Source organism: Natator depressus, chromosome 5 (assembly GCF_965152275.1).
Source record: "Natator depressus isolate rNatDep1 chromosome 5, rNatDep2.hap1, whole genome shotgun sequence".
Classification (NCBI taxonomy): domain Eukaryota; kingdom Metazoa; phylum Chordata; order Testudines; family Cheloniidae; genus Natator; species Natator depressus.
The window spans coordinates 111249793-111320663 of record NC_134238.1 but is presented as its reverse complement, the minus strand read 5'-3'; the positions used below and the strand labels follow the sequence as shown (position 1 = coordinate 111320663).

The 70871-nt window shown below is 42.2% G+C and overlaps 8 protein-coding genes and 1 pseudogene across 8 annotated transcripts; all 9 read left to right on the top strand.

Moving 5' to 3' along the window:
• Positions 1 to 693: 693 nt before the first annotated feature.
• LOC141988297 (interferon tau-like) lies at positions 694 to 1197 on the top strand. The gene has a single exon (XM_074954129.1). The coding sequence runs from the start codon at positions 694 to 696 to the stop codon at positions 1195 to 1197; it is 504 nt and encodes a 167-aa protein (XP_074810230.1).
• A 5424-nt stretch (positions 1198 to 6621) lies between these two features.
• On the top strand, positions 6622 to 7868 carry LOC141987985 (interferon beta-like). Its single transcript, XM_074953811.1, has 2 exons — positions 6622 to 7195; positions 7825 to 7868. The coding sequence occupies exons 1-2, from the start codon at positions 6622 to 6624 to the stop codon at positions 7866 to 7868; spliced, it is 618 nt and encodes a 205-aa protein (XP_074809912.1).
• Positions 7869 to 15135: 7267 nt separating this feature from the next.
• Positions 15136 to 16562, top strand: LOC141988296 (interferon beta-like). Its single transcript, XM_074954128.1, has one exon. The coding sequence runs from the start codon at positions 15714 to 15716 to the stop codon at positions 16560 to 16562; it is 849 nt and encodes a 282-aa protein (XP_074810229.1). The 5' UTR covers positions 15136 to 15713.
• A 5559-nt stretch (positions 16563 to 22121) lies between these two features.
• Positions 22122 to 23354, top strand: LOC141987984 (interferon beta-like). The gene is made up of 2 exons (XM_074953810.1): positions 22122 to 22695; positions 23311 to 23354. Exons 1-2 carry the CDS (start codon positions 22122 to 22124, stop codon positions 23352 to 23354), a joined length of 618 nt encoding a protein of 205 aa, XP_074809911.1.
• A 9718-nt stretch (positions 23355 to 33072) lies between these two features.
• On the top strand, positions 33073 to 33648 carry LOC141988294 (interferon epsilon-like). The gene has a single exon (XM_074954127.1). It carries the CDS (start codon positions 33073 to 33075, stop codon positions 33646 to 33648), a length of 576 nt encoding a protein of 191 aa, XP_074810228.1.
• Positions 33649 to 40241: 6593 nt separating this feature from the next.
• Positions 40242 to 41465, top strand: LOC141987983 (interferon beta-like). Its single transcript, XM_074953809.1, has 2 exons — positions 40242 to 40815; positions 41422 to 41465. The coding sequence occupies exons 1-2, from the start codon at positions 40242 to 40244 to the stop codon at positions 41463 to 41465; spliced, it is 618 nt and encodes a 205-aa protein (XP_074809910.1).
• A 4202-nt stretch (positions 41466 to 45667) lies between these two features.
• On the top strand, positions 45668 to 47685 carry LOC141987982 (interferon beta-like; annotated as a pseudogene).
• Positions 47686 to 54854: 7169 nt separating this feature from the next.
• On the top strand, positions 54855 to 56087 carry LOC141987981 (interferon beta-like). The gene is made up of 2 exons (XM_074953808.1): positions 54855 to 55428; positions 56044 to 56087. Exons 1-2 carry the CDS (start codon positions 54855 to 54857, stop codon positions 56085 to 56087), a joined length of 618 nt encoding a protein of 205 aa, XP_074809909.1.
• A 10448-nt stretch (positions 56088 to 66535) lies between these two features.
• On the top strand, positions 66536 to 67111 carry LOC141988293 (interferon tau-2-like). Its single transcript, XM_074954126.1, has one exon. The coding sequence runs from the start codon at positions 66536 to 66538 to the stop codon at positions 67109 to 67111; it is 576 nt and encodes a 191-aa protein (XP_074810227.1).
• Positions 67112 to 70871: the final 3760 nt, after the last annotated feature.

Here is a 70871-nt window from a genome sequence, read left to right as displayed (position 1 = left end):
TCTCTTATGGTTTCACAGAAGGAAGATGCTGATGGTTTGTGCTGTCTAGATTTTAAATGAGCCTTCTAAACGGAGGAAATCGTTAAAGTAGAGATTTGCCAAAGTTTTTGGGAGGCCTAACCCGTTCCTCCCACATTTAATTCTTCAATGCCTGGTGAACTTTAAATATTCCTAAACTATTTCTGTCTCTCAAATGAAGGAGGTAATGAATGGCAAGTGCACTGTCTGACCAATTGGAGGTCTTTTCTGTACCACTGTGGAATTGTGGCTGACCTTCTTCAATTAGAGAACTTAAAATATGACAAAATGCCTGTATGTCAGGGGTGGTCACTTTCACACACACACAAAAAGAAAGAAAGAAAGAAAGAAACAAAGAAAGAAAGAAAGAAAGAAAGAAGGAAAGAAAGAAAGAAAGAAAGAAAGAAAGAAAGAAAGAAAGAAAGAAAGAAAGAAAGAAAGAAAGAATAAGGAAATGTGGTAAAAGAACTAGAAAACAGCAAGAAAAACAGAAAGAAAAATTCTGAATCCTTCAAGAAGGAAAATCTTGTAAACAGAAAATGATCAAAGAAACATTCTCCAACCAAATACTTAAATTCAGAGACAAAAAGGAAAGACACAGCAGTCTACGTAGGACCCTCAACGAACTCCAGGCTCAAGGTTCCACACAAAGCAAAGGAGCGTATAGACATCATCATGACCACCAGGTTTTTGCTGCACGTTTGCCTCATACTGCTCTTCTCCACTGAAATCTCATCTCGGCTCTGTACCATGCTTCACTTCCAGCAGAACAAAGTGAACAAAGAGAGCTTAGAGCTTCTGCAGAAAAGGAGCAGAAATTTCCCCTCACAATGCATAAATGAAAGGGCAGCTTTCAAGCCCACCCAGGATATTGTCCAACTTTCAGTGGCCCAGAAGGAGAATGCCAAGGTGGTAATTCAAGAGATCCTCCAAGAGATCTTCAACATCTTTTGCAAAAACCTCACCCAAAGTGCCTGGGATGCCACTTCCATAGTCAAGTTCCAAAATGGCCTTTACCAGCAAATTCAGCGGCTGGAGGCATGTTTGAGAGCACAGATGGAGAAGGAATTAACCAACCTGGAAAGTAAGGACCTCCAGCTCACCAGTCGGAGTGTGAAACAATACTTTCAGGGGATAGATGCTTTCCTAAAAGAAAAGCAATACAGCCTGTGTGCCTGAGAGATCATTCGCGTGGAAATACCCAGATGTTTTGTACTAGTTGACAAACTCACTCGACGGCTGAGTAACTAAGGTACAGTACAAAACCTTTCCCTGGAGTAAATGAATTCACATTAAGGTAATTTATACAGCTGAACAGAGATAACGGATATTTTATAACTCTGCTTATATAGGGCCTGATCCTTCTTCTACAGGTTCAATGGCCAAATCGCAACTGATTTCCTTGGCAGCAGCTTCAGGCTCTTCCTGTCCTGTACTGGAAATGGATTTGCAATTACATGGATTTATTTTTCTGTAAAAAGGAAAGGGGTACTTGTGGCACCTTAGAGACTAACCAATTTAGTTGAGCATAAGCTTTCGTGGCACCTTAGTCTCTAAGGTGCCACAAGTACTCGTTTTCTTTTTGCAAATACAGACTAACACGGCTGTTACTCTGAAACCTGTCATTATTTTTCTGTGTTTCTACTGTCATTTAGGTTTGCGATTCTTCATAATCTCTCACATATCAGGTGATGTTATGTATTGCATAATTGGCAGACCATGCAACAAAGTACGTATATTTGGAATCCTTAGCCACCTCACCAGTACTTTGGTCATCAAATAATGATAACCCCAAAGTACTCTGACTTCTATACATGTAGTATGTTTCTATTATGAGCATGGTTGCTATTTATTAATCTGTCCTCATCCTATACCACAGCTTGAGAAGTTTCCTAGAGACATTTATAAAAAATATGAACATGGGACTCTCTGACCAGGAAGAAAGGACCAACAGTTTCCCAGGATGAACGTGAAGAGATACCAATTCTTTCATAAAAGACAAGCAGTTCAGCCTCTCTGCTACCAGGAGAATCCATGCGGAATTATGGGGTTTTCAAATGTCGGACAAACTCACAAAGAAGTTTAGAAATTTAAATATCAACATTTTTAGAAGTACTAACTGAAATCAAGGAATAATTTTTACATGATTTAAAATCTGATGCAGTGGAATTTTAAAAGGTGTTGTTACTATATCTTCTGAAAATATTTTCAGATCCGTTTACAATATTTGTAACAGGGCATTTATGTCAATCTATTATTTATTTATTGTTCTTATTTATGTATTTATCATAGATATTTGTTACTTACCAATAAATAATTATTTTATATAAAATGGCAGCCTATACCAGTAATGATTTGAATAAAATACCGATTGAACCAAAAAGAAAGAAAAGGAGAATAAAAAAACCCCTGTAATTGTTCAGCCTGAAAACCCCAATTCCAGAGAGTACTTATGCATGTGACTAACTTAAAGTAGGTGAGCCATCCCGCTCATGTTAGTGCTTCCAGTTGGGAACATGCTTCAATACATTGATGAACCAGTGTCCCAAATTGCACTAATTCCATTTTAAAAATAATCCTTACAGAATGATAATTAGCCTTTCCATTCAAACAGACCACACACCACACCTGAATTCTCCCACCTTTTACCATTCTACTTTGTACCAGGTTACTTGTCCCCCCAAAAACTTGTCAATTTGGATGTTTGGTGTAGTAGGCAGTTGTGTTGGAAGAGGCTAGATTGGTGCCCTTTCCCCCACTAAGCAAGAGTGCATGCACCCCTTAACACACACCAATTACATGTGAATAATGAGAGCAGGAATGGGGCATTCTGTATTAGAATGATCAAAGTTTCTCTTTGTCACCTCTAAAATGCATTTCCCCATTGGGTGGAATGCGTCAGTCAGTTACTGCCCACGAAAACTATGGAATTCTTCTGAATTCTTCTTGCTGTCTGGTCACCCTAGCTGGGATATCAGCTGGGAAGTCTCTGAAGCTTGGCTTGGGCTTCCTCAGCGAGGGGAAGTATGCAACCCGTGCCTGGTTGGTGTGGTGCTCTGTCACCCTCTACTGGCACCTCAACCATTTAGAGATTGAGGAGTCTGCTGCAATCCTGGCTTAAGACGCATTATCATATGTTCACACAGTCAAGGCTCATACACTAAGGTTCAAATGTCCAAGGTTCAATCCTGCCTGCTGACAACTTCAGCCTGTCGGCGTTACAAGTGAGGGCTCATCCAACATGTCAACTGGGTAGTCTTTGAAACTCAGAATGTGCTTTAACATGTCCTCTCCCAGAAATATACCCAGAGGTGTTTACCTCTTCCAGGGGCCATGTAGTACGTGTAGATTACAATACGGAGACATTTTGCACAGGATTCTAACACACTATTGCTCTTTAATTAATCACTCGGAAATACAGAAAATGGAACAAAAATTGTAAACCCTATCCGCAATTCCCTGCCTCGGTTTCCTCAACACACCAGGCCATTCTATGAGCCTGTATCAGAATCACTTGGGGTCATCCAACATCCTTCTGTTGCAATGCATCACTTATATGCACAAAAACAGAGCATTCTCCTCCAGCTCACATAACCTGGCTTTGGCCAGTTCATCCCCTTCCTTCCTCTTGCCCAAATGTCCTGTGGGTCTTCCCCCTGTGATTTCTTTTAGAACCTTTTGGTTTTGTCATCTGCTCTTTGTTGACCTTCGGTAACTTTCCACTCCTAACCCCCATTCTCCTTAACACCAACTTCGCCAAACTGGTTTCCCAACTGGTTTCCCGTTGTCCTCAGCCTAGTGAGTACCTTCTGGAGGTCCTGTCCAACCGGATGGATACACATAGAAAGAGGTTTCCTATGATGACGAAATTTCATGACAACAACTTCATAATATCACTTTAAAATTAACAAGTCTTACAGAGACTCTCCCCCCTCCCCCCGGCCTCCGCCTGACACACACACACACACACACACACAAACAAATCAAGCCCTATGAATCAGGCTTGTGTACACCCAAGTCAGGAATTCTATCCCCCAGTTTTCTGACCAGCTGGTGCCACCCCTCCACACCCTCCAAATCAGGCGTGTGTGCTCCTTGCCACCAACAACCAGTTTGGTGTACAGAATGGATTAAACTTTCAGTTATAACATCAACAATGCCTAAAAATTACCTAAACCCAACATTTAAAATTATAGTAATAAACCTGCCGGTGGCATCAGATCTAGCGAGGATCCTCCTCTCTACCAAGTTTGGTGTAGGTGGGTAGTAGTTCTGAAGAGCTATCAGTCAACAGTAGCGCTGCCAACCACATAATTCAGCCACAGCCTGAACATTTGACACTGATTAAACCTTTATGAAAAATGTTTGGCCCTTTGTAAACATTTTCTGAAATATTTGTACGTGTGAGTTTTGTTGGAAAAGAATATCTCTGTAGACAGAAAGTATAAGAAACACTCATATAAATACATATTTTAAAGAGACTTTTTCCAGAAAAGTTCCTGTAGTCATCTGGAAAGCAGTTTTGAATTTGAAGGCAACCATCCCAGGAACAGACACAATAGCATTGACTCAGGTGAATCATCACACAGAACAAGCAGCAAATTATGAACAGCAAAGGGAAAAGATGTGGTGACAAGGTCCTGAGCAATCAGAGTGGAATGTGTATAAATCATTTGTCAAATCATTTAAAATAAATATATTGGCAAATTCTGAATTTCTTTGCAGATTATTTGCAAATAGGAAAATGGGCTAAACTAATCTCTTATTTCATATTAAAATTAAGATGGCTGACACAGAAAAAAATAATTCCAATAAAATTTCCTGCTATTTTCACTGAAATTTAAATGGACAGGATTTCATTAAATTCTAGGCAATATTTCAACCAGCTCAGTCTCCATCTAACCTTTCCCAGAAAACAGGCTCATTACTGATGAAAATATGCTGAAAGACTATGTGTCTTTCCTCCCATAGCTTTCTTAATTTAACAGGAAAAGCTTAAATTCAGATTATTTAATTTCTCTCCTTCACATAACTATTATCTCCTGAAGCTTCAACTTGCCAGGAAACACACACGCAGAACTCCCAGTGGAGTAAATGCAAAATTGGGGTGCAGCGCCTCTGGTATGATTGGGTCCCTTATATGGTATACTTATGTACAATAAACTGCCTTCTTTACAGTGACGCTTCCGAATCGTTTAGGCAAAACTCTAGATTATGATTTTAAAAAGTGCTCGAGGTGATGGGAGAGGGAGATGTAAAAGAAGTGACAGGAACAGAAATATGTTCATATTTTCTTCTTTTCCTTCTTTAAAATTAATATGAAAACATTCCTTTTCCATTTTTGGGTTGAAAACCATTCCCCTTCACTGATGGAAACTCCAACATGACAGCCTAGTACTATGGTATGAAAAACAGAAAGTGAAACTTGCTACAGAAAGAAGGCTGCAAACTTCACTCATCAGCACACTTGAATTTCAATGCCCAAGCTCAGTGAAATGCACATTGAAAAAAAGAATAAAGCTTGAATGGTGAAAAGGGAAACACATCTGAAAGTGACATTCATTTATGTCAGTCACTCTAGCATATTTATTACCAGCCACACAATCTTTTTGGACAACTCCCTTCCATGTCACTACACTACATCACTGGGAACTACTCAGAAGTGCCCGAGAAGACAGCATGTTCACACCCTTCAACTGTACGTGTTCCTTGGGCTTTTCACAACTGGTATCAGGCTCTTAAGTAAACCTCACAGTTTCTCAGTGCTCTCTGTCCATCCTCTGGTATTGGCCTACACACATGGTTTTTCATCTCTCATATTTCAAATGGCCAGGAAATTGCAAGAGACTAATAGAGACTTCTCTGGCCCCAATCTCCCACAGGAATTCTTTCCAGGCTTATCAAATATTAAGAGGTCCCTATAGTATTACTCCCTCTCAAAGGCTGGAAGGAAGGAATGAGACAGCCAGAGCACAGCAGGCTTTTCTGATTTTGAGTGCCACACCAGAAAGGGAAAGTTTTCCACCTGCTGGCAAAGTGAAGGAACAGCAGCTTTACACATCACTTCACTGCTGTTATTTGCAGAGTCTAGCAAAAAGAAGCTCTGCAGTAGTTCCTCCCGTCTGCCAAAATTCACTGTTATCACTTAAAAGCATGGATAGTCTTGCTGATGTGACAGACATTCAGACCTGCCTAGCAGTGCTAACTACAGGAACTTGGGAGCAGACGGACAGGTCCCTACTCTAACCTGTAACTGGATGACACTGTTCATCATCATATTCTTCTTACCCTTTACATTTTCGTTATCTAAGAGGGCAGGGGGGAACGAAGGAAACAAATGTTGGGGTTCAGTAATATTAAAGTAGTTACCAACTGTGATTTGGTTCTTCTAATGACTTGTTCGCTTCCACTAACGAAAAAGAAGGAAACCAAAAGTAAAAAGCAGAAAAAAACCTGAAAAGTAGAAAGTGATGAAAGAAAAATCTTTTCCGACAGAATGCTTAAATTCAGAGATGGGTCGAAAACACAAAAGTTTACAGAAGACTTTGAACAGACATCAGTTGCTCAAGTTCTACACAAACACAGGGAATCTAAGACAACATCATGATCCGCAGGACTTTGCTGCAATGTTGCCTCGTGCTGCTCTTCTCCAGGGAAATCTCATGTCTGGACTGTAACAGGCTGCATGTTCTACAAACCAGAATGAACAGCGAGAGTTTAGAGCGTCTGGAGAAAATGGGTGGCAACTTTCCCTTCCAATGTCTAAATGAAAGGACAGCTTTCAAGCCCAGAGATATCTTCAAGCTCCAACTGTCCCACCAAGAGAATGCCAAGGTAGCCATCCAGCAGGTCCTCCAAGAGCTCTTCCATATCTTTAACAACAATCTCACCCAAGCTGCCTGGAATGGGACTTCCATAAAGGAATTCCAAAATGGACTTCACCAGCAGATTGAGAAGCTGGAGACGTGTTTGAGTGCTGAGATGGAAAAGGAGGTAACCTACCCAGGAAATGAGAACCTCCTGCTCACCAGCCTCAAACTGAAGAGATTCTTCCAGACAATAGAGGATTTCCTGAAAGAAAAGCAATACAGCCGGTGTGCCTGGGAGATCATCCGTGTGGAAATATCCAGATGTTTCCTCATGCTCGACAAACTCACCAAGAGACTTGAAAATGAAGGTACCATCTTTTCTTTTTTCCTAGAAAAACTCAAATAATATTATTTGAATAAAACAGCTGGTGAAAGACTCCTAATACATCGGGCCCAATCTTTCTCCCACAGTAATTTTATGCATACAGCTATTTCAAACGCATGCTCAAATCTTTTCAGAGTAGCATATAATTTAGTGCTTCTCTACCACACAGAATATTCTATATGAAAAATAGACAAATATATCATAACTGCTAACTAAAGACAAAATATCGTTAAGTTATAACTAACTATGCGAAATAGATCTTTGACCAGTAAGTGTCTAAGTTGGAGAAAAGAACAGTGAGATGCCCCCTTTCAACAACTGCCTCGTTAGACAACATTCCAGTTAGGACACCAGAAAATGGGGGGTCTGTGTTCACACACTTCTATCCCATCAACTCATTTTGCACGTAGGGACGGCCGAGGGTTCTTATTCTGCTTTTCTTTCTTTTGTTTACCGCTAAATTCAACAGCTTTAGTAACAACAAATTGTGACAAGATGACAAGTGCACTAAGGCTCAGGATTTAGGATTTGACATCTGGTTAGAAAAAAGATGGCCTCTATTTGGCATTTGAATCTCTCCAATGTTTGAACCATTCCCCTTTTTCATTCCAGCACGTGATGCTTCCAGTAAGGATGCTATGAAAACAGCTGAATGAAACTGCACCTCCACTGGAGTCCTTCCTCTCTAAATTGATTCTCGAATCAGCAGCTTTCGAGATTCCTAATAGTCCATCTTGAATTAAGCAAACTGCCAAACTTCAACTGCACTATTTATAGCCTCCTTGCCGTTACCAAGACTGATTTATTCACATGAGAAAATGTAAAACAGAAGATTTTGCTGAAAATATTGCAGACGACAGCGTAGTATTTGAACCGAAGGAGAAAAACCTTACTATTTCTTAATCATTGATATTACGCGTTTGCTCCGAATTTGCCTTGGGCTGCTTTTAAAAATGAAATCTTACCTCTTTACTGTAACAGCCGGTCTGGTATGACATGGTGTTCCGGCTCTTGCCGTTATATTGGACCGGACCGGACCGCCTTACTTTCACCTCTGCCTACATCTCATGGAAAATACCCTCACAAGCTGCCTGGAACGACATTCGCATGGAAAGATCCTGACATGGACTCATAAGCAAGGGAAACTTCTGGAGGTGTATTTTGTGGCAAGGATAACAAAGAAAGAAGAATATCCCCGTTTCTAGGTCACTTATAATTAGGCACTCTGAAATTTTAAACTAGTGCAAATATATATTCTTTTCCTGCACTGTGAAAAGATAATTTTACTGGATTTGTAAAAGTGTTTTTATGTTGATCCATTTATATTTATTCACAATATTAATGTATTGCTTTTATTTATTTTGTCAGAGGTTTTATAATATTTATAAATAAATATTTATTTCTACAAAATAGCAACCTATAGCAGTAGTGATTTGTACTAATTAGATTTTTTAAAAAAACAGAGACCCAATAAAAATCTTCTCTTGTTTTCCCTTAAGATTCCAGTTCAGCAAAGGACTTTTAAACATTTGCCTAACTTTAAGTACACGAGCTTTCCTTTGACATAAGTCGTTAAACTTGACAACATGCTCAAGTACATTGTGAACATAAACCCTGATTCAGCAGTGACTTCATAGGAAAAATAGCTTGGGTAATTAGTTTGACCACTCCAAAAGACCACACACCACACACCACAACCTCAACTCCGCAGCTTTTGTGTTTCTGCCCATTACCAGATTATTTTCACGCACAACATTTGTAGTTGCAGATGTTTGGAGCAGGAGTTCATTGTGATGAAATGAAAGGCAGGATGGAGACACAGGCATTCTAAGGGGAAGACTTCAGGCTGTCGTGGTACAAAGTTGCTTGTCCCCTTCCTCCCCAATGAGATGTGTGCGAACTGTCAGGTTTCCATGTGCGCAGACTCCGTATCTCCCCCAATACCACCATCAGGAAGGGTTATGTGGGTTTCATTTTCCCCCTCCACCAGTCAGGTTTGGGTACACTTGGCTCACAAACACCATCAAGCTTGTACATACCCAACCCCTCCTGTCAATCAGGCTTGTAAGCATCTGCTGCTGCTTCCCTTTGCTCTCCCCCGGCTGCTCCCAAAACAAGCATGTGTGCTTAGGGACTGCATGTTGCACCAACAACCACCAGCTGAAGGAGCACAGTGCATCAAAAGTTCAGTTGAGCTGTGAATGACTAAAAATTACCCTAAACCCAATAGTTACCTGAAAGCAAAAAACAAAAACAAAAACCATCCATTGGACCAAATCTTGTAAGGATCTCTTTGCCAAGTTTGGGTATGTAGATAGTATTTTTGAAGAGCTATTACTCAGTCCCATCATTGTCTAGCATTAATTTAAGCCACACTCTAAATCTGGAGATGCCTTATGTAAAAGTTTTTAAAGAAGTCAAACAACCATTACATTAAATGAAACCTGTCATTAAATGTTCAAATAGTGAAAAAACAAAGTGCGTGTGAATTTTTACACTGATTGGAAACCTGCTTTTGGGAAAAAAACCAGGAAGGTATGTCCCATTTTAAATCCCTTTTCTAACACAGTCCAAACTATGGTGTCTCTAGTAGGAGACTAAATTCTTCACAGTCAACAGATGGCAGCATTGCAGAAACTTTTGCCCTCTGTTCTCTTTAGCTGAGGGGTTCTCAAACATTTCATTATGTGGGCCTCATCTTACAAAAATTGATCCTTTCCCCTCCCATTCAGGATCAGGTAACATTTGTGTGGCAGGTACACCAAACGCTTACAAAGAAAGGTAGTACTAGAAACGCATTTATATAATTTTAGCGGTCTTTAAAGGAACGTGGGATCTGCCAGTTCTCTGAAGAAGATCACCCAGTACTCCATGTACTGCCACTGATTCAGGAAACTCAGTTTGGGACCTGCTGGTTTAGAGGCATGTACAAGGAGTTAACTCTTAAAACAAATGCCTCTCCTTTCTTATGGTGCAGTTTTTTCCAAGAGCTGTAGCCATCAGCTGTCCAAGTTCTTTCCTGCCCAAATCTTTCTCTTTTCATTCACTCCTTCATGTAGTTGGAGCCAAACGTTATATTGACACAACACAATCATCTGAGAATAATGAGAGCAAAATTAGACTGCATGAAAAAGTCACCACCCCCATAATGTATACTCCCCTCTCTGGTGGAACATGGCCGTAATATAGCACCTGGAGCCATTCAAACTCTTCAGACTCTAACTGCTTTGTTGCCCATGGAGTGCAGTGGGGAACCTCCTGACATTCATCCCATCATATTGTTTATAAGCTGTGCTATGTGGAAAAAATCCATTCATCTATTGAAGAAGCCATTTGATGACATGTATCATCTAAGATTTCAGGCCTTCCTGTGGGAAAGCCAACCACAGGGGGATAAAAAGGGAGAAACATGCTAATAATACATCCCCACTTCAGCTCACATTTATCCTTCCGCTGGCAGGCAGGAGGGGATACTCGCAGGTTTGTCGCCAGCCTTCATCATAGAAGCAGAGGAGTCTGTGGCTTCTACAGAGAACACTAGGTCTTTTCACACAGAGCTACTGAGTTTCTGCATCAGTTGTTGGGCCCACTCAGAGCCCCGTTCCGGTCCCTGTCAGCGAGGTTCCATTCCAGCCATGAAACCAGGGCTTCCTTCAGACTGCAGTTGCCTCAGACACTCTCTGTAGGTGTCCTTTTTGTGCAGCTGACATGGAGAGATGCACCCACCAGACCTGGAGTAGCACTGCCCCAGCTCAATGCGCGTCTGCTCATTCCAGGCCCCACACATGGATCATAACTGTATGGAGAACACCCCAAAAGGGAACTGGGTGCAAAAGCATCTGACTCCACGGCACCTCATCTCACTCCACACACCCTTCCATGTGGCACAGGGAAGAGGCATAAGCAGAGGGCTCTACCCCTGCATAGATCCTCTGCAGCAGCCTCTGAGGCCCTTGTAACCAAGTTTTCTCAAATAATAGACTGGTTCTTTGCCTACTTGCTGCAGGGAAGATGGAAGTAGGGGTGCTGGGGTTGAGCAGCGTCACGTAATATTAGCAAGTGAATGCATGGTCTCCATCATATACAGGGTTTACAGTTTTGTTCACTGGCTTTCATCAGCCACACAACAACAAGTATTCCAGTGCCCCTCAATTGTTGTCACCATACAGATTTACTGAAAAAGATGATTTGGCTCCCCCACCCCACATTACCCTGCGATTACTTTGTTACCTTATCCTCTCCTAGTATTCATACTATGGTATTTATTTCCCTCTCTCCTCAACATCTTCTCTGGACTTCACCCTCGTGTGGGATAAACATCCCCAACACCCATGGAAAGTAATGCGAGAATGGGGAGTGTAGTGCATGGCAATCTGGGGGCTCTGGTAAGTCTGCTTTCTCTGCACTACAGAAACTTTCATGTAGCTGATGCAAGACTCTGATATTTCTTATCAAAGTGCAGGAAGCCTTGGGAGACTCTAACCAAATTAATATGCACAGAAATGTTTTCATGGTTTCTTCATGTGATTCTTCCTTTCTAATTTCAGTGAAAATAGTTTTCTTTTTGGATGAAAACACATTTTCCTGCCACGATGGCAAAATCCAGCACAACAGTCTGTGCTAGGGGAAGAGAACCAGAAAATGAAATGTGACCACAGGAAACAAAGAGGCTAAAACAAAGCAGAAGAATTTCCCTGCCCACGCCAAGGAGAAAACAAAAAAGTTAAGAGAAGGAACTAGTCAAAACGGTGAACACTGATTTTGCTTTTTAAAAACTTCTTTGAATGACTACAACCCAGGGACATGCCTCTTAAAAATACAAATCAGGACTTCTCTTCACAACCTGCTTCTGGCCACACTGGAAATCACAATCATCCATGTGGGTACCTCTCTAGTATGTGTAACTAATTGCTCATCCTGTTTTATGAATTACACTCCATTTTTCACCACTGTCAGCTACTCAGAGTGATCAATAGGACAGCATGTTCACACCGTCTAACTGCATCGATTGCTCAGCTTCAGTATATACATTGAGATCTGGAAGTAAACAAAAAATGAAAAAAGGTTCCTTTCTCTCAGAGCTCACTCTCTATCTCCTGTGTTTTCCTAGAAGGAAGATACCGATATTTTCTGGTGTCTACATATTAAGTGTGCTTTTCAGGTTGCATGACTGAAGTTGAAATTTACCATTATTTTTGGGAGGCCTAACATAGGTGCTGCCATACCCCCTGGCTTGAAGTGGTTTCCTTCATATTCACGGTTTACAGTTTGGTTCAATGGCTCTCAACAGCCCCACTACACAAACTATTCCAGCTCCCCTGAGGCCAACCCTTTCCTCCCACTTCCTCCAGGTCTCAAAACTTTAAATATACCTAAACTAGTTTTGTCTGTCAAATGCAGGAAGTGATGAATAGGAAGTGTAGGGTTTGATGAATTGGCGGTCTTCTCTCTACCACTTCTGAAGTGTCCATTTTGGGCCCCACACTACAAGAAGGATGTGGATAAATTGGAGAGAGTCCAGTGAAGGGCAACAAAAATGATTAGGGGTCTGGAACACATGACTTATGAGGAGAGGCTGAGGGAACTGGGATTGTTTAGTCTGCAGAAGAGAAGAATGAGGGGGGATTTGATAGCTGCTTTCAACTACCTGAGAGGTGGTTCCAGAGAGGATGGTTCTAGACTATTCTCAGTGGTAGAAGAGGACAGGACAAGGAGTAATGGTCTCAAGTTGCAGTGGGGGAGGTTTAGCTTGGATATTAGGAAAAACTTTTTCACTAGGAGGGTGGTGAAACACTGGAATGCGTTACCTAGGGAAGTGGTAGAATCTCCTTCCTTGGAAGTTTTTAAGGTCAGGCTTGACAAAGCCCTGGCTGGGATGATTTGATTGGGGATTGGTCCTGCTTTGAGCAGGGGGTTGGACTAGATGACCTCCTGAGGTCCCTTCCAACCCTGATATTCTATGATTCTATGATTCTATGTGGATGATCTTATTAAATTAGATCTTTAAATTAATGCATCATGAAAAGCCTGTTTGTATGTGGATCCAGCATAAGTGAAAGGGGTTTGGTCACTTTCACAACAATACAAAAAGGAGGAAGTGTGGTAAAAGAATCTAGAAAGCAGTGAATTATACAGAAAGTGGAGGGTGTGGAGGGTTCCATTGCATTCGATGAAGTGAGCTCTAGAGAATCTCTCTCTCACTGGAGAGTCCAACAGATTCTTTTGTTGCTGCCTAAGCCAGCATCCTTTGTTCCTGTGAGGCTGGGCTGGGTTTCTCCCGTACATGCCCTGATGAGGCGTGAACTGCCTCTCTGCTCTTGGAGAGTTTTTGCTTTGGCTTATTTTAAGCCAAGAAGACACATTTTCAGCCTCACAACTCTAGACATGGAATTAGAACCTATAACATTACTATAACACTGCAGTAACAACAATTACTATCACATCACTATGACCACAATGCTCAGTGCATCTTGAGTCTTCCAAAGACACCCGACACAACAAACTTTGCAATAGACACCACACAATCATATTATAAGGCTGAACACGGAGGTGTAGGCTGTTCCCACGAGGTATAGAATGTCTCACCATGAAACTGTTCCATTTCTTCTGGGAGGATTAGATCTTCAGTAGCTGGACACATCTTTATGAAACTTCTGGCCAGAGGAGGTGCTGGCCCTGCCCTTGCGGCCCTGCAAGTCAGTATGTACACCTTTCCTCTGGGTGTCTTCTTAGGGAAAGGACCCAGAATATCCACAGCTACATGCTGAAACAGAACCTCAATTTTGGGGAGTGGCTGAAGAGGGGCCTTGACCTGGTCACATTGCACCTGGGAGCCATACAAACTCTTCTTCAAAGTCTAACTTCTTCACTACCCCTATCGTGCAGAGGAGAACTGCCTGACAATCATTCTATCACATTGTTTTGAAGCTGTGCTGCGTGGAAGAAGCTTTTAATCTACTTAAGAGCCATTTAGTGTTATCCATCATCTATGACTTTAGGGTCTTCCTGTGGGAAAGCCAACCACAGGTGGACAAAAGGGAGAAAAACACCACCAATACATCCCCACTTAAGCTCCCCCTTTTCATTCCACTAGCAGGTAGGAGGAAATGATTTCTGTGATGAAAGCTGGGAAAACTGATGACACGATGGCTTCTGCACAGAACACAAAATCTTTCCAAACAGAGCTCCTGAGTGTCTGCATCACTTCTAGGGCTTTGTCAGACCTCCCTTCCAGTCCCTATCAGCATGGTTCCATTACAGTCACCCTGTCAGGGCTGCCCCAGGTTGAAACAATGCCTGCTGGGGGTGTGAAACTTCAATAAGAGCGACCAAAAGCATGGTCTCATTCATACCCTGGGTTTGCAGTTTTGCTCATTTGCTTTCAGTACCCTGCAACATCTTCCCCTGGGATTTCACCTGGGTGTGGAATGCAGATGCCCAACACCCCTGGAAAGTCATGGGAGAATGGGGAGCAAAGACCATTAAAACCTGGGGGCTGCGGTAAGTCTGCTTTCTCTGCTTTGCAGGGTGTCTTTCAGAAATTTAAAGCTAAAAATCTCAAATTTCTTATAAAAGTGCAGGAAGACTTGGGAGACTCTAACCAAATTAATATGCACAAAAATGTTTTCATGCTTTCTTCATGTGATTTTTCTTTTTTAATTTCACTGAAAATAGTTTTCTTCTTGAATTAAAACAGATTTCCCTGCCATGATGGAGAATCCAGAACAACAGTGCTAGGGCTTGAGATCCAGAAAATGAAACATGTCCACAGGAAGTGAACAGAATTAAACAAACGAGAAGAATTTCCCGGCCCAAGCCCAAGGGAAGGCCAATATTAAAAGAGAAGGAACCAGCAATAATGGTGAACACTGAATTTCACTTTTTAAAAAAATATTTGAATTCTTTCATTCCAGGACACACTTGGTAAAAAACACATAATGTGACTTCTCTGCATAACCTCCTTCTGACCACATTGTAAATCATAGTCATCCACGTGGGTACCTCTCTAGCATGCGTTACTATACTAATTGCTCATCCTGTTTTATGAATTCTTCTCAATTTTTTACTCCTGTCAGCTACTTGGAGTGATCAACAGGACATGAGTTTCACACCTTTCAGCTGCATCTATTCCTGAGCTCCACTGTGTATATTAAGACCTGAAAATAACAATGAGTTAAGGTGTCATTTTCTCAGAGCGCTCTCTCTCTTATTGTTTCACAGAAGGAAGATGCCAATAGTTTGTGCTGTCTAGATTTTAAATGTGCCTTCAAAACAGAGGAAATCATTAAAGTTGAGATTTGCCATATATTTTTGGGAGACCTAACCCTTTCCGCCGACATTTACTTCTTCAATGCCTAGCGAACTTTAAATATTCGTAAACAATTTCTGTCTCTCAAATGAAGGAGGTAATGAATGGCAAGTGCACTGTCTGACCAATTGGAGGTCTTTTCTGTACCTCTGTGGAATTGTGGCTGACCTTCTTCAATTACAGAAATTAAAATATGACAAAATGCCTGTATGTCAGGGGTGGTCACTTTCACGGACACACAAAAAGAAAGAAAGAAAGAAAGAAAGAAAGAAAGAAAGAAAGAAAGAAAGAAAAAGGAAATGTGGTAAAAGAACTAGAAAACAGCAAGAAAAACAGAAAGAACAATTCTGAGACACAATTCTTAAATTCAGAGACAAAAAGGAAAGACACAGCAGTCTACGTAGGACCCTCAACGAACTCCAGGCTCAAGGTTCCACACAAAGCAAAGGAGCGTATAGACATCATCATGACCACCAGGTTTTTGCTGCACATTTGCCTCATACTGCTCTTCTCCACTGAAATCTCATCTCGACTCTGTAACATGCTTCACTTCCAGCAGAACAAAGTGAACAAAGAGAGCTTAGAGCTTCTGCAGAAAAGGAGCGGAAATTTCCCTTCACAATGCATAAATGAAAGGGCAGCTTTCAAGCTCACCCAGGATATTGTCCAACTCCCAGTGTCCCAGAAGGAGAATGCCAAGGTGGTAATTCAAGAGATCCTCCAAGAGATCTTCAACATCTTTAGCAAAAACCTCACCCAAAGTGCCTGGGATGCCACTTCCATAGTCAAGTTCCAAAATGGCCTTTACCAGCAAATTCAGCGGCTGGAGGCATGTTTGAGAGCACAGATGGAGAAGGAATTAACCAACCTGGAAAGTAAGGACCTCCAGCTCACCAGTCGGAGTGTGAAACAATACTTTCAGGGGATAGATGCTTTCCTGAAAGAAAAGCAATACAGCCTGTGTGCCTGGGAGATCATTCGCATGGAAATACCCAGATGTTTTGTGCTGGTTGACAAACTCACTCGACGGCTGAGTAACTAAGGTACAGTACAAATCTTTTCCTTGGAGTAAATGAATTAAACATTAGTGTCAGTTATACAGTTGAACAGAGATAGCGGATATCTTATAACTCTGCTTATATAGGGCCTGATCCTTCTTCTACAGGGTCAGTGGCCAAATCACAACTGATTTCCTTGGCAGCAGCTTCAGGCTCTTCCTGTCCTGTCCTGGAAATGGATTTGCAATTACATGGATTTATTTTTTCAACTCTCATTTTGGTTTGCGATTCTTCATAATCTCCCACATATCAGGTGATCTTATGTATTGCATAATTGGCAGACCATGCAACAAAGTACATGTATTTGGAATCCTTAGCCACCTCACCAGTAATTTGGTCATCAAATAATGATACCCCCAAAATACTCTGACTTCTATACATGTAGTATGTTTCTATTATGAGCATGGTTGCTATTTATTAATCTGTCCTCATCCTATACCACAGCTTGAGAAGTTTGCTAGAGACATTTATAAAAAATATGAACATGGGACTCTCTGACCAGGAAGAAAGGACCAACAGTTTCCCAGGATGAACGTGAAGAGATACCAATTCTTTCATAAAAGACAAGCAGTTCAGCCTCTCTGCTACCAGGAGAATCCATGCGGAATTATGGGGTTTTCAAATGTCGGACAAACTCACAAAGAAGTTTAGAAATTTAAATATCAACATTTTTAGAAGTACTAACCGAAATCAAGGAATAATTTTTACATGATTTAAAATCTGATGCAGTGGAATTTTAAAAGGTGGTGTTACTATATCTTCTGAAAATATTTTCAGATCCGTTTACGATATTTGTAACAGGGCATTTATGTCAATCTATTATTTATTTATTGTTCTTATTTATGTATTTATCATAGATATTTGTTACTTACCAATAAATAATTATTTTATATAAAATGGCAACCTATAACAGTAATGATTTGAATAAAATGCCGATTGAACCAAAAAGAAAGAAAAGGAGAATAAAAAAACCCCTGTAATTGTTCAGCCTGAAAACCCCAATTCCAGAGAGTACTTATGCATGTGACTAACTTAAAGTAGGTGAGCCATCCCGCTCATGTTAGTGCTTCCAGTTGGGAACATGCTTCAATACATTGATGAACCAGTGTCCCAATTTGCACTAATTCCATTTTAAAAATAATCCTTACAGAATGATAATTAGCCTTTCCATTCAAACAGACCACACACCACACCTGAATTCTCCCACCTTTTACCATTCTACTTTGTACCAGGTTACTTGTCCCCCCAAAAACTTGTCGATTTGGGTGTCTGGTGTAGTAGGCAGTTGTGTTGGAAGAGGCTAGATTGGTGCCCTTTCCCCCACTAAGCAAGAGTGCATGCACCCCTTAACACACACCAATTACATGTGAATAATGAGAGCAGGAATGGGGCATTCTGTATTAGAATGATCAAAGTTTCTCTTTGTCACCTCTAAAATGCATTTCCCCATTGGGTGGAATGCGTCAGTCAGTCACTACCCACAAAAACTATGGAATTCTTCTGAAAAAGTCTAACAACCCCAAACCCATTCAGCTCTGGGGGAAAACTATTCCCCTTCATTCCATCACACCTTTAATAAAAGAAGGGGAATGCTGAACGCAATGTTCAGCTGAGCTCTGACAATATCACCCGTATCATAAGGAGCAGCCATGCCTGTGGGAAAGCCTAGCTCACACTTCTTAAAAGAGAGGAAAAAAAATGTTAATATCTCTCTCTGAGATTCTCCTACATACTTCCACTCAGGGGCAGGAAGAAGGATGGGTGGGTTTGTCCGTAGACTTCCTCATGGAAGTGGCTGTTGTTCCATCTCCACACTCAGCAGATTCCATGGTTTCTGCACCGATCAAAAAGGTCTCTCCAGACACAGAGATCTGCAGCATCTCTCTCAGCTCTGGTCCCATTAGATTCTCTGCCCCAGTCTTTTCAGTGCCAAGTAGTATTTCACAGGGCTGCTCCAGGCTGCATGCAGTTGCCCCAGACAACCTTTTAAAGTGTCATTTTTGGGCAGCTGGGATTAGGGTGACCAGATGTCCCGATTTTATCGGGACAGTCCCCATATTTGGAGCTTTGTCGTATCTAGGTGCCTATTACCCCTCACCCCATGCCCTGATTTTTCACTCTTGCTGTCTGGTCACCCGAGCTGGGATATCAGCTGGGAAGTCTCTGAAGCTTGGCTTGGGCTTCCTCAGTGAGGGGAAATATACAACCCGTGCCTGGATGGTGTGGTGCTCTGTCACCCTCTACTGGCACCTCAACCATTTAGAGATTGAGGAGTCTGCTACAACCCTGGCTTAAGAGGCATTATCACGTGTTCACACAGTCAAGGCTCATGCACTAAGGTTCAAATATCCAAGGTTCAATCCTGCCTGCTGACAACTTCAGCCTGTTGGCGTTACAAGTGGGGGCTCATCCAACATGTCAACTGGGAAGTATTTGAAGCTCAGAATGTGCTTTAACATGTCCTCTCCCAGAAATATACCCAGAGGTGTTTACCTCTTCCAGGGGCCATGTAGTACGTGTAGATTATAATACGGAGACACTTTGCACAGGATTCTAACACACTATTGCTCTTTAATTAATCACTCGGAAATACAGAAAATGGAATAAAAATTGTAAACCCTATCCGCAATTCCCTGCCTCAGTTTCCTCAACACACCAGGCCATTCTATGAGCCTGTATCAGAATCACTTGGGGTCATCCAACATCCTTCTGTTGCAATGCATCACTTATATGCACAAAAACAGAGCATTCTCCTCCAGCTCACATAACCTGGCCTTGGCCAGTTCATCCCCTTCCTTCCTCTTGCCCAAATGTCCTGTGGGTCTTCCCCCTGTGATTTATTTTAGAACCTTTTGGTTTTGTCATCTGTCTCTTTGTTGACTTTCAGTAACTTTCCACTCCTAACCCCCATTCTCCTTAACACCAACTTTGCCAAACTGGTTTCCCAACTCGGAAACACACTTTTAAAGTTAAGTGTCCCCGTTGTCCTCAGCCTAGTGAGTACCTTCTGGAGGTCCTGTCCAACCGGATGGATACACATAGAAAGAGGTTTCCTATGATGACGAAATTTCATGACAACAACTTCGTAATATCACTTTAAAAGTAATAAGTCTTACAGAGACTCCTCCCCTTTCCCCCGGCCTCCGCCTGACACACAGACACACACACACACACACAAACAAATCAAGCCATATGAATCAGGCTTGTGTACACTCAAGTCAGCAATTCTATCCCCCAGTTTTCTGACCAGCTGGTGCCACCCCTCCACATCAGGCGTGTGTGCTCCTTGCCACCAACAACCAGTTTGGTGTACAGAATGGATTAAACTTTCAGTGATAACATCAACAATGCCTAAAGATTACCTAAACCCAACATTTAAAATTATAGTAATAAACCTGCCGGTGGCATCAGATCTAGCGAGGATCCTCCTCTCTACCAAGTTTGGTGTAGGTGGATAGTAGTTCTGAAGAGCTGTCAGTCAACAGTAGCGCTGCCAACCACATACTTCAGCCACAGCCTAAACATTTGAGACTGATTCAACATTTATGAAAAATGTTTGGCCCTTTGTAAACATTTTCTGAAATATTTGTACGTGTGAGTTTTTCTTAGAAAAGAACATCTCTGGAGTGAGAAAGTATAAGAAACACTCATATAAATACATATTTTAAAGAGACTTTTCTCCAGAAAAGTTCCTGCAGCCATCTGGAAAGCAGTTTTGAATTTGAAGGCAACCATCCCAGGAACAGACACAATAGCATTGACTCAGGTGAACCATCACACAGAAGAAGTAGCAAATTATGAATAGCAAATACTCATAGGGAAATGAGTGTGGTGACGAGGTCCTGAGCAATCAGAGTGGAATGTGTATAAATCATTTGTCAAATCACTTTAAATAAATCCATTAGCAAATTCTGAATTTATTTGCAGATTTCCCTATTGGAAAAGGGGCTAAACTAATCTCTTATTTCACATTCAAATTAAGCTGGCTGACACAGAAGAAAAATATTCCAATAAAATTTCCTGCTCTTTTCATTGAAATTTAAATATACAGGATTTCATCAAATTCTAGCAAATATTTCACCCAGCTCAGTCTGCATCTAACCTTTCCCAGAAAACAGGCTCATTGCTGATGAAAATATGCTGAAAGACTATGCGTCTTTCCTCCCACAGCTTTCTTAATTTAACAGGAAAAGCTTAAATTCAGATTATTTAATTTCTCTCCTTCACATAACTATTATCTCCTGAAGCTTCAACTTGCCAGGAAATGCACATGCAGAACTCCCAGTGGAGTAAATGCAAGATTGGGGTGCAGCGCCTCTGGTATGATTGGCTCCCTTATATGGTATACTTATGTACAATAAACTGCCTTCTTTACAGTGACGCTTCCAAATAGTTTAGGCAAATCTCTAGATTATGATTTTAAAAAGTGCTTGAGGTGATGGGAGAGGGAGATGTAAAAGAAGTGACACGAACAGAAATATGGTCATGTTTTCTTCTTTTCCTTCTTTAAAATTAATATGAAAATATTCCTTTTCAATTTTTGGGTTGAAAACCATTCCCCTTCACTGACGGAAACTCCAACATGACAGTCTAGTGCTATGGTATGAAAAACAGAAAGTGAAACTTCCTACAGAAAGAAGGCTGCAAACTTCACTCATCAGCACACTTGAATTTCAATGCCCAAGCTCAGTGAAATGCACATTGAAAAAAAGAATAAAGCTTGAATGGTGAAAAGGGAAACACGTTTGAAAGTAACATTCATTTATGTCAGTCACTCTAGCATATTACCAACCATACAGTCTTTTCAAAAAGAAAAGGAGGTTTTGTGGCACCTTAGAGACTAACAAATTGAGCTGTAGCTCACGAAAGCTTGTGCTCAAATAAATTTGTTAGTCTCTAAGGTGCCACAAGTCCTCCTTTTCTTTTTGCGAATACAGACTAACAGGGCTGCTACTCTGGAACAGTATTTTCAGTTATCAGTTTCTTAAGTAAACCTCCCAGTTTCTCAGTGCCCTCTGTCCATCCTCTGCTATTCCCTACACACAGGGATTTTCCTCTCTCATAAGACGAATAGTCTTGCTGATGTAACTTACTGATGTAACAGAAGTTTAGATCTGCCTAGCACTACTAACTACAGATACTTGGGAGTAGACAGACAGGTCCCTACTCCAGCCTGTAACTGGAGGAAACAGTTAAGCATCACTCTTCTTACCCTTTAAATTTTCTTTATCTAAGGGGAGGGGCCCTAAGGAAAGAAATATAGGGATTCTTTCTTCTAAAAAAAGGTAATGACTGTGATTTTGTTCTTCCAATGCCTTGTTCGCTTCCACTAAATAGAAAGGAGGAAAATGAAAGTAAAAACCTCAAGCAGGCAAAAGCTTGAAAAGTAGAAAGTGATGAAAGAAAAATCTCTTCCTACAGAATCCTTAAATTCCTACTTAAATTCAGAGACATGAGTCGAAAACACAAAAGTTTACAGAAGACCTTGAACAGGCACCAGTTGCTCAAGTTCTACACAAACACAGGGAATCTAAGACATCATCATGATCCGCAGGACTTTGCTGCAATTTTGCCTCGTGCTGCTCTTCTCCAGGGAAATCTCATGTCTGGACTGTAACAGGCTGCATGTTCTACAAACCAGAATGAACAGCGAGAGTTTTGAGCGTCTGGAGAAAATGGGTGGCAACTTTCCCTTCCAATGTCTAAATGAAGGGACAGCTTTCAAGCCCAGAGATATCCTCAAGCTCCGACTGTCCCACCAAGAGAATGCCAAGGTAGCCATCCAGCAGATCCTCCAAGAGCTCTTCCATATCTTTAACAACAATCTCACCCAAGCTGCCTGGAATGGGACTTCCATAAAGGAATTCCAAAATGGACTTCACCAGCAGATTGAGAAGCTGGAGACGTGTTTGAGTGCTGAGATGGAAAAGGAGGTAATCTACCCAGGAAATGAGAACCTCCTGCTCACCAGCCTCAAACTGAAGAGATACTTCCAGACAATAGAGGATTTCCTGAAAGAAAAGCAATACAGCCGGTGTGCCTGGGAGATCATCCGTGTGGAAATATCCAGATGTTTCCTCATGCTCGACAAACTCACCAAGAGACTTGAAAATGAAGGTACCATCTTCTCTTTTTTCCTAGAAAAACTCAAATAATATTATTTGAATAAAACAGCTGGTGAAAGATTGCTGATAGGGTTATAACTCCTAATACGTCGGGCCCAATCTTTCTCCCACAATAATTTTATGCATACAGCTATTTCAAACGCGTGCTCAAATCTTTTCAGAGTAGCATATAATTTAGTGCTTCTCTACCACACACAATATTCTATACGAAAAATAGACAAATATATCATAACTGCTAACTAAAGACAAAATATTGTTAAGTGATAACTAACTATGCCAAATAGAAAAGAACAGTGAGAAGCCCCCTTTGAACAACTGCCTCGTTAGACAACGTTCCAGTTAGGACACCAGAAAACGGGGGGTCTGTGTTAACACTCTTCTATCCCATCAGCTCATTTTGCACATAGGGATGGCCGAGGGTTCTTATTCTGCTTTTCTTTCTTTTGTTTACCCCTAACTTCAACAGGTTTAGTAACAACAAATTGTGACAAGATGACAAGTGCACTAAGGCTCAGGATTTAGGATTTGACATCTGGTTAGAAAAAGATGGCCTCTATTTGGCATTTGAATCTCTCCATCTTTGAACCATTCCCCTTTTTCATTCCAGCACATGATGCTTCCAGTAATGATGCTATGAAAACAGCTGAATGAAACTTCACCTCCACTGGAGCGCTTCATCTCTAAATTGAATCTCGAATCAGCAGCTTTCGAGACTCTTATCAGTCCATCTTAAATTAAGCAGACTGCCAAACTTCAACTGCACTATTTATGTCCTCCTTGCCATTACCAGACTGATTTATTCACATGAGAAAATGTTAAACAGAAGATTTTGCTGAAAATAGCCCAGAGAAACCCAGAAAGAGACTGCCAAAGTGGCCATCCAGGAGATCCTCCAACAGATTTCCTATATCCAGCGGCTCTGGCAGCAGGGCTCTGGCGGCAATTTAAAGGGCCTTGGGCTCCGGCCGCTGCCAGGAGCCCAAGACCCTTTAAATGGCCAGCCTCAGGAAGCCGATCTGGTATGGCACCGTGTACCGGCTAGTGCCAGTATTTCGGACCGGACCACCTTACTTTCACCTCTGACTACATCTCATGCAAAATACCCTCACAAGCTGCCTGGAACGACAGTCGCATGGAAAGATCCTGCCAGGGACTCATAAGCAAGGGAAACTTCTGGAGGTGTATTTTGTGGCAAGGATAACAAAGAAAGAAGAATATCCCAGTTTCTAGGTCACTTACAATTAGGCACTCTGAAATTTTAAACTAGTGCAAATATATATTCTTTTCCTGCACTGTGAAAAGATAATTTTACTGGATTTGTAAAAGTGTTTTTATGTTGATCCATTTATATTTATTCACAATATTAATGTATTGCTTTTATTTATTTTTTTAGAGGTTTCATAATATTTATAAATAAATATTTATTTCTACAAAATAGCAACCTACAGCAGTAGTGATTTGTACTAATTAGATTTTTTTAAAAAAACAGAGACCCAATAAAAATCCTCCCTTGTTTTCCCTTAAGACTCCAGTTCAGCAAAGGACTTTTAAACATTTGCCTAACTTTAAGTACACAAGCTTTCCTTTGACATAAGTAGTTAAACTTGAGAACATGCTCAAGTACATTGTGAATATAAACCCTGATTCAGCAGTGACTCCATAAGAAACAAAGCGAGGGTAACTAGTTTGACCACTCCAACAGACCACACACGACAACCTCAACTCTGCAGCTTTTGTGTTTCTGCCTGTTAACAGATCATTTTCACCCACAACATTTGTAGTTGCAAGTGTTTGGAGCAGTAGCTCATTGTGATGAAATGAAAGGCAGGATGGAGACACAGGCATCCTAAGGGGAAGACTTCAGGCTGTCGTGGTACAAAGTTGCTTGTCCCCTTCCTCCCCAATGAGATGTGTGTGAACTGTCAGGTTTCCATGTGCACAGACTCCGTATCTCCCCCACCACCACCATCAGGGAGGCTTACGTGGGTCTAATTTTCCCCCTCCACCAGTCAGGTTTGGGTACACTTGGCTCACAAACACCATCAAGCTTGTACATACCCAAACTCTCCTGTCACTCAGGCTTGTAAGCATTTGCTGCTGCTTCCCTTTGCTCTCCCCCGGGTGCTCCCAAAACAAGCGTGTGTGCTTAGGGACTGCATGTTGCACCAACAACCACCAGCTGGAGGAGCACAGTGCATCAAAATTTCAGTTGAGCTGTGAATGACTAAAAATTACCTGAAAGCAAAAAAAAAAACAAACAAAAACCATCCATTGGAACAAATGTTGTAAGGATCTCGTTGCCAAGTTTGGGTATGTAGCTATTAGTCAGTCCCATCATTGTCTAGCATTAATTTAAGCCACACTCTAAATCTGGAGATTTCTTATTTAAAAGTTTTTAAAGAAGTCTAACAACCATTACATTAAATGTTCAAATAGTGAAAAAACAAAGTGCGTGTGAATTTTTACACGGATTGGAAACTTGCCTTTGGGAAAAAAACCAGGAAGGTATGTCCCATTTTAAATCCCTTTTGTAACACAGTCCAAACTATGGTGTCTCTAATAGGAGACTAAATTCTTCACAGTCAACAGAAGGCAGCATTGCAGAAGCTTTTGCCCTCTGTTCTCTTTAGCTGTGGGGTTCTCAAACATTTCATTAGGTGGGCCTCATCTTACAAAAATTGATCCTTTCCCCTCCCATTCAGGATCAGGTAACATTTGTGTGGCAGGTACACCAAACGCTTACAAAGAAAGGTAGTATTAGAAACGCATTTATATAATTTTAGCGGTCTTTAAAGGAACGTGGGATCTGCCAGTTCTCTGAAGACCATCACCCAGTACTCCATGTACTGCCACTGATTCAGGAAACTCAGTTTGGGACCTGCTGGTTTAGAGGCATGTACAAGGAGTTAACTCTTAAAACAAATGCCTCTCCTTTCTTATGGTGTAGTTTTTTCCAAGAGCTGTAGCCATCAGCTGTCCAAGTTCTTTCCTGCCCAAATCTTTCTCTTTTCATTCATTCCTTCATGTAGTTGGAGCCAAAGGTTATATTGACACAAAACAATCATCTGAGAATAATGAGAGCAAAATTAGACTGCATGAAAAAGTCACCACCCCCATAATGTATACCCCCCTCTCTGGTGGAACATGGCCGTAATATAGCACTTGGAGCCATTCAAACTCTTCAGACTCTAACTGCTTTGTTGCCCATTGAGTGCAGTGGGGAACCTCCTGACATTCATCCCATCATATTGTTTATAAGCTGTGCTATGTGGAAAAAATCCATTCATCTATTGAAGAAGCCATTTGATGACATGTATCATCTAAGATTTCAGGCCTTCCTGTGGGAAAGCCAACCACAGGGGGATAAAAAGGGAGGAACATGCTAATAATACATCCCCACTTCAGCTCACTTTTATCCTTCCGCTGGCAGGCAGGAGGGGATACTCACAGGTTTGTCCCCAGCCTTCATCACAGAAGCAGATGAGCCTGTGGCTTCTACAGAGAACACAAGGACTTTTCACACAGAGCCACTGAGTTTCTGCATCAGTTGTTGGGCCCACTCAGAGCCCCGTTCCGGTCCCTGTCAGCGAGGTTCCATTACAGCCATGAAACCAGGGCTTCCTTCAGACTGCAGTTGCCTCAGACACTCTCTGTAGGTGTCCTTTTTGTGCAGCTGACATGGAGAGATGCACCCACCAGACCTGGAGTAGCACTGCCCCAGCTCAATGCGCGTCTGCTCATTCCAGGCCCCACACATGGATCGTAACTGTATGGAGAACACCCCAAGAGGGAACTGGGTGCAAAAGCATCTGACTCCACGGCACCTCATCTCACTCCACACACCCTTCCATGTGGCACAGGGAAGAGGCATATGCAGAGGGCTCTACCCCTGCATAGATCCTCTGCAGCAGCCTCTGAGGCCCTTGTAACCAAGTTTTCTCAAATAATAGACTGGTTCTTTGCCTACTTGCTGCAGGGAAGATGAAAGTAGGGGTGCTGGGGTTGAGCAGCATCACATAATGTTAGCAAGTAAATGCATGGTCTCCATCATATACAGGGTTTACAGTTTTGTTCACTGGCTTTCAGCAGCCACACAACAATAAGTATTCCAGTGCCCCTAAATTGCTGTCACCATACAGATTTACTGAAAAAGATGATTTGGCTCCCCCGCCCCACATTACCCTGCGATTACTTTGTTACCTTATCCTCTCCTAGTATTCACAGTACGGTACTTATTTCCCTCTCTCCTCAACATCTTCTCTGGACTTCACCCTCGTGTGGGATAAACGTCCCCAACACCCATAGAAAGTAATGCGAGAATGGAGAGCGTAGTGCATGGCAATCTGGGGGCTCTGGTAAGTCTGCTTTCTCTGTACTATTCAGGAACTTTCATGTAGCTGATGCAAGACTCTGATAGTTCTTATCAAAGTGCAGGAAGCCTTGGGAGACTCTAACCAAATTAATAAGCACAGAAATGTTTTCACGGTTTCTTCATGTGATTCTTCCTTTCTAATTTCAGTGAAAATAGTTTTCTTTTTGGATGAAAACACATTTTCCTGCCTTGATGGCAAAATCCAGCACAACAGTCTGTGCTAGGGGAAGAGAACCAGAAAAGGAAATGTGACCACAGGAAACAAAGAGGCTAAAACAAAGCAGAAGAATTTCCCTGCCCACGCCAAGGGAAAAACAAAAAAGTTAAGAGAAGGAACTAGTCAAAACGGTGAACACTGATTTTGATTTTTAAAAACTTCTTTGAATGACTACAACCCAGGGACATGCCTCTTAAAAATACAAATCAGGACTTCTCTTCACAACCTGCTTCTGGCCACACTGGAAATCACAATCATCCATGTGGGTACCTCTCTAGTATGTGTAACTAATTGCTCATCCTGTTTTATGAATTACACTCCATTTTTCACCACTGTCAGCTACTCAGAGTGATCAATAGGACAACATGTTCACACCGTCTAACTGCATCGATTGCTCAGCTTCAGTATATACATTGAGATCTGGAAGTAAACAAAAAATGAAAAAAGGTTCCATTCTCTCAGAGCTCACTCTCTATCTCCTGTATTTTCCTAGAAGGAAGACACCGATATTTTCTGGTGTCTACATATTAAGTGTGCTTTTCAGGTTGCATGACTGAAGTTGAAATTTACCATTATTTTTGGGGGGCCTAACATAGGTGCTGCCATACCCCCTGGCTTGAAGTGGTTTCTTTCATATTCACAGTTTACAGTTTGGTTCAATGGCTCTCAACAGCCCCACTACACAAATTCTTCCAGCTCCCCTGAGGCCAACCCTTTCCTCCCACTTCCTCCAGGTCTCAAAACTTTAAATATACCTAAACTAGTTTTGTCTCTAAAATGCAGGAAGTGATGAATGGGAAGTGTAGGGTTTGATGAATTGGCGGTTTTCTCTCTACCACTTCTGAAGTGTGGATGATCTTATTAAATTAGATCTTTAAATTAATGCATCATGAAAAGCCTCTATGTATGTGGATCCAGCATAAGTGAAAGGGGTTTGGTCACTTTCACAACAATACAAAAAGGAGGAAGCGTGGTAAAAGAATCTAGAAAGCAGTGAATTATACAGAAATTGGAGGGTGTGGAGGGTTCCATTGCATCCGATGAAGTGAGCTGCAGCGTGGGGTACCTGGACTGCACCTTTTAACATTATCTTGAGCGCTAGATATGTACCCTGTACTTGGGGAAAGGATCACTACACCTTATTCTGGCCCTGTATCTGCCTAGTCCTGAGAACTCCCAAGTTATTACTTTTTTTTTAGGTGGAGCACTTGGTTTACATAGTTATTAGTCATTAAATTACCCACATTACCAAAGTATCCAGGATTGTTCATTCTAATCCAATGTGTTCAAATAAATTCAGAAAATGTGGTAGAAGGCTGTAAATAAAGATTAAGAACAAATCAATACACAGGCTTTCTCCCCCTTAAGCTTGAGGACATGCTATGCATTGTACGTTTTAAGGTCATCTACTGCTGCTTATCTACCACATGTCACCACTGCTTATGACATTAGAAACAACTCGCTAAGGAAGTTATGAGGTCACAGAAAGGGGAAGATTATGATATGCAAATATCCTTAGCAAGGAAATGAGGCAAGAAATACAGAACACATGGGGCCAAATGGTGCCACCTCTCAACAAAGCTCAAAAATCTGGCTTTGGGTGGACTATTTTGCCCCTGAGCCTGCTGGGTTGGCATGGAATAGCTGCACTGGTGCTCTAGTGGTAGAGACAAATGGGTTCCTATACACCTCATACTTTGTTTGACACCTACTGGAGCACAGACCTGTCTAGTGGCGACACCCACAGCCCTCCATTCTGTTGCTAAGAAAGGCACGACAGAGTCCAAGGGCGTAGCGACCTCCCAGCACACCCTGCTCTCAGCACAGTACAGATATTCTACTTGTATTCTGCTTTGTACATAAACAGAGGGGAGGGTAGCACGTGTGACTTAATATAGTGGCTGATTAGTTTCTAAAATGTTTGGGAGGTTTTCTGCTCTAGGAGGTGCCGGCTTTCATTCTGTTACACAGCAAAACTGAGCAAAATGGAAGGACATGTCGTCTGACCTTATGAGATCTTGCCCAAGAAAAGCAAGTATGTCTTAGACCACTTCACCTGTTTACATTGTGGAGACAGTCTCCCTTTGTACAGCTTCTAGCAGATCTAGAGTGTCGTATACCCTGAGACGCAGGACTGAGGGCGATCGGCCTGGGACATACGTCTGTAATTCACAACACAGTGTGTATATTTTCCTCACATCGTGTGCCTGACCCGTTTAAAGCATTTTGCTCAATTTTACATAAGGTGGTTACATCTTGACAAAAGGAAATATGATCTTACAGTCACAATGTAGCATGTACAATATAAAGTGATGCTTCATGGCCAATGCAATGTTAGAACAAATACACACATGTGGCACTCAGTTATGGCTCTAAGAGTGGGAGGGGGAGCTGCACTGCCTGAGTGGTGGAGGATAAAGGCATTCCTAGTCTTGGGAGCATACTCTCACAGTGCCCCTAAAGTGGCAATTGCTGCATCCACAGACCAACAATAATACATGTTCTCTTTGGTGCAGGCCGACACACACTTGCCTGGAGGGCTTACGGCCACCCCACTCCGCCCACCACTACTGCATGCGCATATAAGGGGTGTGTCTATGGTCATGCACTTCACCCACCAGCCACACATGACCCCTTTGAGCGGCTGATGGATACCAACAATGCCTTGCTTGCAATCAGGCCATGTCTACACCCTGGGCACTACAGCAGCATAGTTTCGGTGTTGTAACTATGCTGCTGTAAGTGTGTAGTGTAGACAGATTATAGCAACAGAAGGGGTTTTCCATTGCTGTAGGAACTCCATCTCGGAGCAATGGTACTTTGGTGGACAGAAGGAGTTGTGTATACTATTGGGTGAATACATATCACAATCACTATGAGACTCCATGAATATGTTACATGTCTTCTGGGAGGGTTGCTCCCCAGCCAGGCTCTCCCCTATCATCAGCCCTTCAGTGGCTTGGTGTGGTGGCTGTAGACGTAGCTGGAAGAGAGAGGAAGAGCATGGCAAACATCTCTCCCTTTTATCATGTTATTTCTTCCTCTTGGCTTTGCCCCCTCCGCCCCCCACTTCAAAGTCAGGTGAGCATTACCCCATCGCAGTCCCAAACTGTCCACAGGAACAGGGGGCGGTGACTCACTGGAGAGTCCAACAGATTCTTTTGTTGCTGCCTAGGCCAGCATCCTTTGTTCCTGTGAGGCTGGGCTGGCTTTCTCCCGTACATGCCCTGATGAGGCGTGAACTGCCTCTCTGCTCTTGGAGAGTTTTTGCTTTGGCTTATTTTAAGCTATGAAGACACATTTTCAGCCTCACAACTCTAGACATGGAATTAGAACCTATAACATTACTATAACACTGCAGTAACAACAATTACTATCACATCACTATGACCACAATGCTCAGTGCATCTTGAGTCTTCCAAAGACACCCGACAAACAAACTTTGCATCAGATACCACACAATCATATTATAAGGATGAACACGGAGGTGTAGGCTGTTCCCACGAGGTGTAGAATGTCTCACCATGAAACTGTTCCATTTCTTATGGGAGGATTAGATCTTCAGTAGCTGGACACATCTTTATGAAACTTCTGGCCAGAGGAGGTGCTGGCCCTGCCCTTGCGGCCCTGCAAGTCAGTATGTACACCTTTCCTCTGGGTGTCTTCTTAGGGAAAGGACCCAGAATATCCACAGCTACATGCTGAAACAGAACCTCAATTTTGGGGAGTGGCTGAAGAGGGGCCTTGACCTGGTCACATTGCACCTGGGAGCCATACAAACTCTTCTTCAAAGTCTAACTTCTTCACTACCCCTATCGTGCAGAGGAGAACTGCCTGACAATCATTCTATCACATTGTTTTGAAGCTGTGCTGCGTGGAAGAAGCTTTTAATCTACTTAAGAGCCATTTAGTGTTATCCATCATCTATGACTTTAGGGTCTTCCTGTGGGAAAGCCAACCACAGGTGGACAAAAGGGAGAAAAACACCACCAATACATCCCCACTTAAGCTCCCTCTTTTCATTCCACTAGCAGGCAGGAGGAAATGATTTCTGTGATGAAAGCTGGGGAAACTGATGACACGATGGCTTCTGCACAGAACACAAAATCTTTCCAAACAGTGCGCCTGAGTGTCTGCATCACTTCTAGGGCTTTGTCAGACCTCCCTTCCGGTCCCTATCAGCGGTTCCATTACAGTCACCCTGTCAGGGCTGCCCCAGGCTGAAACAATGCCTGCTGGGGGTGTGAAACTTCAATAAGAGCGACCAAAAGCATGGTCTCATTCATACCCTGGGTTTGCAGTTTTGCTCATTTGCTTTCAGTACCCTGCAACATCTTCCCCTGGGATTTCACCTGGGTGTGGAATGCAGATGCCCAACACCCCTGGAAAGTCATGGGAGAATGGGGAGCAAAGACCATTAAAACCTGGGGGCTGCGGTAAGTCTGCTTTCTCTGCTTTGCAGGGTGTCTTTCAAAAATTTAAAGCTAAAAATCTCAAATTTCTTATAAAAGTGCAGGAAGACTTGGGAGACTCTAACCAAATTAATATGCACAAAAATGTTTTCATGCTTTCTTCATGTGATTTTTCTCTTTTAATTTCAGTGAAAATAGTTTTCTTCTTGAATTAAAACAGATTTCCCTGCCAAGATGGAAACTCCAGAACAACAGTCTGTGCTAGGGCTTGAGATCCAGAAAATGAAACATGTCCACAGGAAGTGAAGAGAATTAAACAAACGAGAAGAATTTCCCTGCCCAAGCCCAAGGGAAGGCCAATATTAAAAGAGAAGGAACCAGCAAAAATGGTGAACACTGAATTTCATTTTTAAAAAAATATCTGAATTCTTTCATTCCAGGACACACTTGGTAAAAAACACATAATGTGACTTCTCTGCATAACCTCCTTCTGACCACATTGTAAATCATAGTCATCCACGTGGGTACCTCTTTAGCATGCGTTACTATACTAATTGCTCATCCTGTTTTATGAATTCTTCTCAATTTTTTACTCCTGTCAGCTACTTGGAGTGATCGACAGGACGTGATTTTCACACCTTTCAGCTTCATCTATTCCTAAGCTCCACTGTGTATATTAAGACCTGAAAATAACAATGAGTTAAGGGGTCATTTTCTCAGAGCACTCTCTCTCTTATGGTTTCACAGAAGGAAGATGCCAATAGTTTGTGCTGTCTAGATTTTAAATGTGCCTTCAAAACAGAGGAAATCATTAAAGTTGAGATTTGCCAAATATTTTTCGGAGACCTAACCCTTTCCGCTGACATTTACTTCTTCAATGTCTAACGAACTTTAAATATTCGTAAACAATTTCTGTCTCTCAAATGAAGGAGGTAATGAATGGCAAGTGCACTGTCTGACCAACTGGAGGTCTTTTCTGTACCACTGTGGAATTGTGGCTGACCTTCTTCAATTACAGAAATTAAAATATGACAAAATGCGTGTATGTCAGGGGTGGTCACTTTCACGCACACACAAAAAGAAAGAAAGAAAGAAAGAAAGAAAGAAAGAAAGAAAGAAAGAAAGAAAGAAAGAAAGAAAGAAATAAATGTGGTAAAAGAACTAGAAAACAGCAAGAAGAACAGAAAGAAAAATTCTGAAACCTTCAAGAAGGAAAATCTTGTAAACAGAAAATGATCAAAGAAACATTCTCCAACCAAATACTTAAATTCAGAGACAAAAAGGAAAGACACAGCAGTCTACATAGGACCCTCAATGAACTCCAGGCTCAAGGTTCCACACAAAGCAAAGGAGCGTATAGACATCATCATGACCACCAGGTTTTTGCTGCACATTTGCCTCATACTGCTCTTCTCCACTGAAATCTCATCTCGGCTCTGTACCATGCTTCACTTCCAGCAGAACAAAGTGAACAAAGAGAGCTTAGAGCTTCTGCAGAAAAGGAGTGGAAATTTCCCCTCACAATGCATAAATGAAAGGGCAGCTTTCAAGCCCACCCAGGATATTGTCCAACTTTCAGTGGCCCAGAAGGAGAATGCCAAGGTGGTAATTCAAGAGATCCTCCAGGAGATCTTCAACATCTTTAGCAAAAACCTCACCCAAAGTGCCTGGGATGCCACTTCCATAGTCAGGTTCCAAAATGGCCTTTACCAGCAAATTCAGCGGCTGGAGGCATGTTTGAGAGCACAGATGGAGAAGGAATTAACCAACCCGGAAAGTCAGGACCTCCAGATCACCAGTCGGAGTGTGAAACAATACTTTCAGGGGATAGATGCTTTCCTGAAAGAAAAGGATTACAGCCTGTGTGCCTGGGAGATCATTCGCATGGAAATACCCAGATGTTTTGTGCTGGTTGACAAACTCACTCGACGGCTGAGTAACTAAGGTACAGTACAAATCTTTTCCTTGGAGTAAATGAATTAAACATAAGTGTCAATTATACAGTTGAACAGAGATAGCGGATATCTTATAACTCTGCTTATATAGGGCCTGATCCTTCTTCTACAGGGTCAGTGGCCAAATCGCAACTGATTTCCTTGGCAGCAGCTTCAGGCTCTTCCTGTCCTGTCCTGGAAATGGATTTGCAATTACATGGATTTATTTTTTCAACTCTCATTTTGGTTTGCGATTCTTCATAATCTCCCACATATCAGGTGATCTTATGTATTGCATAATAGGCAGACCATGCAACAAAGTACATATATTTGGAATCCTTAGCCACCTCACCAGTAATTTGGTCATCAAATAATGATACCCCCAAAGTACTCTGACTTCTATACATGTAGTATGTTTCTATTATGAGCATGGTTGCTATTTATTAATCTGTCCTCATCCTATACCACAGCTTGAGAAGTTTCCTAGAGATATTTATAAGAAATATGAACATAGCGTAAGACTCGTAAGATTATGAGGTGCAGAAAAGATTGACATTCATACATTTTCTATTGTATTTTTTTCTTTGTGTTTCAACCAAATCTCATTTCACTCCAGCTGAGGTTGCAGCGACTACAGAGGTTAAAAAAGTTGGACGTAATTGGACCGTGCGGTGGATTCCCTCCTCTCGACTGATCCTTCCCACAGTGATGTCTAAGACTTCTAAGACTCCATACTACTTGACCTTGTATTGTGCAATACACTCACTCAAAATTTAAATTGTAAATGAAGGATATCGATGCAAAACAGTTACAAGAAAATTAAGAAAGGGTTAGACCTTAAACATTGTTGACATTATGTGTTTGCTCTATCGTTCAACTCTTCTCTGATCAAATCTCATCTCTGAACCGTAACATGCAGCTTAACCACAGTACAACAGCATAACAAATGTGAACTGGAAAAACTTTCCAACAAAAAAGATGTGCATAATTTTCCTCTAATGTCGAAACAAAGAGAGACGTTTCAGGTGGCCCCAAGAGGTTTTCAAGCCTCGAGTGTCTCTGAAGGGGAATGCCAAGGTGGCAATCCAGAAAATCTTCCAACATATTTCCCGTCTCTTTGGCAAGAATCTCTCCGAAACGACCTGAGGTGGGAATTCCATTCAGAGATTCCTGCACAGACTCATCAGCAAGTTGGACATTTGGAGATGTTTGGCTGCAGCGATGGAAAATGGGACTCTCTGACCAGGAAGAAAGAACCAACAGTTTCCCAGGATGAACGGGAAGAGATACCAATTCTTTCATAAAAGACAAGCAGTTCAGCCTCTCTGCTACCAGGAGAATCCATGCGGAATTATGGGGTTTTCAAATGTCGGACAAACTCACAAAAAAGTTTAGAAATTTAAATGTCAACATTTTTAGAAGTACTAACCGAAATCAAGGAATAATTTTTACATGATTTAAAATCTGATGCAGTGGAATTTTAAAAGGTGGTGTTACTATATCTTCTGAAAATATTTTCAGATCCGTTTACGATATTTGTAACAGGGCATTTATGTCAATCTATTATTTATTTATTGTTCTTATTTATGTATTTATCATAGATATTTGTTACTTACCAATAAATAATTATTTTATATAAAATGGCAACCTATACCAGTAATGATTTGAATAAAATGCCGATTGAACCAAAAAGAAAGAAAAGGAGAATAAAAAAACCCCTGTAATTGTTCAGCCTGAAAACCCCAATTCCAGAAAGTACTTATGCATGTGACTAACTTAAAGTAGGTGAGCCATCCCGCTCATGTTAGTGCTTCCAGTAGGGAACATGCTTCAATACATTGATGAACCAGTGTCCCAATTCGCACTAATTCCATTTTAAAAATAATCCTTACAGAATGATAATTAGCCTTTCCATTCAAACAGACCACACACCACACCTGAATTCTCCCACCTTTTACCATTCTACTTTGTACCAGGTTACTTGTCCCCCCAAAAACTTGTCGATTTGGGTGTCTGGTGTAGTAGGCAGTTGTGTTGGAAGAGGCTAGATTGGTGCCCTTTCCCCCACTAAGCAAGAGTGCATGCACCCCTTAACACACACCAATTACATGTGAATAATGAGAGCAGGAATGGGGCATTCTGTATTAGAATGATCAAAGTTTCTCTTTGTCACCTCTAAAATGCATTTCCCCATTGGGTGGAATGCGTCAGTCAGTCACTGCCCACAAAAACTATGGAATTCTTCTGAAAAAGTCTAACAACCCCAAACCCATTCAGCTCTGGGGGAAAACTATTCCCCTTCATTCCATCACACCTTTAATAAAAGAAGGGGAATGCTGAACGCAATGTTCAGCTGAGCTCTGACAATATCACCCGTATCATAAGGAGCAGCCATGCCTGTGGGAAAGCCTAGCTCACACTTCTTAAAAGAGAGGAAAAAAATGTTAATATCTCTCTCTGAGATTCTCCTACATACTTCCACTCAGGGGCAGGAAGAAGGAGGGGTGGGTTTGTCCGTAGACTTCCTCATGGAAGTGGCTGTTGTTCCATCTACACACTCAACAGATTCTATGGTTTCTGCACCGATCAAAAAGGTCTCTCCAGACACAGAGATCTGCAGCATCTCTCTCAGCTCTGGTCCCATTAGATTCTCTGCCCCCGTCTTTTCAGTGCCAAGTAGTATTTCCCAGGGCTGCTCCAGGCTGCATGCAGTTGCCCCAGACAACCTTTTAAAGTGTCATTTTTGGGCAGCTGGGATTAGGGTGACCAGATGTCCCGATTTTATCGGGACAGTCCCCATATTTGGAGCTTTGTCGTATCTAGGTGCCTATTACCCCTCACCCCCTGCCCCGATTTTTCACACTTGCTGTCTGGTCACCCTAGCTGGGATATCAGCTGGGAAGTCTCTGAAGCTTGGCTTGGGCTTCCTCAGTGAGGGGAAATATACAACCCGTGCCTGGATGGTGTGGTGCTCTGTCACCCTCTACTGGCACCGGAACCATTTAGAGATTGAGGAGTCTGCTACAGCCCTGGCTTAAGAGGCATTATCACATGTTCACACAGTCAAGGCTCATACACTAAGGTTCAAATGTCCAAGGTTCAAACCTGCCTGCTGACAACTTCAGCCTGTTAGCGTTACAAGTGGGGGCTCATCCAACATGTCAACTGGAACGTCTTTGAAGCTCAGAATGTGCTTTAACATGTCCTCTCCCAGAAATATACCCAGAGGTGTTTACCTTTTCCAGGGACCATGTAGTACGTGTAGATTATAATACGGAGACACTTTGCACAGGATTCTAACACACTATTGCTCTTTAATTAATCACTCGGAAATACAGAAAATGGAACAAAAATTGTAAACCCTATCCGCAATTCCCTGCCTCAGTTTCCTCAACACACCAGGCCATTCTATGAGCCTGTATCAGAATCACTTGGGGTCATCCAACATCCATCTGTTGCAATGCATCACTTATATGCGCAAAAAAAGAGCATTCTCCTCCAGCTCACATAACCTGGCCTTGGCCAGTTCATCCCCTTCCTTCCTCTTGCCAAATGTCCTGTGGGTCTTCCCCCTGTGATTTCTTTTAGAACCTTTTGGTATTGTCATCTGTTCATGTTTACTTCTTTTCCTTCTTTAAAATTAATAAGAAAATATTCCTTTTCAATTTTTGGGTTGAAAACCATTCCCCTTCACTAATGGAAACTCCAACATGACAGCCTAGTGCTATGGTATGAAAAACAGAAAGTGAAACCTGCTACAGGATGCAAACTTCACTCATCAGCCCACTTGAATTTCAATGCCCAAGCTCAGTGAAATGCACATTGAAAAAAAGAATAAAGCTTGAATGGTGAAAAGGGAAACACGTTTGAAAGTAACATTCATTTATGTCAGTCACTCTAGCATATTACCAACCATACAGTCTTTTCAAAAAGAAAAGGAGGTCTTGTGGCACCTTAGAGACTAACAAATTGAGCTGTAGCTCATGAAAGCTTGTGCTCAAGTAAATTTGTTAGTCTCTAAGGTGCCACAAGTCCTCCTTTTCTTTTTGTGAATACAGACTAACACGGCTGCTACTCTGGAACAGTATTTTCAGTTATCAGTTTCTTAAGTAAACCTCTCATTTTCTCAGTGCCCTCTGTCCATCCTCTGCTATTCCCTACACACAGGGATTTTCCTCTCTCATAAGACGGATAGTCTTGCTGATGTAACTTACTGATGTAACAGATGTTTAGATCTGCCTAGCACTACTAACTACAGATACTTGGGAGTAGACAGACAGGTCCCTACTCTAACCTGTAACTGGATGAAACAGTTAATCATCACTCTTCTTACCCTTTAAATTTTCTTTATCTAAGAGGGTGGGGCGGGGGGCCCTAAGGAAAGAAATATAGGGATTCTTTCTTCTAAAAAAAGGTAATTACTGTGATTTTGTTCTTCCAATGACTTGTTCGCTTCCACTAAATAGAAAGGAGAAAAATGAAAGTAAAAACCTCAAGCAGGCAAAAGCTTGAAAAGTAGAAAGTGATGAAAGAAAAATCTCTTCCTACAGAATCCTTAAATTCCTACTTAAATTCAGAGACATGGGTCGAAAACACAAAAGTTTACAGAAGACCTTGAACAGGCACCAGTTGCTCAAGTTCTACACAAACACAGGGAATCTAAGACATCATCATGATCAGCAGGAGTTTGCTGCAATTTTGCTTCGTGCTGCTCTTCTCCAGGGAAATCTCATGTCTGCACTGTAACAGGCTGCATGTTCTACAAACCAGAATGAACAGCGAGAGTTTAAAGCGTCTGGAGAAAATGGGTGGCAACTTTCCCTTCCAATGTCTAAATGAAAGGATAGCTTTCAAGCCCAGAGATATCCTCAAACTCCGACTGTCCCACCAAGAGAATGCCAAGGTAGCCATCCAGCAGATCCTCCAAGAGCTCTTCCATATCTTTAACAACAATCTCACCCAAGCTGCCTGGAATGGGACTTCCATAAAGGAATTCCAAAATGGACTTCACCAGCAGATTGAAGCTTCCTGAAGCTTCAACTTGCCAGGAAATGCACACGCAGAACTCCCAGTGGAGTAAATGCAAGATTGGGGTGCAGTGCCTCTGGTATGATTGGGTCCCTTATATGGTATACTTATGTACAATAAACTGCATTCTTTAAAGTGACATTTCCGAATCGTTTAGGCAAAACTCTAGGTTATGATTTTAAAAAGTGCTCGAGGTGATGGGAGAGGGAGATGTAAAAGAAGTGACACGAACAGAAATATGGTCATGTTTTTTTCTTTTCCTTCTTTAAAATTAATATGAAAACATTCCTTTTCAATTTTTGGGTTGAAAACCATTCCCCTTCACTGATGGAAACTCCAACATGACAGCCTACTGCTATGGTATGAAAAACAGAAAGTGAAACTGTGAAACTTCTGTGAAAAGAAGGCTGCAAACTTCACTCATCAGACCACTTGAATTTCAACGTCCAAGCTCAGTGAAATGCATATTGAAAAAACAATAAAGCTTGAATGGTGAAAAGGGAAACACATCTGAAAGTGACATTCATTTATGTCAGTCACTCTAGCATATTTGTTACCAGCCACACAATCTTTTTGGACAACTCCCTTCCATGTCACTACACCACATCACTGGGAACTACTCAGAAGTGCCCGAGAAGACAGCATGTTCACACCCTTCAACTGTACCTGTTCCTTGGGCTTTTCACAACTGGTATCAGGCTCTTAAGTAAACCTCACAGTTTCTCAGTGCTCTCTGTCCATCCTCTGGTATTGGCCTACACACATGGTTTTTCATCTCTCATATTTCAAATGGCCAGGAAATTGCAAGAGATTAATAGAGACTTCTCTGGCCCCAATCTCCCACAGGAATTCTTTCCAGGCTTATCAAATATTAAGAGGTCCCTATAGTATTACTCCCTCTCAAAGGCTGGAAGGAAGGAATGAGACAGCCAGAGCATAGCAGGCTTTTCTGATTTTGAGTGCCACACCAGAAAGGGAAAGTTTTCCACCTGCTGGCAAAGTGAAGGAACAGCAGCTTTACACATCACTTCACTGCTGTTATTTGCAGAGTCTAGCAAAAAGAAGCTCTGCAGTAGTTCCCCCCATGTGCCAAAATTCATTGTTATCACTTAAAAGCATGGATAGTCTTGCTGATGTGACAGACATTCAGACCTGCCTAGCAGTGCTAACTACAGGAACTTGGGAGCAGACAGACAGGTCCCTACTCTAACCTGTAACTGGATGACACTGTTCATCATCATATTCTTCTTACCCTTTACATTTTCGTTATCTAAGAGGGCAGGGGGGACCGAAGGAAAGAAATGTTGGGGTTCAGTAATATTAAAGTAGTTACCAACGGTGATTTGGTTCTTCTAACGACTTGTTCGCTTCCACTAACTAAAAAGAAGGAAACCAAAAGTAAAAACCTCAAGCAGAAAAAACCCTGAAAAGTAGAAAGTGATGAAAGAAAAATCTTTTCCGACAGAATGCTTAAATTCAGAGACAGGGGTCGAAAACACAAAAGTTTACAGAAGACCTTGAACAGACATCAGTTGCTCAAGTTCTACACAAACACAGGGAATCTAAGACATCATCATGATCAGCAGGACTTTGCTGCAATTTTGCCTCGTGCTGCTCTTCTCCAGTGAAATCTCATGTCTGGACTGTAACAGGCTGCATGTTCTACAAACCAGAATGAACAGCGAGAGTTTAAAGCGTCTGGAGAAAATGGGTGGCAACTTTCCCTTCCAATGTCTAAATGAAAGGACAGCTTTCAAGGCCAGAGATATCCTCAAGCTCCGACTGTCCCACCAAGAAAATGCCAAGGTAGCCATCCAGCAGATCCTCCAAGAGCTCTTCCATATCTTTAACAACAATCTCACCCAAGCTGCCTGGAATGGGACTTCCATAAAGGAATTCCAAAATGGACTTCACCAGCAGATTGAGAAGCTGGAGACGTGTTTGAGTGCTGAGATGGAAAAGGAGGTAACCTACCCAGGAAATGAGAACCTCCTGCTCACCAGCCTCAAAATGAAGAGATACTTCCAGACAATAGAGGATTTCCTGAAAGAAAAGCAATACAGCCGGTGTGCCTGGGAGATCATCCGTGTGGAAATATCCAGATGTTTCCTTATGCTCGACAAACTCACCAAGAGACTTGAAAATGAAGGTACCATCTTTTCTTTTTTCCTAGAAAAACTCAAATAATATTATTTGAATAAAACAGCTGGTGAAAGATGGCTGATAGGGTTATAACTCCTAATACGTCGGGCCCAATCTTTCTCCCACAGTAATTTTATGCATACAGCTATTTCAAACGCGTGCTCAAATCTTTTCAGAGTAGCATATAATTTACTGCTTCTCTACCACACACAACATTCTATACGAAAAATAGACAAATATATCATAACTGCTAACTAAAGACAAAATATTGTTCAGTGATAACTAACTATGCCAAATAGAAAAGAACAGTGAGAAGCCCCCTTTCAACAACTGCCTCGTTAGACAACGTTCCAGTTAGGACACCAGAAAACGGGGGGTCTGTGTTCACACTCTTCTATCCCATCAGCTCATTTTGCAAATAGGGATGGCTGGGGGTTCTTATTCTGCTTTTCTTTCGTTTACCACTAAATTCAACAGCTTTAGTAACAACAAATTTTGATGACAAGTGCACTAAGGCTCAGGATTTAGGATTTGACATCTGGTTAGAAAAAGATGGCCTCTATTTGGCATTTGAATCTCTCCATCTTTGAACCATTCCCCTTTTTCATTCCAGCACGTGATGCTTCCAGTAATGATGCTATGAAAACAGCTGAATGAAACTGCACCTCCACTGGAGTCCTTCCTCTCTAAATTGATTCTCGAATCAGCAGCTTTCGAGACTCCTATCAGTCCATCTTGAATTAAGCAAACTGCCAAACTTCAACTGCACTATTTATGGCCTCCTTGCCATTACCAGACTGATTTATTCACATGAGAAGATTTTGCTGAAAATAGCCCAGAGAAACCCAGAAAGAGACTGTCAAAGTGGCCATCCACGAGATCCTCCAACAGATTTCCTACATCCAGGGGTGAAAGTAACTTAAAGGACTTACCAGTGTGCCACAGTCCTGAGCAGGGGGTTGGGCCTGAACCGGAAGAGGCGTGGCCTCAACCGGAAGAGGCCCAGCCTTTAAATCCCACGTCTTTAAATCCCGGGCTACCAGCTGCAGAGGCGGCTGGGTGTACTGGAGCTCGGGGTGATTTAAAGGGCCTAGGGCTCCATCCGCCGCTACCGCAGTGGAGCCCCGGGCCCTTTCAATCGACGAAAGAGCCCCAGGGGCTCTCGGCTGCCTCCGCTACCCCAGGGCTTGGGGCTCTAGTGGAGATTTAAAGGGCCCGCATCGGCTGGAACCCCAGGCTCTTTAAATCTTTAAATCGCTGTCCGAGCCCCCTGCCAGAGCCCCCGGTGTAGCAGCGGTGGCCAGGGGCTTCGGTGGGGATTTAAAGGGCCCTTTAAATCATGGCCTGAGCTGCCTCCGCTACTCAGCGGCTCTGGCAGCAGGGCTCTGGCGGCAATTTAAAGGGCCTTGGGCTCTGGCCGCTGCCAGGAGCCCAAAACGCTTTAAATGGCCAGCCTCAGGAAGCCGATCTGGTATGGCAACGTGTACCGGCTAGTGCCAGTATTTCGGACTGGACCGCCTTACTTTCACCTCTGCCTGCATCTCATGCAAAATACCCTCACAAGCTGCCTGGAACGACAGTCGCATGGAAAGATCCTGACATGGACTCATAAGCAAGGGAAACTTCTGGAGGTGTATTTTGTGGCAAGGATAACAAAGAAAGAAGAATATCCCAGTTTCTAGGTCACTTATAATTAGGCACTCTGAAATTTTAAACTAGTGCAAATATATATTCTTTTCCTGCACTGTGAAAAGATTTTCAGATCATTTTACTGGATTTGTAAAAGTGTTTTTATGTTGATCCATTTATATTTATTCACAATATGAATGTATTGCTTTTATTTATTTTTTCAGAGGTTTTATAATATTTATAAATAAATATTTATTTCTACAAAATAGCAACCTACAGCAGTAGTGATTTGTACTAATTAGATTTTTTTTAAAATACAGAGACCCAATAAAAATCTTCTCTTGTTTTCCCTTAAGACTCCAGTTCAGCAAAGGACTTGTAAACTTTTGCCTAACTTTAAGTACACGAGCTTTCCTTTGACATAAGTAGTTAAACTTGAGAACATGCTCAAGTACATTGTGAACATAAACCCTGATTCAGCAGTGACTCCATAAGAAACAAAGCGAGGGTAACTAGTTTGACCACTCCAACAGACCACACACCACACACCACAACCTCAACTCCGCAGCTTTTGTGTTTCTGCCAGTTAACAGATCATTTTCACCCACAACATTTGTAGTTGCAAGTGTTTGGAGCAGTAGCTCATTGTGATGTAATGAAAGGGAGGATGGAGACACAGGCATTCTAAGGGGAAGACTTCAGGCTGTCGTGGTACAAAGTTGCTTGTCCCCTTCCTCCCCAATGAGATGTGTGCGAACTGTCAGGTTTCCATGTGCGCAGACTCCGTATCTCCCCTACCACCACCATCAGGGAGGCTTATGTGGGTCTAATTTTCCCCCTCCGCCACTCAGGTTTGGGTACACTTGGCTCACAAACACTATCAAGCTTGTACATACCTAACCCCTCCTGTCATTCAGGCTTGTAAGCATCTGCTGCTGCTTCCCTTTGCTCTCCCCTGGGTGCTCCCAAAACAAGCGTGTGTGCTTAGGGACTGCATGTTGCACCAATAACCACCAGCTGAAGGAGCACAGTGCATCAAAATTTCAGTTGAGCTGTGAATGACTAAAAATTACCCTAAACCCAATAGTTAAAAATTACCCGAAAGCAAAAAACAAAAACAAAAACCATCCATTGGACCAAATCTTGTAAGGATCTCGTTGCCAAGTTTGGGTATGTAGATAGCTCTTCAAAAATACTATTACTCAGTCCCATCATTGTCTAGCATTAATTTAAGTCACACTCTAAATCTGGAGATTTCTTATTTAAAAGTTTTTGAAGAAGTCAAACAACCACTACATTAAATGTTCAAATAGTAAAAAAACAAAGTGTGTGTGAATTTTTACACTGATTGGGGAAAAACTGCCTTTGGGAAAAAAACCAGGAAGGTATGTCCCATTTTAAATCCCTTTTGTAACACAGTCCAAACTATGGTGTCTCTAATAGGAGACTAAATTCTTCACAGTCAACAGATGGCAGCATTGCAAAAGCTTTTGCCCTCTGTTCTCTACAGCTGAGGGGTTCTCAAACATCTCATTATGTGGGCCTCATCTTACAAAAATTGATCCTTTCCCCTCCCATTCAGGATCAGGTAACATTTGTGTGGCAGGTACACCAAATGCTTACAAAGAAAGGTAGTACTAGAAACACATTTATATAATTTTAGCGGTCTTTAAAGGAACATGGGATCCACCAGTTCTCTGAAGACCATCCCCCAGTACTCCATGTACTACCACTGATTCAGGAAACTCAGTTTGGCACCTGCTGGTTTAGAGGCATGTACAAGGAGTTAACTCTTAAAACAAATGCCTCTCCTTTCTTGTGGTGCAGTTTTTTCCAAGAGCTGTAGCCATCAGCTGTCCAAGTTCTTTCCTGCCCAAATCTTTCTCCTTTCATTCATTCCTTCATGTAGTTGGAGCCAAAGGTTATATTGATACAACACAATCATCTGAGAATAATAAGAGCAAAATTAGACTGCATGAAAAGGTCAAGGATGACAAAATCACCACCCCCATAATTTATCCCCCCCCCTCTGATGGAACATGGCCGTCATATAGCACTTGGAGGCATTCAAACTCTTCAGACTCTAACTGCTTTGTTCCTCATGGAGTGCAGTGGGGAACCTCCTGACATTCATCCCATCATATTGTTTATAAGCTGTGCTATGTGGAAAAAATCCATTCATCTATTGAAGAAGCCATTTGATGACATGTATCATCTAAGATTTCAGGCCTTCCTGTGGGAAAGCCAACCACAGGGGGATAAAAAGGGAGGAACATGCTAATAATACATCCCCACTTCAGCTCACTTTTATCCCTCCGCTGGCAGGCAGGAGGGGATACTCACAGGTTTGTCCCCAGCCTTCATCATAGAAGCAGATGAGCCTGTGGCTTCTACACAGAACACTAGGTCTTTTCACACAGAGCTACTGAGTTTCTGCATCAGTTGTTGGGCCCACTCAGAGCCCCGTTCCGGTCCCTGTCAGCGAGGTTCCATTCCAGCCATGAAACCAGGGCTTCCTTCAGACTGCAGTTGCCTCAGACACTCTCTGTAGGTGTCCTTTTTGTGCAGCTGACATGGAGAGATACACCCACCAGACCTGTAGTAGCACTGCCCCAGCTCAATGCGCGTCTGCTCATTCCAGGCCCCACACATGGGTCATAACTGTATGGAGAACACCCCTAGAGGGAACTGGGTGCAAAAGCTTCTGACTCCACGGCACTTCAATTCACCCCACACACACTTCCATGTGGCACAGGGAAGAGGCATAAGCAGAGGGCTCTACCCCTGCATGGATCCTCTGCAGCAGGCTCTGAGGTCCTTGTAACCAAGTTTTCTCAAATAATAGACTGGTTCTTTGCCTACTTGCTGCAGGGAAGATGAAAGTAGGGGTGCTGGGGTTGAGCAGCATCACATAATGTTAGCAAGTAAATGCATGGTCTCCATCATATACAGGGTTTACAGTTTTGTTCAATGGCTTTCAGCAGCCACACAACAACAAGTATTTCAGTGCCCCTAAATTGCTGTCACCGTATAGATTTACTGAAAAAGATGATTTGGCTCCCCTGCTCCACATTACCCTGTGATTACTTTGTTACCTTATCCTCTCCCAGTATTCATACTACAGTACTTATTTCCCTCTCTCCTCAACATCTTCTCTGGACTTCACCCTCGTGTGGGATAAACATCCCCAACACCCATGGAAAGTAATGCGAGAATGGAGAGCGTAGTGCATGGCAATCTGGGGGCTCTGGTAAGTCTGCTTTCTCTGCACTATTCAGAAACTTTCATGTAGCTGATGCAAGACTCTGATAGTTCTTATCAAAGTGCAGGAAGCCTTGGGAGACTCTAACCAAATTAATATGCACAGAAATGTTTTCATGGTTTCTTCATGTGATTCTTCCTTTCTGATTTCAGTGAAAAGAGTTTACTTTTTGGATGAAAACACATTTTCCTGCCACAATGGCAAAATCCAGCACAACAGTCTGTGCTAGGGGAAGAGAACCAGAAAATGAAATGTGACCACAGGAAACAAAGAGGCTAAAACAAAGCAGAAGAATTTCCCTGCCCACTCCAAGGAGAAAACAAAAAAGTTAAGAGAAGGAACTAGCAAAAACGGTGAACACTGATTTTGATTTTTAAAAAATTCTTCGAATGACTATACCGAGGGACATGCCTCTTAAAAATACAAATCAGGACTTCTCTTCATAACCTCCTTCTGGCCGCACTGGAAATCACAATCATCCATGTGGGTACCTGTCTAGTATCTGTAACTAATTGCTCATCCTGTTTTACGAATTACCCTCCATTTTTCACCACTGTCAGCTACTCAGAGTGACTAATAGGACAACATGTTCACACCGTCTAACTGCATCGATTGCTCAGCTTCAGTATATACATTGAGATCTGGAAGTAAACAAAAAATGAAAAAAGATTCCATTCTCTCAGAGCTCACTCTCTGTCTCCTGTGTTTTCCTAGAAGGAAGACACCGATATTTTCTGGTGTCTACATATTAAGTGTGCTTTTCAGGTTGCATGACTGAAGTTGAAATTTACCATTATTTTTGGGAGGCCTAACACAGGTGCTGCCATACCCCCTGGCTTGAAGTGGTTTCCTTCATATTCACGGTTTACAGTTTGGTTCAATGGCTCTCAACAGCCCCACTACACAAACTGTTCCAGCTCCCCTGAGGCCAACCCTTTCCTCCCACTTCCTCCAGGCCTCAAAACTTTAAATATACCTAAACTAGTTTTGTCTGTCAAATGTAGGAAGTGATGAATGAGAAAAGTGTCGGGTTTGATGAATTGGCGGTCTTCTCATTACCACTTCTGAAGTGTGGATGATCTTTTTAAATTAGATCTTTAAATTAATGCATCATGAAAAGCCTGTATGTCTGTGGATCCAGCATAAGTGAAAGTGGTTTGGTCACTTTCACAACAATACAAAAAGGAGGAAATGTGGTAAAAGAATCTAGAAAGCAGTGAATTATACAGAAAGAAAAAGACTGAAGCCTCCAGGAGGGAAAAACCTTTAAAAAAAACCAGAAAATGATGAAACAAAAATTCTGCAGCAAATTATTTAAAATCAGAGACATGAAGGAAAGACACAGCAGTCTACATAGGACCCTCAACAAACTCCAGGCTCAAGGTTCCACACAAAGAAAAGAAGTGGAAGACATCGGCATGATGTTTGCTGCACATTTGCCTCATACTGCTCTTCTCCACTGAAATCTCATCTCAGCTCTGTACCATGCTTCACTTCCAGCAGAACAAAGTGAACAAAGAGAGCTTGGAGCTTCTGGAGAAAGTGAGCGGAAATCTCCCCTCACAATGCATAAATGAAAGGGCAGCTTTCAAACCCACCCAGGATGTCCTCCAACTCCCAGTGTCCCAGAAGGAGAATGCCAAGATGGCAATTCAAGAGATCCTCCAAGAGATCTTCAACATCTTTAGCAAAAACCTCACCCAAAGTGCTTGGGATGGGGCTTTCATAGTCAGGTTCCAAAATGGCTTTTACCAGCAAATTCAGCGGCTGGAGGCATGTTTGAGAGCACAGACAGAGAAGGGCTTAACCAACCCGGAAAGTCAGGACCTCCGGATCACCAGTCGGAGAGTGAAAAAATACTTTCAGGGGATAGATGCTTTCCTGAAAGAAAAGCAATACAGCCTGTGTGCCTGGGAGATCATTCGCGTGGAAATACCCAGATGTTTTGTGCTGGTTGACAAACTCACTCGAAGGCTGAGTAACTAAGGTACAGTACAAAACTTTTCCCTGGAGTAAATGAATTCACATTAAGGTAATTTATACAGCTGAACAGAGATAACGGATATTTTATAACTCAGCTTATATAGGGCCTGATCTTTCTTCTATAGGATCAGTGGCCAAATCGCAACTGATTTCCATGGCAGCAGCTTTAGGCTCTTCCTGTCCTGTCCTGGAAATGGATTTTCAGTGACATGGATTTACTTTTTGGTGTTTCTACTATTGTTTATTTTTGCACATCTTCATAATCTCTCACATATCAGTACCGTTGTGCAGTAGGGAATTGGCAGACCATGCAACGAAGTACACATATGTGGAATCCTTCGGCACCTCATCAGCACTTTGTGGTGTGGGAGGGAAGGAAGTATCATTATCTGATGACCAAAGTACTCTGACTTCGACATACATACTGTGTTTCTACTATTAATTAATCTGTCCTCATGAGAACTACTTCTAGTATTCCAAGGTTTGAGAAGCTTCCTAGAGACTTTTTAAAAAAATATGAAAATACTAAAAGACTTGCGCGCTTACGTGCGGAAAAGATATTTTCATTTAATTTCTTGAGATCAATTCAATGAAAATTATATTTTTTCCCTTTGTGTTAGACTATTTCCAATTTCATTTCAGCTCCGGATGCTGCAACTCCTGAGGTGAAGACAGACGGATGCAGTGGAATCCCTCCTCTCTGCAGGTTCTTCCCACAGTGACGTCTAACACTCCATAGTGCTTGACATATTACGCCGTACATTCACTCTCATGAAATTCCAACTGCACAAATTTCATTTTATGTGATAATATTCTGTTCATTTACTCAGGTTTAAAATGCAAAATGAAGGATATCGATGCAAAAAAGTTACAAGACAATTAAGAATTTTAAAAGAAAGGGTTGGACCTTAAACATTGTTGACATTGTGTTTGCTCTATATTTCTATGATCTCTTCTCTGATCCAATCTCACCTCTGAACTGTAACATGCAGTATAACCACTGTATAACAGCATAACACATGTGAACTGGAACAGCTTCCAAACCAGCTCCCTGAGGCGGAAGTTCCATTCAGAGATTCCAACGTAGACTCATCAGCCAGCTGGGCATCTGGAGACAGGTTTGGTTGTAATGATGGAAAGTGGGACTCTTTTACCAGGACGGAAGGACGAACCTTCAGCTCACCAGGATGAAGGTGAAGAGATACCAGTTATTTCCTCTAGCAGACAAGCAGTTCAGCATCAGCGCTGGCAAGAGAATCCAAGTGGAATTACGCAGTTTTCAACTACAGAACGAAGTCACAAAGAAGTTTAGAAATTAAAAATACCAACCTTTTTAGAAGGACTAACTGAAATCCATGAACATTTTAGACATGATTTACAATGAGATGCAGTGGAATTTTAAAAGCTGTTGCGACTATTTATTCTATTTGTGCATTGTGGAAATAGTTTCAGATCATTTTATGATATTTGTAACAGGATATTTATATCAGTCTATTATTTATTGCTCTTATTTATATTTTATCGTAGAATAATTGGAATAAATTTTATTTTATACAAAATGGCAACAGAGTGGTAGTGATTTGGTTAAAAAAAATCCAACCAAACACTCTATTATTGTTCAGCCTTAAAACCCCAAGTCCAGAAAGTACTTATGCACGTGACTTATAGTATGTGACCCATCCTACTGGTGTTCATGCTTCCAGTTGGGAACATACTTAGATACACGGATGAATCAGTGTGCAAGTTCACTGTACTTCCATAGGAAAAAAGGAGGTATGGAGTGATAATTAGTCTTTCCACTGTAACAAACCGTGCACCACACCTGATCTCTGCCTCTTTTTCCTCTGCTACTTTTTCCTTGGTTGTTTTCCCTGAGCAGATAACTTCTTGTTGTGGATGTTTCGTGGAGTAGATGTGCTGGAAGAGGCCAAACTACTGCTGGGGAGGGGGGTGCCGGGGGGAGAAGAGGGCACCAATCAAGACAGTATACACCCTCAAACACACACCAGTTAAGTTACCATTTCATTAGCTTGCTCATAACTCCATCCATCAGGTTTGTGTGACTTCACATACCACCTCCCCACAATACATTTACAAGCACCACCCCGCCCATTAAGTGTGGGCTTCCATGAATGCTCATCATTTGTGTGTCCCACACACACATTCGGTTCCATCATTTTTGTGTGAGCGCAGCACAGACAAAATTCATTCTTGAGTGCACACCACAAACAAAATTACATGTGAGTAATGAGAGCGGGAATAGGGCATTCGAATGAGGAATATCACAGCTTCTCTGTCACCTCTAAAATGCAGCCCCCAGTTTGGGGGTGTCAAGCTTCCTTCCCCACTCTGAACTCTAGGGTACAGATGTGGGGACCTTCATGAAAGACCCTCTAAGCTTATTCTTACCAGCTTAAGTTAAAAACTTCCTCAAGGTACAAACAGGGAAAGAGCCCACTTGGAGAGGTCTTCCCCCCAAAATATCCCCCCAAGCTTTCCTGGGGAAGGCTTGATAAAAATCCTCACCAATTTGCATAGGTGAACACAGACCCAAACCCTTGGATCTTAAGAACAATGAAAAAGCAATCAGGATCTTAAAAGAAGAATTTTAATGAAAGAAACAGTAAAAGAATCACCTCTGTAAAATCAGGATGGTAAATACATTACAGGGTCATCAGATTCAAAATATAGAGAATCCCTCTAGGCAAAACCTTAAGTTACAAAAATATACATTCCATTCAGCGCAACTTATTTACCAGCCATTTAAACAAAAGGAAATCTAATGCATTTCTAGCTAGATTGCTTCCTAACTTTTTACAGGAGTTCTGAAGAGCGTTCCTGATCTGTTCCCGGCAAAAGCATCACACAGACAGACAGACAGACCCTTTGTTCCCCCCCACTCCAGCTTTGAAAGTAACTTATCTCCTCGTTGGACATTTTGGTCAGGTGCCAGCAAGGTTATCCTAGCTTCTTAACCCTTTACAGGTGAAAGGGTTTTGCCTCTGGCCAGGAGGGATTTTACAGTTCTGTATACAGAAAGGTGTTACCCTTCCCTTTATACTTATGACAGGGGGAATACATCAGTCAGTTACTATCCAGGAACAATACTGAATTCTTCTGAAAAAGTCTAACTGCCCCCAACCTCTTCTGTGCGAGAGAGAAACTATTCCCATTCATGCCAGCAGACCTTGAATTAAAAAAGGGGCCATGCTGAGTAGAGAATTCAGTTGAGCTTTTTGACAATATCACCTGTATCATAAAGAGCAGCCAATGCCTGTGGGGAATCCCAGCTCCCATTTCTTAAAAGAGAGGAAAACTGTGTAAATATCCCCCACTGAAGTTCTCCCACATCCTTCCAATGGTGGGCAGGAAGGAGGAGGAGCAGGTTGGACCCCAGCCTTCCTCATGGAAGTGGCTGTCGTTCCATCTCCACACTCAGCAGATTCTATGGTTTCTGCACCGATCAAAAAGGTCTCTCCAGACACAGAGATCTGCAGCATCTCTCTCAGCTCTGGTCCCATTAGATTCTCTACCCCAGTCTTTTCAGTGCCAAGTAGTATTTCCCAGGGCTGCTCCAGGCTGCATGCAGTTGCCCCAGACAACCTTTTAAAGTGTCATTTTTGGGCAGCTGGGATTAGGGTGACCAGATGTCCCGATTTTATCGGGACAGTCCCCATATTTGGAGCTTTGTCGTATCTAGGTGCCTATTACCCCTCACCCCCTGCCCCGATTTTTCACACTTGCTGTCTGGTCACCCTAGCTGGGGTATCAGCTGGGAAGTCTCTGAAGCTTGGCTTGGGCTTCCTCAGCGAGGGGAAATATACAACCCGTGCCTGGATGGTGTGGTGCTCTGTCACCCTCTACTGGCACCTCAACCATTTAGAGATTGAGAAGTCTGCTACAACCCTGGCTTAAGACGCATTATCACATGTTCACACAGTCAAGGCTCATGCACTAAGGTTCAAAGGTTTAAGCCTGCCTGCTGACAACTTCAACCTGTTGGCGTTACAAGTTGGGGCTCATCCAACATGTCAACTGGGAAGTCTTTGAAGCTCAGAATGTGCTTTAACATGTCCTCTCCCAGAAATATACCCAGAGGTGTTTACCTCTTCCAGGGGCCATGTAGTACGTGTAGATTATAATACGGAGACACTTTTCACAGGATTCTAACACACTATTGCTCCTTAATTAATCACTCTGAAATACAGATAATGGAATAAAAATTGTAAACCCTATCCGCAATTCCCTGCCTCAGTTTCCTCAACACACCAGGCCATTCTATGAGCCTGTATCAGAATCACTTGGGGTCATCCAACATCCTTCTGTTGCAATGCATCACTTATATGCACAAAAACAGAGCATTCTCCTCCAGCTCACATAACCTGGCCTTGGCCAGTTCATCCCCTTCCTTCCTCTTGCCCAAATGTCCTGTGGGTCTTCCCCCTGTGATTTATTTTAGAACTTTTTGGTTTTGTCATCTGTCTCTTTGTTGACCTTCAATAACTTTCCACTCCTAACCCCCATTCTCCTTAACACCAACTTCGCCAAACTGGTTTCCCAACTCGGAAACACACTTTTAAAGTTAAGTGTCCCCGTTGTCCTCAGCCTAGTGAGTACCTTCTGGAGGTCCTGTCCAACCGGATGGATACACATAGAAAGAGGTTTCCTATGATGACGAAATTTCATGACAACAACTTCATAATATCACTTTAAAAGTAATAAGTCTTACAGAGACTCCTCCCTTTTCCCCCGGCCTCCGCCTGACACACACACACACACACACACAAACAAATCAAGCCATATGAATCAGGCTTGTGTACACCCAAGTCAGCAATTCTATCCCCCAGTTTTCTGACCAGCTGATGCCAACCCTCCACACCCTCCACATCAGGCGTGTGTGCTCCTTGCCACCAACAACCAGTTTGGTGTACAGGATGGATTAAACTTTCAGTGATAACATCAACAATGCCTAAAGATTACCTAAACCCAACATTTAAAATTATAGTAATAAACCTGCCGGTGGCATCAGATCTAGCGAGGATCCTCCTCTCTACCAAGTTTGGTGTAGGTGGATAGTAGTTCTGAAGAGCTATCAGTCAACAGTAGCGCTGCCAACCACATACTTCAGCCACAGCCTAAACATTTGAGACTAATTCAACATTTATGAAAAATGTTTGGCCCTTTTTAAACATTTTCTGAAATATTTGTACGTGTGAGTTTTTCTTAGAAAAGAACATCTCTGGAGTGAGAAAGTATAAGAAACACTCATATAAATACATATTTTAAAGAGACTTTTCTCCAGAAAAGTTCCTGCAGCCATCTGGAAAGCAGTTTTGAATTTGAAGGCAACCATCCCAGGAACAGACACAATAGCATTGACTCAGGTGAACCATCACACAGAAGAAGTAGCAAATTATGAATAGCAAATACTCATAGGGAAATGAGTGTGGTGACGAGGTCCTGAGCAATCAGAGTGGAATGTGTATAAATCATTTGTCAAATCACTTTAAATAAATCCATTAGCAAATTCTGAATTTATTTGCAGATTTGCCTATTGGAAAAGGGGCTAAACTAATCTCTTATTTCACATTCAAATTAAGCTGGCTGACACTAAAGAAAAATATTCCAATAAAATTTCCTGCTCTTTTCACTGAAGTTTAAATATACAGGATTTCATCAAATTCTAGCAAATATTACACCCAGCTCAGTCTGCATCTAACCTTTCCCAGAAAACAGGCTCATTGCTGATGAAAATATGCTGAGAGACTTTGTGTCTTTATTCCCATAGCTTTCTTACTTGAACAAGAACAGCTAAGATTCAGATTTTTTTAATTTCTCGCTCTTTCATATAACTATTATCTCCTGAAGCTTCAGCTTGCCAGGAAATGCACATGCAGAACTCCCAGTGGAGTAAATGCAAGATTGGGGTGCAGCGCCTCTGGTATGATTGGGTCCCTTATATGGTATACTTATGTACAATAAACTGCCTTCTTTACAGTGACGCTTCCAAATAGTTTAGGCAAATCTCTAGATTATGATTTTTAAAAGTGCTTGAGGTGATGGGAGAGGGAGATGTAAAAGAAGTGACACGAACAGAAATATGGTCATGTTTTCTTCTTTTCCTTCTTTAAAATTAATATGAAAATATTCCTTTTCAATTTTTGGGTCGAAAACCATTCCCCTTCACTGATGGAAACTCCAACATGACAGTCTAGTGCTATGGTATGAAAAACAGAAAGTGAAACTTCCTACAGAAAGAAGGCTGCAAACTTCACTCATCAGCCCACTTGAATTTCAATGCCCAAGCTCAGTGAAATGCACATTGAAAAAAAGAATAAAGCTTGAATGGTGAAAAGGGAAACACGTTTGAAAGTAACATTCATTTTTGTCAGTCACTCTAGCATATTACCAACCATACAGTCTTTTCAAAAAAAAAAGGAGGTAGTGTGGCACCTTAGAGACTAACAAATTGAGCTGTAGCTCACGAAAGCTTGTGCTCAAATAAATTTGTTAGTCTCTAAGGTGCCACAAGTCCTCCTTTTCTTTTTGCGAATACAGACTAACAAGGTTGCTACTCTGAAAGAATATTTTCAGTTATCAGTTTCTTAAGTAAACCTCCCAGTTTCTCAGTGCCCTCTGTCCATCCTCTGCTATTCCCTACACACAGGGACTTTCCTCTCTCATAAGACCGATAGTCTTGCTGATGTAACTTACTGATGAAACAGATGTTTAGTTCTGCCTAGCACTACTAACTACAGATACTTGGGAGTAGACAGACAGGTCCCTACTCCAGCCTGTAACTGGATGAAACAGTTAAGCATCACTCTTCTTACCCTTTAAATTTTCTTTATCTAAGAGGGTGGGGCAGGGGGCCCTAAGGAAAGAAATATAGGGATTCTTTCTTCTAAAAAAAGCTAATGACTGTGATTTTGTTCTTCCAATGACTTGTTCGCTTCCACTAAGTAGAAAGGAGGAAAATGAAAGTAAAAACCTCAAGCAGGCAAAAGATTGAAAAGTAGAAAGTGATGAAAGAAAAATCTCTTCCTACAGAATCCTTAAATTCCTGCTTAAATTCAGAGACATGGGTCAAAAACACAAAAGTTTACAGAAGACCTTGAACAGGCACCAGTTGCTCAAGTTCTACACAAACACAGGGAATCTAAGACATCATCATGATCCGCACGACTTTGCTGCAATTTTGCCTCGTGCTGCTCTTCTCCAGTGAAATCTCATGTCTGGACTGTAACAGGCTGCATGTTCTACAAACCAGAATGAACAGCGAGAGTTTTGAGCATCTGGAGAAAATGGGTGGCAACTTTCCCATCCAATGTCTAAATGAAGGGACAGCTTTCAAGCCCAGAGATATCCTCAAGCTCCGACTGTCCCACCAAGAGAATGCCAAGGTAGCCATCCAGCAGATCCTCCAAGAGCTTTTCCATATCTTTAAAAACAATCTCACCCAAGCTGCCTGGAATGGGACTTCCATAAAGGAATTCCAGAATGCACTTCACCAGCAGATTGAGAAGCTGGAGACGTGTTTGAGTGCTGAGATGGAAAAGGAGGTAACCTACCCAGGCAATGAGAACCTCCTGCTCACCAGCCTCAAACTGAAGAGATACTTCCAGACAATAGAGGATTTCCTGAAAGAAAAGCAATACAGCCGGTGTGCCTGGGAGATCATCCGTGTGGAAATATCCAGATGTTTCCTCATGCTCGACAAACTCACCAAGAGACTTGAAAATGAAGGTACCATCTTTTCTTTTTTCCTAGAAAAACTCAAATAATATTATTTGAATAAAACAGCTGGTGAAAGATGGCTGATAGGGTTATAACTCCTAATACGTTGGGCCCAATCTTTCTCCAACAGTAATTTTATGCATACAGCTATTTCAAACGCGTGCTCCAATCTTTTCAGAGTAGCATATAATTTAGTGCTTCTCTACCACACACAACATTCTATATGAAAAATAGACAAATATATCATAACTGCTAACTACAGACAAAATATTGTTAAGTGATAACTAACTATGCCAAATAGAAAAGAACAGTGAGACACCCCCTTTCAACAACTGCCTCGTTAGACAACGTTCCAGTTAGGACACCAGAAAACGGGGGGTCTGTGTTCACACACTTCTATCCCATCAACTCATTTTGCACTTAGGGACAGCTGAGGGTTCTTATTCTGCTTTTCTTTCTTTTGTTTACCGCTAAATTCAACAGCTTTAGTAACAACAAATTGTGACAAGATGACAAGTGCACTAAGGCTCAGGATTTAGGATTTGACATCTGGTTAGAAAAAGATGGCCTCTATTTGGCATTTGAATCTCTCCATGTTTGAACCATTCCCCTTTTTCATTCCAGCACGTGATGCTGCCAATAATGATGCTATGAAAACAGCTGAATGAAACTGCACTTCCACTGGAGTCCTTCGTCTCTAAATTGATTCTCGAATCAGCAGCTTTCGAGACTCCTATCAGTCCATCTTGAATTAATCAAACTGCCAAACTTCAACTGCACTATTTATAACCTCCTTGCCATTACCAAGACTGATTTATTCACATGAGAAAATGTAAAACAGAAGATTTTGCTGAAAATATTGCAGAAGACAGCATAGTATTTGAACCGAAGGAGAAAAACCTTACTATTTCTTAATCATTGATATTACGCGTTTGCTCCGAATTTGCCTTGGGCTGCTTTTAAAAATGAAATCTTACCTCTTTACTGTAACAGGCTTTGATTCGGCATAACAAATATGAACTAGGACAATTTCCAAAAAAAATGGAAGGATAATTTTTCTGCAAAGCCAGAATGAAGAAAGACACCTAACATGGCGCCAAAATTTTCTCAAGCCCAGAGAAACCCAGAAAGAGACTGCCAAAGTGGCCATCCACGAGATCCTCCAACAGATTTCCTACATCCAGGGGTGAAAGTAACTTAAAGGACTTACCAGTATGACAGAGTCCTGAGCAGCGGGTAGGCCTCAACTGGAAGCGGTGTGGCCTCAACCGGAAGAGGCCCAGCCTTTAAATCCCACGTCTTTAAATCCCGGGCTACCAGCTGCAGAGGCGGCTGGGTGTCCCGGAGCTTGGGGGTGATTTAAAGGGCCTAGGGCTCCGTCCACCGCTACCACAGTGGAGCCCCGGGCCCTTTAAATCTCCAACAGAGCCCCAGGGGCTCTCGGCTGCCTCCGCTACCCCGGGACTTAGGGCTTTGGTGGAGATTTAAAGGGCCTGGGGCTCCCTGCATCGGCTGGAGTCCCGGGCTCTTTAAATTGCTCTCTGAGCCCCCTGCCAGAGTCCCCGGTGTAGCGGCGGCAGCCAGGGGCTTCGGTGGGGATTTAAAGGGCCCTTTAAATCACGGCCTGAACTGCCTCCGCTACCCAGGGGCTCTGGCCGCTGCCAGGAGCCCTAGACCCTTTAAATGGCCAGCCTCGGGAAGCTGGTCTAGTATGGCATGGTGTACCGGCTCTTTCCGTTATATTGGACCGGACCGGACCGCCTTACTTTCACCTCTGCCTACATCTCATGCAAAATACCCTCACAAGCTGCCTGGAAAGATAGTTGCATGGAAAGATCCTGCCAGGGACTCATAAGGAAGGGAAACTTCTGGAGGTGTATTTTGTGGCAAGGATAACAAAGAAAGAAGAATATCCCAGTTTCTAGGTCACTAATAATTAGGCACTCTGAAATTTTAAACTAGTGCAAATATATATTCTTTTCCTGCACTGTGAAAAGATTTTCAGATCATTTTACTGGATTTGTAAAAGTGTTTTTATGTTGATCCATTTATATTTATTCACAATATTAATGTATTGCTTTTATTTATTTTTTCAGAGGTTTTATAATATTTATAAATAAATATTTATTTCTACAAAATAGCAACCTACAGCAATAGTGATTTGTAGTAATTAGATTTTTTAAAAAAACAGAGACCCAATAAAAATCTTCTCTTGTTTTCCCTTAAGACTCCAGTTCAGCAAAGGACTTGTAAACATTTGCCTAACTTTAAGTACACGAGCTTTCCTTTGACATAAGTAGTTAAACTTGAGAACATGCTCAAGTACATTGTGAGCATAAACCCTGATTCAGCAGTGACTCCATAAGAAACAAAGCGAGGGTAACTAGTTTGACCACTCCAACAGACCACAAACCACACACCACAACCTCAACTCCGCAGCTTTTGTGTTTCTGCCAGTTAACAGATCATTTTCACCCACAACATTTGTAGTTGCAAGTGTTTGGAGCAGGAGCTCATTGTGATGAAATGAAAGGGAGGATGGAGACACAGGCATCCTAAGGGGAAGACTTCAGGCTTTCGTGGTACAAAGTTGCTTGTCCCCTTCCTCCCCAATGAGATGTGTGCGAACTGTCAGGTTTCCATGTGCGCAGACTCCGTATCTCCCCCAACACCACCATCAGGAAGGGTTATGTGGGTTCCATTTTCCCCCTCCACCAGTCAGGTTTGGGTACACTTGGCTCACAAACACCATCAAGCTTGTACATACCCAACCCCTCCTGTCAATCAGGCTTGTAAGCATCTGCTGCTGCTTCCCTTTGCTCTCCCCCGGCTGCTCCCAAAACAAGCATGTGTGCTTAGGGACTGCATGTTGCACCAACAACCACCAGCTGAAGGAGCACAGTGCATCAAAAGTTCAGTTGAGCTGTGAATGACTAAAAATTACCCTAAACCCAATAGTTAAAAATTACCTGAAAGCAAAAAACAAAAACAAAAACCATCCATTGGACCAAATCTTGTAAGGATCTCTTGCCAAGTTTGGGTATGTAGATAGTATTTTTGAAGAGCTATTACTCAGTCCCATCATTGTCTAGCATTAATTTAAGTCACACTCTAAATCTGGAGATTTCTTATTTAAAAGTTTTTAAAGAAGTCAAACAACCACTACATTAAATGTTCAAATAGTAAAAAAACAAAGTGCGTGTGAATTTTTACAACTGATTGGGGAAAAACTGCCTTTGGGAAAAAAACCAGGAAGGTATGTCCCATTTTAAATCCCTTTTGTAACACAGTCCAAACTATGGTGTCTCTAGTAGGAGACTAAATTCTTCACAGTCAACAGATGGCAGCATTGCAGAAGCTTTTGCCCTCTGTTCTCTTTAGCTGAGGGGTTCTCAAACATTTCATTATGTGGGCCTCATCTTACAAAAATTGATCCTTTCCCCTCCCATTCAGGACCAGGTAACATTTCTGTGGCAGGTACACCAAACCCTTACAAAGAAAGGTAGTACTAGAAACACATTTATATAATTTTAGCGGTCTTTAAAGGAACATGGGATCTGCCAGTTCTCTGAAGACCATCCCCCAGTACTCCATGTACTACCACTGATTCAGGAAACTCAGTTTGGCACCTGCTGGTTTAGAGGCATGTACAAGGAGTTAACTCTTAAAACAAATGCCTCTCCTTTCTTGTGGTGAAGTTTTCTCCAAGAGCTGTAGCCATCAGCTGTCCAAGTTCTTTCCTGCCCAAATCTTTCTCCCTTCATTCACTCCTTCATGTAGTTGGAGCCAAAGGTTATATTGATACAACACAATCATCTGAGAATAATAAGAGCAAAATTAGACTGCATGAAAAAGTCAAGGATGACAAAATCACCACCCCCATAATGTATCTCCCCCCTCTGATGGAACATGGCCATCATATAGCACTTGGAGGCATTCAAACTCTTCAGACTCTAACTGCTTTGTTGCCCATGGAGTGCAGTGGGGAACCTCCTGACATTCATCCCATCATATTGTTTATAAGCTGTGCTATGTGGAAAACAATCCATTCATCTATTGAAGAAGCCATTTGATGACATGTATCATCTAAGATTTCAGGCCTTCCTGTGGGAAAGCCAACCACAGGGGGATAAAAAGGGAGGAACATGCTAATAATACATCCCCACTTCAGCTCACTTTTATCCCTCCGCTGGCAGGCAGGAGGGGATACTCGCAGGTTTCTCCCCAGCATTCATCATAGAAGCAGATGAGCCTGTGGCTTCTACACAGAACACTAGGTCTTTTCAAACAGAGCTACTGAGTTTCTGCATCAGCTGTTGGGCCCACTCAGAGCCCCGTTCCGGTCCCTGTCAGCGAGGTTCCATTCCAGCCATGAAACCAGGGCTTCCTTCAGACTGCAGTTGCCTCAGACACTCTCTGTAGGTGTCCTTTTTGTGCAGCTGACATGGAGAGATGCACCCACCAGACCTGTAGTAGCACTGCCCCAGCTCAATGCGCGTCTGCTCATTCCAGGCCCCACACATGGGTCATAACTGTATGGAGAACACCCCAAGAGGGAACTGGGTGCAAAAGCTTCTGACTCCATGGCACCTCATCTCACCCCACACACACTTCCATGTGGCACAGGGAAGAGGCATAAGCAGAGGGCTCTACCCCTGCATGGATCCTCTGCAGCAGGCTCTGAGGCCCTTGTAACCAAGTTTTCTCAAATAATAGACTGGTTCTTTGCCTACTTGCTGCAGGGAAGATTTAAGTAGGGGTGCTCGGGTTGAGTAGCATCAAGTAATATTAGCAAGTGAATGCATGGTCTCCATCATATACAGTGTTTACAGTTTTGTTCAATGGCTTTCAGCAGCCATACAACAACAGGTATTCCAGTGCCCATAATTTGCTGTCACCGTATAGATTTACTGAAAAAGATGATTTGGCTCCCCCGCTCCACATTACCCCGTAATTACTTTGTTACCTTATCCTCTCCTAGTATTCATACTACAGTACTTATTTCCCTCTCTCCTCAACATCTTCTCTGGACTTCACCCTCGTGTGGGATAAACATCCCCAACACCCATGGAAAGTAATGCGATTATGGGGAGCGTAGTGCATGGCAATCCGGGGGCTCTGATAAGTCTGCTTTCTCCGCACTATTCAGAAACTTTCACGTTGCTGATGCAAGACTCTGATATTTCTTATCAAAGTGCAGGAAGCCTTGGGAGACTTTAACCAAATTAATATGCACAGAAATGTTTTCATGGTTTCTTCATGTGATTCTTCCTTTCTAATTTCAGTGAAAATAGTTTTCTTTTTGGATGAAAACACATTTTCCTGCCACGATGGCAAAATCCAGCACAACAGTCTGTGCTAGGGGAAGAGAACCAGAAAATGAAATGTGACCACAGGAAACAAAGAGGCTAAAACAAAGCAGAAGAATTTCCCTGCCCACCCAAGGGGAAAAGAAAAAAGTTAAGAGAAGAAACTAGTCAAAACGGTGAACACTGATTTTGATTTTTAAAAAATTCTTTGAATGACTATACCCAGTGATATGCCTGTTAAAAATACAAATCAGGACTTCTCTTCACAACCTGCTTCTGGCCACACTGGAAATCACAATCATCCATGTGGGTACCTCTCTAGTATGTGTAACTAATTGCTCATCCTGTTTTATGAACATTTTTCGCCACTGTCAGCTACTCAGAGTAATCAATAGGACAACATGTTCACACCGTCTAACTGCATCGATTCCTGAGCTTCAGTATATACATTGAGATCTGGAAGTAAACAAAAAATGAAAAAAGGTTCCATTCTCTCAGAGCTCACTCTCTATCTCCTGTATTTTCCGAGAAGGAAGACACCGATATTTTCTGGTGTCTACATATTAAGTGTGCTTTTCAGGTTGCATGACTGAAGTTGAAATTTACCATTATTTTTGGGAGGCCTAACACAGGTGCTGCCATACCCCCTGGCTTGAAGTGGTTTCCTTCATATTCACGGTTTACAGTCTGGTTCAATGGCTCTCAACAGCCCCACTACACAAACTCTTCCAGCTCCCCTGAGGCCAACCCTTTCCTCCCACTTCCTCCAGGTCTCAAAACTTTAAATATACCTAAACTAGTTTTGTCTCTCAAATGCAGGAAGTGATGAATAGGAAGTGTAGGGTTTGATGAATTGGCGGTCTTCTCTCTACCACTTCTGAAGTGTGGATGATCTTATTAAATTAGATCTTTAAATTAATGCATCATGAAAAGCCTGTATGTATGTGGATCCAGCATAAATGAAAGGGGTTTGGTCACTTTCACAACAATACAAAAAGGAGGAAGTGTGGGAAAAGAATCTAGAAAGCAGTGAATTATACAGAAAGTGGAGGGTGTGGAGGGTTCCATTGCATCCGATGAAGTGAGCTGCAGCGTGGGGTACCTGGACTGCACCTTTTAACATTATCTTGAGCGCTAGATATATACCCTGTACTTGGGGAAAGGATCACTACACCTTATTCTGGCCCTGTATCTGCCTAGTCCTGAGAACTCCCAAGTTATTACTTTTTTTTTAGGTGGAGCACTTGGTTTCCATTGTTATTAGTCATTAAATTACCCTCATTACCAAAGGATCCAAGATTGTTCATTCTAATCAATGTGTTCAAATAAATTCAGAAAATGTGGTAGAAGGCTGTAAATAAAGATTAAGAACAAATCAATACACAGGCTTTCTCCCCCTTAAGCTTGAGGACATGCTACGCATTGTACGTTTTAAGGTCATCTACTGCTGCTTATCTACCACATGTCACCACTGCTTATGACATTAGAAACAACTCGCTAAGGAAGTTATGTGGTCACAGAAAGGGGAAGATTATGATATGCAAATATCCTTAGCAAGGAAATGAGGCAAGAAATACAGAACACATGGGGCCAAATGGTGCCACCTCTCAACAAAGCTCTAAATTCTGGCTTTCGGTGGACTATTTTGCCCCTGAGCCTGCTGGGTTGGCATGGAATAGCTGCACTGGTGCTCTAGTGGTAGAGACAACCTCATACTCTGGTTGTCACCTACTGCAGCACAGACCTGTCTAGTGGCGACACCCACAGCCCTCCATTCTGTTGCTAAGAAAGGCACGACAGAGTCCAAGGGGCGTAGCGACCTCCCAGCACACCCTGCTCTCAGCACAGTACAGCTATTCTGCTTGTATTCTGCTTTGTACATAAACAGAGGGGAGGGTAGCACGTGTGACTTAATATAGTGGCTGATTAGTTTCTAAAATGTTTGGGAGGTTTTCTGCTCTAGGAGGTGCCGGCTTTCATTCTGATACACAGCAAAACTGAGCAAAATGGAAGGACATGTCGCCTGACCTTATGAGATCTTGCCCAAGAAAAGCAAGTATGTCTTAGACCACTTCACCTGTTTACACTGTAGAGACAGTCTCCCTTTGTACAGCTTCTAGCAGATCTAGAGTGTCGTATACCCTGAGACGCAGGACTGAGCGCGATCGGCCTGGGACATACGTCTGTAACCACAACACAGTTTCAGTGTGTATATTTTCCTCACATCATCTGCCTGACCCATTTAAAGCATTTTGCTCAATTTTACATAAGGTGGTTACATCTTGACAAAAGGAAATATGATCTTACAGTCACAATGTAGCATGAACAATATAAAGTGATGCTTCATGGCCAATGCAATGTTAGAACAAATACACGCATGTGGCACTCAGTTATGGCTCTAAGAGTGGGAGGGGGAGCTGCACTGCCTGAGTGGTGGAGGCTAAAGGCATTCCTAGTCTTGGGAGCATACTCTCACAGTGCCCCTCAAGTGGCAATTGCTGCATCTACAGACCGACAATAATACATGTTCTCTTTGGTGCAGGCCGACACACACTTGCCTGGAGGGTTACGGCCACCCCACCCCACCCACCACTACTGCATGTGCATATAAGGGGTGTGTCTATGGTCATGCTCTTCACCCATCGGCCACACATGACCCCTTTGAGCGGCTGATGGATACCAACAGTGCTTTGCTTGCACTCAGGCCATGTCTACACCCTGGGCACTACAGCAGCATAGTTACGGTGTTGTAACTATGCTGCTGTAAGTGTGTAGTGTAGACAGACTACAGCAACAGAAGGGGTTTTCATTTGCTGTAGAAACTCCATCTCGGAGCAATGGTACTTTGGTGGACAGAAGGAGTTGTGTATACTATTGGGTGAATACATATCACAATCACAATGAGACTCCATGAATATGTTACATGTCTTCTGGGAGGGTTGCTCCCCAGCCAGGCTCTCCCCTATCATCAGCCCTTCAGTGGCTTGGTGTGGTGGCTGTAGACGTAGCTGGAAGAGAGAGGAAGAGCATGGCAAACATCTCTCCCTTTTATCATGTTATTTCTTCCCTCTTGGCTTTGTCCCCCGCTCACCACTTCAAAGTCAGGTGAGCATTACCCCATCGCAGTCCCAAACTGTCCACAGGAACGGGGGGCGGTGACTCACTGGAGAGTCCAACAGATTCTTTTGTTGCTGCCTAGGCCAGCATCCTTTGTTCCTGTGAGGCTGGGCTGGCTTTCTCCCGTACATGCCCTGATGAGGCGTGAACTGCCTCTCTGCTCTTGGAGAGTTTTTGCTTTGGCTTATTTTAAGCCATGAAGACACATTTTCAGCCTCACAACTCTAGACATGGAATTAGAACCTATAACATTACTATAACACTGCAGTAACAACAATTACTATCACATCACTATGACCACAATGCTCAGTGCATCTTGAGTCTTCCAAAGACACCCGACACAACAAACTTTGCAAAAGACACCACACAATCATATTATAAGGATGAAAATGGAGGTGTAGGCTGTTCCCACGAGGTATAGAACGTCTCACCATGAAACTGTTCCATTTCTTCTGGGAGGATTAGATCTTCAGTAGCTGGACACATCTTTATGAAATTTGTGGCCAGAGGTGGTGGTGGCCCTGCCCTTGCGGCCCTGCAAGTCAGTATGTACACCTTTCCTCTGGGTGTCTTCTTAGGGAAAGGACCCAGAATATCCACAGCTACATGCTGAAACAGAACCTCAATTCTGGGGAGCGGCTGAAGAGGGGCCTTGACCTGGTCACATTGCACCTGGGAGCCATACAAACTCTTCTTCAAAGTCTAACTTCTTCACTACCCCTATCGTGCAGAGGAGAACTGCCTGACAATCATTCTATCACATTGTTTTGAAGCTGTGCTGCGTGGAAGAAGCTTTTAATCTACTTAAGAGCCATTTAGTGTTATCCATCATCTATGACTTTAGGTCTTCCTGTGGGAAAGCCAACCACAGGTGGACGAAAGGGAGAAAAACACCACCAATACATCCCCACTTAAGCTCCCCCTTATCATTCCACTAGCAGGCAGGAGGAAATGATTTCTGTGATGAAAGCTGGGGAAACTGATGACACGATGGCTTCTGCACAGAACACAAAATCTTTCCAAACAGAGCTCCTGAGTGTCTGCATCACTTCTAGGGCTTTGTCAGACCTCCCTTCCGGTCCCTATCAGCGTGGTTCCATTACAGTCACCCTGTCAGGGCTGCCCCAGGCTGAAACAATGCCTGCTAGGGGTGTGAAACTTCAATAAGAGCGACCAAAAGCATGGTCTCATTCATATCCTGGGTTTGCAGTTTTGCTCATTTGCTTTCAGTACCCTGCAACATCTTCCCCTGGGATTTCACCCGGGTGTGGAATACAGATGCCCAACAACCCTGGAAAGTCATGGAAGAATGGGGAGCAGAGCCCATTACAACCTGGGGGCTGTGGTAAGTCTGCTTTCTCTGCTTTGCAGGGTGTCTTTCAAAAATTTAAAGCTAAAAATCTCAAATTTCTTATAAAAGTGCAGGAAGACTTGGGAGACTCTAACCAAATTAATATGCACAAAAATGTTTTCATGCTTTCTTCATGTGATTTTTCTTTTTTAATTTCACTGAAAATAGTTTTCTTCTTGAATTAAAACAGATTTCCCTGCCACGATGGAAACTCCAGAACAACAGTCTGTGCTTGGGCTTGAGATCCAGAAAATGAAACGTGTCCACAGGAAGTGAAGAGAATTAAACAAACAAGAAGAATTTCCCTGCCCAAGTCCAAGGGAAGGCCAATATTAAAAGAGAAGGAACCAGCAAAAATGGTGAACAATGAATTTCATTTTTTAAAAAAATATTTGAATTCTTTCATTCCAGGACACACTTGGTAAAAAACACATAATGTGACTTCTCTGCATAACCTCCTTCTGACCACATTGTAAATCATAGTCATCCACGTGGGTACCTCTCTAGCATGCGTTACTATACTAATTGCTCATCCTGTTTTATGAATTCTTCTCAATTTTTTACTCCTGTCAGCTACTTGGAGTGATCAACAGGACATGAGTTTCACACCTTTCAGCTGCATCTATTCCTGAGCTCCACTGTGTATAATAAGACCTGAAAATAACAATGAGTTAAGGGGTCATTTTCTCAGAGCGCTCTCTCTCTTATTGTTTCACAGAAGGAAGATGCCAATAGTTTGTGCTGTCTAGATTTTAAATGTACCTTCAAAACAGAGGAAATCATTAAAGTTGAGATTTGCCAAATATTTTTGGGAGACCTAACCCTTTCCACTGATATTTACTTCTTCAATGCCTAACGAACTTTTAATATTTCTAAACAATTTCTGTCCCTCAAATGAAGGAGGTAATGAATGGCAAGTGCACTGTCTGACCAATTGGAGGTCTTTTCTGTACCACTGTGGAATTGTGGCTGACCTTCTTCAATTACAGAAATTAAAATATGACAAAATGCGTGTATGTCAGGGGTGGTCACTTTCACGCACACACAAAAAGAAAGAAAGAAAGAAAGAAAGAAAGAAAGAAAGAAAGAAAGAAAGAAAGAAAGAAAGAAAGAAAGAAATGTGGTAAAAGAACTAGAAAACAGCAAGAAGAACAGAAAGAAAAATTCTGAAACCTTCAAGAAGGAAAATCTTGTAAACAGAAAATGATCAAAGAAACATTCTCCAACCAAATACTTAAATTCAGAGACAAAAAGGAAAGACACAGCAGTCTACGTAGGACCCTCAATGAACTCCAGGCTCAAGGTTCCACACAAAGCAAAGGAGCGTATAGACATCATCATGACCACCAGGTTTTTGCTGCACATTTGCCTCATACTGCTCTTCTCCACTGAAATCTCATCTCGGCTCTGTACCATGCTTCACTTCCAGCAGAACAAAGTGAACAAAGAGAGCTTAGAGCTTCTGCAGAAAAGGAGCGGAAATTTCCCCTCACAATGCATAAATGAAAGGGCAGCTTTCAAGCCCACCCAGGATATTGTCCAACTTTCAGTGGCCCAGAAGGAGAATGCTAAGGTGGTAATTCAAGAGATCCTCCAGGAGATCTTCAACATCTTTAGCAAAAACCTCACCCAAAGTGCCTGGGATGCCACTTCCATAGTCAGGTTACAAAATGGCCTTTACCAGCAAATTCAGCGGCTGGAGGCATGTTTGAGAACACAGATGGAGAAGGAATTAACCAACCCGGAAAGTCAGGACCTCCAGATCACCAGTCGGAGTGTGAAACAATACTTTCAGGGGATAGATGCTTTCCTGAAAGAAAAGGATTACAGCCTGTGTGCCTGGGAGATCATTCGCATGGAAATACCCAGATGTTTTGTACTGATTGACAAACTCACTCGACGGCTGAGTAACTAAGGTACAGTACAAATCTTTTCCTTGGAGTAAATGAATTAAACATTAGTGTCAATTATACAGTTGAACAGAGATAGCGGATATCTTATATCTCTGCTTATATAGGGCCTGATCCTTCTTCTACAGGGTCAGTGGCCAAATTACAACTGATTTCCTTGGCAGCAGCTTCAGGCTCTTCCTGTCCTGTCCTGGAAATGGATTTGCAATCACATGGATTTATTTTTTCAACTCTCATTTTGGTTTGCGATTCTTCATAATCTCCCACATATCAGGTGATGTTATGTATTGCATAATTGGCAGACCATGCAACGAAGTACATATATTTGGAATCCTTAGCCACCTCACCAGTACTTTGGTCATCAGATAATGATACCCCCAAAGTGCTCTGACTTCCATACATCTAATATGTTTCTATTATGAGCATGGTTGCTATTTATTAATCTGTCCTCATCCTATACCACAGCTTGAGAAGTTTCCTAGAGATATTTATAAGAAATATGAACATAGCATAAGACTCGTAAGATTATGAGGTGCAGAAAAGATTGACATTCATAAATTTTCGATTGTATTTTTTTCTTTGTGTTTCAACCAAATCTCATTTCACTCCAGCTGAGGTTGCAGCGACTACAGAGGTTAAAAAAGTTGGACGAAATTGGACCATGCGGTGGATTCCCTCCTCTCTACTGATCCTTCCCACAGTGATGTCTAAGACTTCTAAGACTCCATACTACTTGACCTTGTATTGTGCAATACACTCACTCAAAATTTAAATTGTAAATGAAGGATATCGATGCCAAAAAGTTACAAGAAAATTAAGAAAGGGTTAGACCTTAAACATTGTTGACATTATGTGTTTGCTCTATCGTTCAACTCTTCTCTGATCAAATCTCATCTCTGAACCGTAACATGCAGCTTAACCACAGTACAACAGCATAACAAATGTGAACTGGAAAAACTTTCCAACAAAAAAGATGTGCATAATTTTCCTCTAATGTCGAAACGAAGAGAGACGTTTCAGGTGGCCCCAAGAGGTTTTGAAGCCTTGAGTGTCCCTGAAGGGGAATGCCAAGGTGGCAATCGAGAAAATCTTCCAACATATTTCCTGCCTCTTTGGCAAGAATCTCTCTGAAACGACCTGAGGTGGGAATTCCATTCAGAGATTCCTGCACAGACTCATCAGCAAGTTGGACATCTGGAGACGTTTGGCTGCAGCGATGGAAAATGGGACTCTCTGACCAGGAAGAAAGGACCAACAGTTTCCCAGGATGAACGGGAAGAGATACCAATTCTTTCATAAAAGACAACCAGTTCAGCCTCTCTGCTACCAGGAGAATCCATGCGGAATTATGGGGTTTTCAAATATCGGATAAACTCACAAAGAAGTTTAGAAATTTAAATATCAACATTTTTAGAAGTACTAACCGAAATCAAGGAATAATTTTTACATGATTTAAAATCTGATACAGTGGAATTTTAAAAGGTGTTGTTACTATATCTTCTGAAAATATTTTCAGATCCGTTTACGGTATTTGTAACAGGGCATTTTTGTCCATCTATTATTAATTTATTGTTCTTATTTATGTATTTATCATAGATATTTGTTACTTACCAATAAATAATTATTTTATATAAAATGGCAACCTATACCAGTAATGATTTGAATAAAATACCGATTGAACCAAAAAGAAAGAAAAGGAGAATAAAAAAAACCCTGTAATTGTTCAGCCTGAAAACCCCAATTCCAGAGAGTACTTATGCATGTGACTAACTTAAAGTAGGTGAGCCATCCCGCTCATGTTAGTGCTTCCAGTTGGGAACATGCTTCAATACATTGATGAACCAGTGTCCCAATTCGCACTAATTCCATTTTAAAAATAATCCTTACAGAACGATAATTAGCCTTTCCATTCAAACAGACCACACACCACACCTGAATTCTGCCATCTTTTACCATTCTACTTTGTACCAGGTTACTTGTCCCCCCAAAAACTTGTCAATTTGGGTGTTTGGTGTAGTAGACAGTTGTGTTGCAAGAGGCTAGATTGGTACCTTTTCCCCCACTAAGCAAGAGTGCATGCACCCCTTAACACACACCAATTACATGTGAATAATGAGAGCAGGAATGGGGCATTCTGTATTAGAATGATCAAAGTTTCTCTTTGTCACCTCTAAAATGCATTTCCCCATTGGGTGGAATGCGTTAGTCAGTCACTGCCCACAAAAACTATGGAATTCTTCTGAAAAAGTTTAACAAACCCAAACCCATTCAGCTCTGGGGAAAAACTATTCCCCTTCATTCCATCACACCTTTAATAAAAGAAGGGGAATGCTGAACGCAATGTTCAGCTGAGCTCTGACAATATCACCCGTATCATAAGGAGCAGCCATGCCTGTGGGAACGCCCAGCTCACACTTCTTAAAAGAGAGGGAAAAAATGTTAATATCTCTCTCTGAGATTCTCCTACATACTTCCACTCAGGGGCATGAAGAAGGAGGGGTGGGATTGTCCGTAGACTTCCTCATGGAATGGGCTGTCGTTCCATCTCCACACTCAGCAGTTTCTATGGTTTCCGCACTGATCAAAAAGGTCTCTCCAGACACAGAGATCTGCAGCATCTCTCTCAGCTCTGGTCCCATTAGATTCTCTGCCCCCGTCTTTTCAGTGCCAAGTAGTATTTCCCAGGGCTGCTCCAGGCTGCATACAGTTGCCCCAGACAACCTTTTAAAGTGTCATTTTTGGGCAGCTAGATTTTATCGGGACAGTCCCCATATTTGGAGCTTTGTCATATCAAGGTGCCTATTACCCCTCACCCCCTGCCCCGATTTTTCACACTTGCTGTCTGGTCACCCTAGCTGGGATATCAGCTGGGAAGTCTCTGAAGCTTGGCTTGGGCTTCCTCAGTGAGGGGAAATATACAACCCGTGCCTGGATGGTGTGGTGCTCTGTCACCCTCTACTGCCACCTGAACCATTTAGAGATTGAGGAGTCTGCTACACCCTGGCTAAGACGCATTATCACATGTTCACACAGTCAAGGCTCATACACTAAGGTTCAAATGTCCAAGGTTCAATCCTGCCTGCTGACAACTTCAGCCTGTCGGCGTTACAAGTGGGGGCTCATTCAACATGTCAACTGGGAAGTCTTTGAAGCTCAGAATGTGCTTTAACATGTCCTCTCCCAGAAATATACCCAGAGGTGTTTACCTCTTCCAGGGGCCATGTAGTATGTGTAGATTATAATACGGAGACACTTTGCACAGGATTCTAACACACTATTGCTCTTTAATTAATCACTCGGAAATACAGAAAATGGAACAAAAATTGTAAACCCTATCCGCAATTCCCTGCCTCAGTTTCCTCAACACACCAGGCCATTCTATGAGCCTGTATCAGAATCATTTGGGGTCATCCAACATCCTTCTGTTGCAATGCATCACTTATATGCACAAAAACAGAGCATTCTCCTCCAGCTCACATAACCTGGCCTTGGCCAGTTCATCCCCTTCCTTCCTCTTGCCCAAATGTCCTGTGGGTCTTCCCCCTGTGATTTATTTTAGAACCTTTTGGTTTTGTCATCTGTCTCTTTGTTGACTTTCAGTAACTTTCCACTCCTAACCCCCATTCTCCTTAACACCAACTTCGCCAAACTGGTTTCCCAACTCGGAAACACACTTTTAAAGTTACGTGTCCCCGTTGTCCTCAGCCTAGTGAAGACCTTCTGGAGGTCCTGTCCAACCGGATGGATACACATAGAAAGAGGTTT

What these genes read in the sequence shown, in the direction of transcription:
- LOC141988297 (XM_074954129.1), top strand. Translation starts at nt 694, where the DNA reads ATGACCACCAGGTTTTTGCTGCACGTTTGCCTCATACTGCTCTTCTCC.
- LOC141987985 (XM_074953811.1), top strand. Translation starts at nt 6,622, where the DNA reads ATGATCCGCAGGACTTTGCTGCAATGTTGCCTCGTGCTGCTCTTCTCC. An exon ending in CAAGAGACTTGAAAATGAAG is followed by an intron (nt 7,196 to 7,824) that starts GTACCATCTTTT and finishes TTTTCATTCCAG; the next exon opens with CACGTGATGCTTCCAGTAAG.
- LOC141988296 (XM_074954128.1), top strand. Translation starts at nt 15,714, where the DNA reads ATGACAAAATGCCTGTATGTCAGGGGTGGTCACTTTCACGGACACACA.
- LOC141987984 (XM_074953810.1), top strand. Translation starts at nt 22,122, where the DNA reads ATGATCCGCAGGACTTTGCTGCAATTTTGCCTCGTGCTGCTCTTCTCC. An exon ending in CAAGAGACTTGAAAATGAAG is followed by an intron (nt 22,696 to 23,310) that starts GTACCATCTTCT and finishes TTTTCATTCCAG; the next exon opens with CACATGATGCTTCCAGTAAT.
- LOC141988294 (XM_074954127.1), top strand. Translation starts at nt 33,073, where the DNA reads ATGACCACCAGGTTTTTGCTGCACATTTGCCTCATACTGCTCTTCTCC.
- LOC141987983 (XM_074953809.1), top strand. Translation starts at nt 40,242, where the DNA reads ATGATCAGCAGGACTTTGCTGCAATTTTGCCTCGTGCTGCTCTTCTCC. An exon ending in CAAGAGACTTGAAAATGAAG is followed by an intron (nt 40,816 to 41,421) that starts GTACCATCTTTT and finishes TTTTCATTCCAG; the next exon opens with CACGTGATGCTTCCAGTAAT.
- LOC141987981 (XM_074953808.1), top strand. Translation starts at nt 54,855, where the DNA reads ATGATCCGCACGACTTTGCTGCAATTTTGCCTCGTGCTGCTCTTCTCC. An exon ending in CAAGAGACTTGAAAATGAAG is followed by an intron (nt 55,429 to 56,043) that starts GTACCATCTTTT and finishes TTTTCATTCCAG; the next exon opens with CACGTGATGCTGCCAATAAT.
- LOC141988293 (XM_074954126.1), top strand. Translation starts at nt 66,536, where the DNA reads ATGACCACCAGGTTTTTGCTGCACATTTGCCTCATACTGCTCTTCTCC.